The sequence below is a fragment of the Haliotis cracherodii genome, unplaced genomic scaffold (assembly GCF_022045235.1).
Source record: "Haliotis cracherodii isolate W230 unplaced genomic scaffold, xgHalCrac1.p SCAF_5, whole genome shotgun sequence".
In the NCBI taxonomy this organism is placed as follows: Eukaryota; Metazoa; Mollusca; class Gastropoda; order Lepetellida; family Haliotidae; genus Haliotis; species Haliotis cracherodii.
In genome coordinates this window covers 70,439,320-70,511,408 of record NW_027266308.1, presented here as the reverse complement: position 1 = coordinate 70,511,408, position 72,089 = coordinate 70,439,320, and the positions used below count along the sequence as shown (strand labels likewise).

Genomic DNA, 72,089 nt, shown 5'->3' with positions numbered 1-72,089 from the left:
TGGTCGAGAAATTCGCCAAACAGCAAGTTCTCTATCACAGACGCTGGCACACCAGTACTTGGTGATGTTGAGCTTGGCCACTGGAAATAGTTTCTGGCAACATTCGTCATCTGAATCAAGGATCTTCAATCTGGCCATATGCAGTTTAAACAACAAAAACATTAAAATGTCTTGTGTTCAGAGGTTGAATTATATGTTTGGGGCATATTCTACCCCCGAGTCCCCATGGGGCTGAATACCATGAATACGGTGCAGACATACATGTAAATGTGGCAGGTGAAGGATTAACAGTAACAAAATATACGTACATGAGAGAGATTAACATGAGTGGAATAGATAATAGCAACAGAAGGATAACATTGTAACAACATAATGGACAGAGAACACGGCGCGGAAGACAGCCAATAGCTTAAGTATACACAGGTTGAATGATTGAAACCTGAGATGGAGCTATTGCTTCATGAGTTCCTTGTCAGGTGGGGGTGGGGTCGCTTTCGTCTCTAATTAATCGAGTCTGAACCAGATAATCCAGTGACTGACATAATCAGAACAGATTGATGCACCTGACCACCCGATCCATTTTAGGTAGGCTGTTGAGGGAACCTACATTCAGACCCAGAATCCCCATGGGCAGACAAGCGTAATTATCGGAGACCTAAATTCTTATCTGGAATCCCCACGGCGAGACAAGCCCAGCTTGTCGGGGTCCTATATTCTTATCCAGAATCCCCGCGGCGAGACAAACATAGCGTGCTGGGGTCCTATATTCTAAACCAGAATATCCACGAGCAGACAAACAAAGGTTGTTGGTGACCTTTATTCCTATCCAGAATCCCCACGGGGAGACAAGCATAGCTTGCTGTTGAACTATATTCCTATCTGGAATCCCCACTGCATAGGTTGCTGGGACCTATGTTCTTATACGAAATCATAACAGTGAGACAAGCATAGGTTGGTGGGGACATATATTTTTATCCAGAATCCCCAAGGTGAGGAAAGCATATGTTGTTGAGGGAACCTACATTCAGACCCAGACCCAGACCCAACGGGGAGACAAGCGTAATTATCGGAGACCTAAATTCTTATCTGGAATCCCCACGGCGAGACAAGCCCAGCTTGTCGGGGTCCTATATTCTTATCCAGAATCCCCGCGGCGAGACAAACATAGCGTGCTGGGGTCCTATATTCTAAACCAGAATATCCACGAGCAGACAAACAAAGGTTGTTGGTGACCTTTATTCCTATCCAGAATCCCCACGGGGAGACAAGCATAGCTTGCTGTTGAACTATATTCCTATCTGGAATCCCCACTGCATAGGTTGCTGGGACCTATGTTCTTATACGAAATCATAACAGTGAGACAAGCATAGGTTGGTGGGGACATATATTTTTATCCAGAATCCCCAAGGTGAGGAAAGCATATGTTGTTGGGGAACTATATTCCTATCCAAAATTCCAACGGGGAGACAAGCATAGCTTGCTTGGGAACTATATTCTTATCCAAAATCCCGATGGGGAGCTAAGCATAAGATGCAGGGAACCTATATTCTTATCTTGAATCCCAACCGGGAGTCAAGCATAGCCTACTGTGGGTCTATGTTCTTATTCAGAATCCCCACGGGGAAACAAACATAGGTTGCTGTGGCCTATTTTCTTTATCCGCACAGGCAGACAAGCATAGGTTGCTTGGGACCTATATTTTTATCCGGCATGCCAACGGGCAGACAAACATTGGTTGCTGGGGACCAATATTCTGACCCATCATCTCCAAGGGGAGACAAGCAAAGGTTGCTTGGGACCTATATTCCTATACGGAATCCCCACGGGCAAACAAGCATAGCTTACTTGGGACCAATATTCTTATCCAGAATCTCCACGGGCAGACAAGCATAGCTTCCCAGGGATCTTTATTCTTGTCCGGAATCCCCATGGGCAGACAAGCATAGCTTACTGGGGACCAATATTCTTATCCGGAATGCCCACGGGCAGACAAGCATATCTTGCTGGGGACCTATATTCTTATCCGGAATCCCCACGGGCAGACAAGCATATCTTGCTGGGGACCTTTATTCTCATCCGGAATCTCCACGAGCAGACAAGCATAGCTTGCTTCGGACCTATATTCTTATCCGGAATCCCCACGGGCAGACAAGCATAGCTTACTGGGGACCAATATTCTTATCCAAAATCCCCACGGGCAGACAAGTATAGCTTCCCGGGGGACCTTTATTCTTATCCAGAATCCCCACGGGCAGACAAGCATATCTTGCTTGGGACCTTTATTCTTATCCAGAATCCCCACGAGCAGACAAGCATAGCTTGCTTCGGATCTATATTCCCAGATAAACATGGGTTCGTTTCCCTACATGTATCAAAATATACGGGTATATGAAATATAGCCTCGACGTTTGACCCTGTTGTCAAGTTGATTTTGTTTCGAATCATTCGTTACCTCTAACGTTCCTGTTGACCTGATAATACATTCCCCTCTGAAGTTATCAGCATAATTGGCTCAGGCGACCAGATTTGGCCGAAACTCTCGTTATAACAACCGCTGTTGGATTTTGATTAATTGTTTGAGTTTGATAATTGCATATTTAGCCGGCTTCGTTTAAGGTGTAAAGGGAAGTAACTTTTTTGTTAGTATCACTATGTGCAGGTGACTGTGCTGTGAGCGGTAGACCGTGGATGATTTATATCGGTAATTATTCAATTAAATACAAAACTTCGGTAACCGAGAAGTAAGACATTATTCAAGTGACCATTTATTTATATATTTGTGTCTAAATATTAGTATATTTCATAGACTTGTCTGCATTGTATTGCAGTCAATTAAGGCAGCAGTGCTACCTCAGTCTTTCTGGCAACGGCAACCTTCAACTGGAACAATTGTTAGAATATGAGACTAAGAATTAGAATAAACTCGATGAAGTTGAAGAATGATTTGACGTCCCCAATTCTCGAAACCCGCAACCTTATCGTAGATGTTAATCCTTAGTGTTTCCTAGAACCAACTGGAACATTTCTTGGACTTATTAATTGTAATTCTATGACCAATAATTGAAACATAGAAACTCTTGTAACGTACTGTCACCATGGATCAAACCGATTTTGTAAATAGCCAATTACATCTACCAATGTTAGATTGTACATTATCAAGAAAGTAGATAATTGAGACTACATAAGATGTAGATTGTAGTGAATAGAGGTGCATGCTATAAATGTATATCTATCTACACATTACTATACATTAAGTCCCTGATTCCGACCTCTCCAATATTCTTTAAGTAGACCATAAATAATTGTCTTGGTTGTTAGTTAGTTAGTTAGTTATCGATAAACTATCTTATATATGCATGTAGTTACAATGTCGGAAATCAAAGAACCTGGCGTGTTAAAGACACTGATATGCGAGTAGTTGTCCCACTCGGGTAACTGATTGCATTGTGCCGGCTCAAGGGTTCAAACAGTCGATGTAGCTGATATCTTTATCAGTTGATACACGCCAGGTTCCACCCTTTAAAAACAGGCTCATTCTGCAATACCTTCACATAATCACCAGCATATCATCAGATCATTGAATGGTATGCTTTCATACAAATTGGTAGTACAAAACATCATGTGGATATTTTTCTGTATATTCCGTGAGAATTGGTACATGTATACAACATGCATAAGAGAGTAAGTTTAAAGTAGCAATAGCAATGCTTGAACTGTATAGCATTATGTTTAAGACGTTTACACATCTCTCTAGATGTAGCCCCTTATTATCGTCTTCTGAGAAGTGAAGAGAATGACGTCATTGGTGTCACGTATACGGTGCTGAATCAGTTCATGGTTACCTTTGACAGTCATTGTGTATCAAAATTGGCAGTATTTATTATCCATTACCTTCAACGAAATTAATGAGTGGATACAACTCACACTTCTCTTCGTAATTACTGACTTAATATGTCGTGCCATTTATCTCTTTAATTTAGACTGGTATGTGGATTATGCACACAAACAAGAACGGCATTACACAGCCGTGTGCACATTCATCCTCGCGTGTCTTGTGTTTAATATCACTAAGATGAGAAACATGGATCCTGTCGATATCGAAGCTCCTTTGACCTCACCATCTCTGATATATCTTGCCGAGGAGAGTGATCTAATTTTACTGGTCACATGAACAGATCACAAGCATATTTCCTTGATGAAAATATAATGCCCTGTACAATTTTCCCAACCGAATGAACTGTGGTACTTTTTACAATTATTCAATCAAGGGACACGAGCCACACAAGCTGCTTGGTTCCGCCCCAGTAGAAAGGTCTGCGTCATAGAACCTATTGGCATTCAATAATGAAACTGTGAAACATGTCCTGCATGTACAGTATGCAGTATAACAGTAATACAGTAAGTCAAAGTATTGTTCTTTCCCTTCATGTCCAGCAATAGTCCTGCAGCACCAGCCTTTGGTGTTTAGATTTCACAACTTTTGAGATACAAACGAGCATGCTTTTTCTACCAAGATTTCAAAGAGCGCCTGACGACTCTTGTTCAGAAGTTGTTTGATGAAGGTTACAACATCCAAGGCCTCAGTAAAGCTTTCAAAACGTTTTATGGTAGATATGTGGAGGACATTTCCAAATTTGACGCATCAGTGACAAAAATTATGTTCGAGGCAATTACCTATTTTGAGTTGTGCCAGATGTCCCCATGTTTGTTCAGGTGAACAATTGACTTTTCATTATTTTTGTGATGGGTGCCACCGTTGGCTAGTAGTTCAGCCCATATGAGTAAAAGTGTATGCATGTTTTGGGGTCAGGTCCCCAGCTCACAAGTTCCTATAAAGTTAAGTCAAGCAAGAGAAGAAATGCACAACTAGTTACTGGCGTTTTCATTCTGAACTGCCAGTGTCATCAACAAACGCCTGTAGCATCTCTGACAGTGTGTTGAAGTCAGCAGTATATTGGCTCATATGTCGTGGGCTGCACGGGTGAAGTTTTTAATCAAATACAATTTAAAACCTTGTCTATTGACATGTCGAGTAAAATAAGTCCACCTACCTGTGACGGCTACAAGGCCTGTCAACACCAAACAAACCAGCACAGGACCTGCACGAGCCATCGTGTGACGCCGGGCAGTGGCCAGAACACTACTTATACCTAGATGTGATGATAAATTAATATATTATGTTCATTGAATAAAATGTACGTGTAGCTTTGATCATTTTGTGATATGATCAAATCAACAAAATTGCTGATTTGCATTCAATCACTTGATAGAACAACACAATCAGACCACAATCGTGCCAAAGAAAAGATATGGGCATAAGCCTTTACATTAATCTATATTTCAAAGATATACATAACCTGTTATTCACATGTATTCAAATATATGAAAGCGTCAATACCTTTTCCATTATCCGTCAGAAACAAGCACGCATACTGTACCTACTGATTATCCACACATAACCATAGCGTTATATCGCAGTGTGTATTATTGTTTAAAAATGATTGTAACTGTGTAGCACTATATTGTTTCCGTTTGGATTCGGTAGACGCTCATTGCATTGTGTTTGACCAGTGATCAGTCGTCAGGAAGTTACTATATTTAGATGCTTGTGTGGTGTGTAAACACGCGGTCCGGTATTCCGCGGACGGTGACAGTACGTTACCGAAATTTCTGTAATGTTCTATGTGGTGAGGGCACGTTATAGAAACTTCCAGCAGCTTATTAGGTTATATATAAAGTGGGACAAGAGCGTGTTTAGGGATTTCTCACACATTTCGTCTCTCACGCATTTCATAGCTTTGGAACCAGCTTTCATATGAGGATCGCTCATCATTCCTGATTCCCTGCCTAGCCCATCTCGGAAGCTTTGAATATATGTATTTATCTCTGACTTTTGCTCTCACCACTGAATTTTTGTAATTGATACTGACCACTGCCATCATATCATATACTGCCATTGAATAGTACTACCACCCTATTGTTCTCTGCCATTGTAATTGCTGGGCAGCAATTAGTCTTGATACATTTGTATGTTGTACATTTCTTTCAAGATGAGAATCAACACGTAACAACATGTACAGATTTGGTGTGTGTTACAGTTCACCTAGATGTTTATTGTGTGTGCATGTACTGATTGGATGTAAATTACAATGGACCTAGATGTGCATTATGTGTCCATGTACTGACGGGACGTGTATAATATTGGCCCGAGATGTATATTGTGTGTACATGTACAGGTGGGATGTGTATTACATTGGCCAATAGATGGATATTGTTTGTGCATTTACTGAAGGGATGTGTATTACATTAGCTTGAGAGTTTTATTGTACGTGCATATACTGACTGGATGTGCATTACAGTGGACCTAGATGCTTATAGTGTATACATGTACTGATGGAATGTGCATTACAGTGGACCTAGATGCTTATAGTGTGTACATGTACTGATGGGATGTGCATTACAGAGGACCTAGATGCTTATAGTGTGTGCATATACTAAAGGGGAGTGCATAACAGTGGACCTAGATGCTTATAATGTGTGCCTATACTGACGGGATGTGTATTACATTGGCCAATAGATGGATATTGTTTGTGCATTTACTGATGGGATGTGCATTACATTGGCCAAAGAGTTTTATTGTGTGTGCATATACTGTTGGGATGTGTCTTACAGTGGACCAAGATGCTTATAGTGTGTACATGTACTGATGGAATGTGCATTACAGTGGACCTAGATGCTTATAGTGTGTACATATACTGTTGGGATGTGCATTACAGTGGACCTAGATGCTTATAGTGTGTACATGTACTGATGGGATGTGCATTACAGTGGACCTAGATGCTTATAGTGTGTACATATACTGTTGGGATGTGCATTACGGTGGACCTAGATGCTTATAGTGTGTACATGTACTGATGGGATGTGTCTCACAGTGGACCTAGATGCTTATAGTGTGTACATGTACTGATGGGATGTGCATTACAGTGGACCTAGATGTTAATAGTGTGTACATGTACTGATGGGATGTTCATTACAGTGGACCTAGATGCTTATAGTGTGTACATGTACTGCTGGAATGTGCATTACAGTGGACCTAGATGCTTATAGTGTGTACATGTACTGATGGGATGTGCATTACAGTGGACCTAGATGCTTATAATGTGTGCATATACTGATGGGATGTGTATTACATTGGCCTGAGATGCTTATAGTGTGTACATGTACTGATGGGATGTGCATTACAGTGGACCTAGATGTTTATAGTGTGTGCATATACTGACGGGATGTGCATTACAGTGGACCTAGATGTTAATAGTGTGTACATATACTGATGGGATGTGCATTACAGTGGACCTAGATGCTTATAGTGTGTACATGTACTGATGGGATGTGCATTACATTGGCCAATAGATGGATATTGTTTGTGCATTTACTGATGGGATGTGCATTACATTGCCCAAAGAGTTTTATTGTGTGTACATAAACTGTTGGGATGTGTCTTACAGTGGACCAAGATGCTTATAGTGTGTACATGTACTGATGGAATGTGCATTACAGTGGACCTAGATGCTTATAGTGTGTACATGTACTGACGGGATGTGTATTACATTGGCCTGAGATGCTTATAGTGTTTACATGTACTGATGGGATGTGCATTACAGTGGACTGAGATGCTTATAGTCTGTACATATACTGATGGGATGTGCATTACAGAGGACCTAGATGTTTATAGTGTGTACATGTACTGTTGGGATGTGCATTACAGTGGACCTAGGTGCTTATAGTGTGTACATATACTGTTTGGATGTGCATTACAGTGGACCTAGATGCTTATAGTGTGTACATGTACTGATCGGATGTGTCTTACAGTGGACCTAGATGCTTATAGTGTGTACATGTACTGATGGGATGTGCATTACAGGGGACCTAGATGCTTATAGTGTGTACATGTACTGATGGAATGTGCATTACAGTGGACCTAGATGCTTATAGTGTGTACATGTACTGATGGGATGTGCATTACAGTGGACCTAGATGATTATAATGTGTGCATATACTGACGGGATGTGTATTATATTGGCCTGAGATGCTTATAGTGTGTACATGTACTGATGGGATGTGCATTACAGTGGACCTAGATGCTTATAGTGTGTGCATGTACTGATGGGATGTGCATTACAGTGGACCTAGATGCTTATAGTGTGTGCATATACTGATGGGATGTGCATTACATTGGCCAATAGATGGATATTGTTTGTGCATTTACTGATGCGATGTGCATTTCATTGGCCAAAGAGTTTTATTGTGTGTGCATATACTGTTGGAATGTGCATTACAGTGGACCAAGATGCTTATAGTGTGTACATGTACTGATGGAATGTGCATTACAGTGGACCTAGATGCTTATAGTGTGTACATATACTGTTGGGATGTGCATTACAGTGGACCTAGATGCTTATAGTGTGTACATGTACTGATGGGATGTGCATTACAGTGGACCTAGATGCTTATAATGTGTGCATATACTGACGGGATGTGTATTACATTGGCCTGAGATGCTTATAGTGTGTACATGTACTGATGGGATGTGCATTACAGTGGACCTAGATGTTTATAGTGTGTGCATATACTGATGGGATGTGCATTACAGTGGACCTAGATGCTTATAATGTGTGCATATACTGACGGGATGTGTATTACATTGGCCTGAGATGCTTATAGTGTGTACATGTACTGATGGGATGTGCATTACAGTGGACCTAGATGTTTATAGTGTGTGCATATACTGATGGGATGTGCATTACAGTGGACCTAGATGTTAATGGTGTGTACATATACTGATGGGATGTGCATTACAGTGGACCTAGATGCTTATAGTGTGTACATGTACTGATGGGATGTGCATTACAGTGGACCTAGATGTTTATAGTGTGTGCATATACTGATGGGATGTGCATTACAGTTGACCTAGATGCTTATAATGTGTGCATATACTGACGGGATGTGTATTACATTGGCCTGAGATGCTTATAGTGTGTACATGTACTGATGGGATGTGCATTACAGTGGACCTAGATGCTTATAGTGTGTACATGTACTGATGGGATGTGTCTTACAGTGGACCTAGATGCTTATAGTGTGTACATGTACTGTTGGGATGTGCATTACAGTGGACCTAGATGCTTATAGTGTGTACATGTACTGATGGAATGTGCATTACAGTGGACCTAGATGCTTATAGTGTGTACATATACTGACGGGATGTGCATTACAGTGGACCTAGATGCTTATAGTGTGTACATGTACTGATGGGATGTGCAATACAGTGGACCTAGATGCTTATAGTGTGTTCATGTACTGATGGGATGTGCATTACAGTGGACCTAGATGCTTATAGTGTGTACATGTACTGACGGGATGTGTATTACAGTGGACCTAGATGTTTATAGTGTGTACATATACTGTTCGGATGTGCATTACAGAGGACCTAGATGCTTATAGTGTGTACATGTACTGATGGAATGTGCATTACAGTGGACCTAGATGCTTATAGTGTGTACATGTACTGATGGGATGTGCATTACAGTGGACCTAGATGTTTATAGTGTGTACATGTACTGATGGAATGTGCATTACAGTGGACCTAGATGCTTAGAGTGTGTACATATACTGTTGGGATGTGCATTACAGTGGACCTAGATGCTTATAGTGTGTACATGTACTGATGGGATGTGTATTACAGTGGACCTAGATGCTTATAGTGTGTACATATACTGTTTGGATGTGCATTACAGTGGACCTAGATGCTTATAGTGTGTACATGTACTGATGGGATTTGTCTTACAGTGGACCTAGATGCTTATAGTGTGTACATGTACTGATGGGATGTGTATTACAGTGGACCTAGATGCTTATAGTGTGTACATGTACTGATTGAATGTGCATTACAGTGGATCTAGATGCTTATAGTGTGTACATGTACTGATGGAATGTGCATTACAGTGGACCTAGATGCTTATAGTGTGTACATATACTGTTGGGATGTGCATTACAGTGGACCTAGATGCTTATAGTGTGTACATGTACTGATGGGATGTGCATTACAGTGGACCTAGATGCTTATAGTGTGTGCATATACTTACGGGATGTGTATTACATTGGCCTGAGATGCTTATATATTGTGTACATGTACTGATGGGATGTGCATTACAGTTGACTTAGATGCTTATAGTGTGTACATGTACTGATGGGATGTGCATTACAGTGGACCTAGATGCTTATAGTGTGTACATATACTGATGGGATGTGCATTACAGTGGACCTAGATGCTTATAGTGTGTACATGTACTGATGGGATGTGCATTACAGTGGACCTAGATGTTTATAGTGTGTGCATATACTGATGGGATGTGCATTACAGTGGACCTAGATGTTTATAGTGTGTGCATATACTAACGGGATGTGCATTACAGTGGACCTAGATGTTAATAGTGTGTACATGTACTGATGGGATGTGCATTACAGTGGACCTAGATGCTTATAGTGTGTACATATACTGATGGGATGTGCATTACATTGGCCTAAGAGTTTTATTGTGTGTGCATATACTGATGGGATGTGTCCTACAGTGGACCTAGATGCTTATAGTGAGTACATGGACTGATTGGATGTGTATTACATTGCCCCGAGATTGTTGTTGTCTGTGCATGTACTGATTGGATTTGTATTACATTGGCCTGGGATTGTTGTTGTTTGTGCATGTACTGACGGGGTGTGTATAACATTGGCCCGAGATGGTTATTGTTTGTGCATGTACTGAGGGGATATCTATTACATTGGCCCGAGATGTTTATTTTGTGTGCATGTACTGACAAGATGTGTACAACATTGGCCTGAGATGTTTATTGTGTGTGCATGTACTGACAAGATGTGTATTACATTGGCCTGAGATGTTTATTGTGTGTGCATGTACAGATGTGGCGTGTATTACATTGGCCTGAGATGTTTATTGTTTGTGCATGTACTGACGGGATGTGTATTACATTGGCCTGAGATGTTTTTTGTTTGTGCATGTGCTGACAGGATGTGTATTACATTGGCCCGAGATGGTTATTGTGTGTGCATGTACTGACGGGATGTATATTACATTGGCCTGAGGTGTTTTTTGTTTGTGTATATACTGGCGGGATGTGTATTACATTGGCCCGAGATGGTTATTGTGTGTGCATGTACTACCGGGATGTGTGTTACATTGGTCCGAGATGTTTATTGTTTGTATATGTACGATGGGATGTGTATTACATTGGCCTGAGATGTTTATTGTGTGTACATGTACTGACGGGGTGTGTATTACATTGGCCCGAGATGGTTATTGTGTGTGCATGTGCTGACGGTATGTGTAATAACATTGGCCCGAGATGGTTATTGTGTGTGCATGTACTGACGGGATGTGTATTACATTGGCCTGAGATGGTTATTGTTTGTGCATGTACTGACGGGATGTGTATTACATTGGCCTGAGATGTTTATTGTGTGTGCATGTACTGACGGGATGTGTATTACATTGGCCCGAGATGGTTATTGTTTGTGCATGTACTGACGGGATGTGTATTACATTGGCCTGAGATGGTTATTGTGTGTGCATGTACTGACAGGATGTGTATTACATTGGCCTGAGATGGTTATTGTGTGTGCATGTACTGACGGGATGTGTATTACATTGGCCTGAGATGGTTATTGTGTGTGCATGTACTGATTGGATGTGTATTACATTGGCCCGAGATGGTTATTGTGTGTGCATGTACTGACAGGATGTGTATTACATTGGCCTGAGATGGTTATTGTGTGTGCATGTACTGACGGGATGTGTATTACATTGGCCTGAGATGGTTATTGTGTGTGCATGTACTGATTGGATGTGTATTACATTGGCCCGAGATGGTTATTGTGTGTGCATGTACTGACAGGATGTGTATTACATTGGCCTGAGATGGTTATTGTGTGTGCATGTACTGACGGGATGTGTATTACATTGGCCCGAGATGGTTATTGTGTGTGCATGTACTGACGGGATGTGTATTACATTGGCCCGAGATGGTTATTGTGTGTGCATGTACTGATGGGATGTGTATTACATTGGCCCGAGATGGTTATTGTGTGTGCATGTACTGACGGTATGTGTAATAACATTGGCCCGAGATGGTTATTGTGTGTGCATGTACTGACGGGATGTGTATTACATTGGCCCGAGATGGTTATTGTTTGTGCATGTACTGACGGGATGTGTATTACATTGGCCTGAGATGTTTATTGTGTGTGCATGTACTGACGGGATGTGTATTACATTGGCCCGAGATGGTTATTGTTTGTGCATGTACTGACGGGATGTGTATTACATTGGCCTGAGATGGTTATTGTGTGTGCATGTACTGACAGGATGTGTATTACATTGGCCTGAGATGGTTATTGTGTGTGCATGTACTGACGGGATGTGTATTACATTGGCCTGAGATGGTTATTGTGTGTGCATGTACTGACGGGATGTGTATTACATTGGTCCGAGATGTTTATTTTGTGTGCACGTAATGATGGGATGTGTATTGCATCCGCCTGAGATGTTTATTGTGTGTGCATGTACTGACAAGATGTGTATTACATTGGCCCGAGATGGTTATTGTGTGTGCATGTACTAACGGGATGTGTAATACATTGGACCGAGATGTTTATTGTGTGTGTATGTACAGATGTGGCTTGTATTACATTAGCCTGAGATGTTTATTGTTTGTGCTTGTACCGACGGGATGTGTATTACATTGGCCTGAGATGGTTTTTGTTTGTGCATGTACTGACAGGATGTGTATTACATTGGCCCGATATGGTTATCGTGTGTGCATGTACTGACAGGATGTATATTACATTGGCCCGAGATGGTTATTGTTTGTGCATGTACTGACGGAATGTGTATTGCATTGGCCCGAGATGGTTATTGTCTGTGCATGTACTGACGGGATGTGTATTACATTGGCCCGAGATGGTTATTGTTTGTGCATGTACTGACGGGATGTGTATTACATTGGCCCGAGATGGTTATTGTGTGTACATGTACTGACAGGATGTGTATTACATTGGCCTGAGATGGTTATTGTGCGTGCATGTACTGACGGGATGTGTATTACATTGGCCCGAGATGGTTATTGTCTGTGCATGTACTGACGGGATGTGTATTACATTGGCCTGAGATGGTTATTGTGTGTACATGTACTGACGGGATGTGTATTACATTGGCCCGAGATGGTTATTGTGTGTGCATGTACTGATGGGATGTGTATTACATTGGCCCGAGATGGTTATTGTTTGTGCATGTACTGATTGGATGTGTATTACATTGGCCCGAGATGGTTATTGTTTGTGCATGTACTGATTGGATGTGTATTACATTGGCCCGAGATGTTTATTATGTGTGCATGTACTGACGGGATGTGTATTACATTGGTCCGAGATGTTTATTTTGTGTGCACGTAATGATGGGATGTGTATTGCATCGGCCTGAGATGTTTATTGTGTGTGCATGTACTGACAAGATGTGTATTACATTGGCCCGAGATGGTTATTGTGTGTGCATGTAGTAACGGGATGTGTAATACATTGGCCTGAGATGTTTATTGTGTGTGTATGTACAGATGTGGCTTGTATTACATTAGCCTGAGATGTTTATTGTTTGTGCTTGTACCGACGGGATGTGTATTACATTGGCCTGAGATGGTTTTTGTTTGTGCATGTACTGACAGGATGTGTATTACATTGGCCCGATATGGTTATTGTGTGTGCATGTACTGACAGGATGTATATTACATTGGCCCGAGATGGTTATTGTTTGTGCATGTACTGACGGAATGTGTATTGCATTGGCCCGAGATGGTTATTGTCTGTGCATGTACTGACGAGATGTGTATTACATTGGCCTGAGATGGTTATTGTTTGTGCATGTACTGACGGGATGTGTATTACATTGGCCCGAGATGGTTATTGTGTGTGCATGTACTGACGGGATGTGTATAACATTGGCCCGAGATGGTTATTGTTTGTGCATGTAGTGATTGGATGTGTATTACATTGGCCTGAGATGTTTATTGTCTGTGCTTGTCAGTTAATGAATTTATTACAGGTACAATTAGTGGTAGCACCACTTAGATTACCTGACAAAGGTTCCCATTTGGCATTTATTGTGCCTGGGGTAATTATTCAATCTAAATCCAGGTTTGAAGTGAGGTGAAATGTGTGTTATGTAATCTGCACGTGGCAGCCCAGCAAGAGGTGAATGATCAGGTGATTTACTTTTTTTGTAAATCAACGGATCGTTCCTAGTCATCAAAGGATTAACAGAAAATACGTTGATTGATTAATCACTGTTATCTTGCACATCTTGTCAAAAGGGAGTGTTTACATGTCTAGGTTTACTAAAACAAAGGGAATACACTCATATCATTGCGTGAAGTGTCGATGTAAAAACAACATACTTTGTTCAAAGGGTTAACTAATAATACGTTGATTGATTGCTCGTTGTTATCTATCACTCAATGGATTTTTAGGAACCGTGGACGTTATGAAAATAGTTGTCACGTGGGCTTTCTCAGCCGACCCTTGAGACTTGACACCTATGTGAAACATCTGAAACAATCTAAGAGATCAGTTGAGAAACGAACACGGGTTATGATATCCCGAAACGATATATATCTTAAAAATATTCGATTGTTACAGAGACACGCGACATCGAATAAGTTTCTTTGTACAGCTGCAGACGAGTGGGATATTGTTCTTTTGTGTGGATATTCACGGATACATTCCTCGAACAAGGAAGCTGCCTAAAATTTATACACATAAATTTGGTAGGTTTTAATTATGGTATCTGCATTTTGTTTTCCTTCATTCGCTGTAGCATTGAACCGATTCGTTCTTGTTCCTCTACGTCTTCAGGGAAATTCTTCAGATTGACTAAAATTGATTAAGGCGATCAAAAGGGCCTAAAAACATCACAACAGATTATTATTATATAGGATTAGAAGCCAAACAACAAAGAAATGTACTTTTCAACGTAACATTTTCAGTCTCTTGGTGATGACATTAAACATCAACATGTTTGGAATTCGTTATCATAATAATACAGATGGAAATGTTTTTCAGTCACTTTGTAAAATAACTGAATATTTAGGCGTTTAATAAATTTGAAAATGTTACACATTTTGACTGTAAAAAATATACACACACTATAAAAAAAAGCAATGCTCAGGTGAAATATTTACTTTGTGTTGCAAGTCAAAATAGTGTAAACGAAAATCGCAAAATTACAAAGCAAGTGACTTTCGTCACCATTACCGATGCTACCCGCAAAGATACCTACATTTCCTTATTATCTCGAAAACTGTATTTCATTTTGTTGATCAATGTGACCATACGCCCTTATTACTACCCATAAAAGTGACTAATGCCCTTACGAATGGCGCATCAGAGGTCGCGAACTAGTCTAGATTTCTGCTATACATCCGGGTACTCACTGGGAAAAAACAATAACAAAGGCAACAACCACTCCCGGGGAATTGCGTTAGATCAGTGCCCCTTTAACGTGCGCTTTCCGACTGAAGCCTATCTCGCACACGAGGAAGCACTTATACTATTAGGGTAAAAAGCGTAATGATTAAATAAAGAAGTGCCGGGCTTTGTAGTGGTTGATCGGAAAGTCTGACTTTTCCACTAGCAAATAAAGTTCTTTGGTACGACCTCTTTTATCCCTGCTGACGTTATCCCAATGTTCAATTTCAGTCTGCCTCACCAAGCGTAAGAAAGCATTGTACATATTCTGATAAACCACACCGATGCAATTAAGCAAATGAATATTTGCTGTGGGCAAATATCTATTTTCTATATATATTTGTGGATATAAGCGGTTCTAGTTAATTGTGGATACACTGGGCAGACAGAATTGTGTTTATTTCCAGGCCATCCTGATCGTCGTTTACTACTATAAGGTGTATGGTTGGAGGCAAGATCAAAGGCGACGCTGATAAGTTTAGACGACATGTATCAGACATACCAGACTGCACTTGTGGATATCACCTTGAAGATGCAATTCACTTTTTCTATAACTGTCAAAAAATACAATAATATCAGAAACAATGTGTATTTCTACACACATGGGTATGGTCTAAAAATGATATTACATGGCAGTAAAGCAGTTCTACAAATATGACTCTTCTTAAATCAGTTCACGACATCATTGTCAAAAGCAAAAGGTTTGAGTAGCTTAATTTTATGAGTGTAGTAAAGGGAAACTGCATTATCCTTATTTCACAGACACCACTTGCTTCAGTGTATTGGCTTCGTGTATTTCATTTGTGCATTTTGTATGTTTATGTTCATCACTCTCTTATATATATCCAGCTGTTGTTAAGTTGTTACCTGGAGAGGTATTACATAAGCAAGTTTTGCTTGTTTACCGATCCAGATTTCTTTTGAAATAAAAATACGTTTAAGCCAACACAGCTAACCCTAAAACACATGATTGTAAACTATTCAAAAAGGGGCACTAATCTCTGGCTTCTTCTCGGGTGTCGGACTCACACTCAAACTCATTTATTCTTAGAATAACATGACATACAATTATCTACAATTTTTATTATGTCCAATTTAACAAAAATAATAAAAATAGGATACGTGGATACTAATACAATTTACCAATTGTATTGTACACATTGTTAAGGAATTTAGATAGGCCTTTTAGATTTCTCTCACTGTTAGTGGTCATAATTTTCTTAAATGTTTGGAAACTTAAGATATTGCTTATTTAAGAGTTCATATCGCCGTTGGTGAAAAGCTTCACATCGGAATAAATAATGCAATTCATCTCCCACAGCGATAGAATCACAGAGTGGACACTGGCTGTCTTCCTTGGGAATGTTCAGCCATCGACCAGTTTCAACTGGTAATCCTTGGTTAGAAAGTTCTGACTTTTAGTATTGGGAGAAATATTGATTTTGAGAGCAGTAGATATTTCTCAAATGAAGGTTGATTCTTCAGGTAATACGACCTTTGGATTTCCACTTGGGCTTACTAGCTGCCGTGAGTCAATTTGCTCGTTAACGCAACCGAGCGTGACAAGAGACTGGGCTACCAGTCTGCGAGGACAGCTAAATATACTTACGCATTTTTGAAAACTGATTGGTTACCCGTGATCTATGAAGATTTCGACAAAGGGCGCATGGTAATTAATTTCTTCAGCCTAAACAAACAGACAAATAACGGCGAAAGCTCATCGGATGTCGTTATTTGGAAATACCCTGATGGTTACAGTTTAATAATAAAAAAGTATCCCTGAGTGAAAGCATTTGCGGATTTCGGATTGCGTGGATGATACAGTTACTACTCCCTTGTTGTCATCCACATTTTCTGCTATAACCCTAACTTAGTTGTAGGTTCCAATTTGGTCTTTCTTGTACCTGGGGTAATTATTCAATCTAAATCCAGGTTTGAAGTGAGGTGGAATGTGAGTTATGTGATATGCACGTGGCAGCCCAGCAAGAGATGTATGATCAGTTGCTTTACTTTTTTTTGTAAATCAACTGATCATTCCCAGATATCAAAGGGTCAACGGGAAATACGTTGATTGATTAATTACTGTTATCTTGCGCAGTGGATATGTCAAAAGTTAGTGTTTACATGTGAAGGTAGGTTTACTAAACCTAGGGAATAAGTTAAGAAACAAACACGGGTTATAATATTCGATACATTTAAATAAAGTTTAAAAACGATATATTTAAATATTTTAATATATTTCATATATATTCCAAATATTGTTTCCAAATAATTATTATTAAAGTATTTGATTCTCACATAGACATTTTACATCGAATAAGTATTTTTGTACAGCTGCAGTCGCAATGGATATTGTTCCTTTATGTCGATATTCCCGGAATAGTACATTATAACTTTGGTAGGTTGTAATAATGATATTTGCATTTTGTTTTCATTCATTCGCTGCAGCTTTCAACAGAATCATTCTTGTTCCTTTCCGTTTGGTTGGGAAGTTTTTCGATGCGCGATAGACGTTGTTTTCACAAGTATTTTCTTTTGTAAGCGTGTATATGTTACAGTCAATGTGTAAAATATGATTCACTCAGGCAATTGATTAAATATCTAAATATTTCAGTCATTTTACAAATTGACTGAATAATCCATTCATTTATTTTATCGACTGACTAAAAATGATAAAGACGACCAAAAGAGCTTAAACACATCACAATATATTAATTATGCGAAGAAAAGAAGCCAAACAATACAGAACTGTACTTGGTGATGATATTAAACATAAACAAATATTTGGAATTCGTTATCATATTAATAAAGATGGACATATGACATATGGATATAAGTGACTTATCAAAACTGCATCACCATTACCGATGCTCCCCCCAAATATACCTACATTTCCAAAACTGTATTTCATTTTTGTTGATCAATGTGACCATACGTCCTTCTACTATCAATAAAAATGCGCTTACGAATGGCGAGCACAGGTCGCGAACAAGTCTAGATTTCTGCTATATCATCCGGGTACTCACTGGGAAAATACAGTAATGCACAGGTAACAACTACTCCCGCGGAATTGCTTTAGATCAGTGCTCCTTTGTACGTTGAAATACTATATATTGTGAATACCAAAATGATGTATCAAGGATCAAGTAGAAGATACACTGACAGTAGCGCTGGGAGTTTATTCAACAGACCCGTGAAAATAGCACTGCTGTATCTTATTATTTATTTTAGATGACGCTGTCAAAGCTCACTTCTCCAGGCGGCCATTATCGAACGGCCAGCTAAAACACAACCCCGCGCTTACGTCTACAGGTATCTGTAATTAGTATTCTCTCCCCCAAGTGTATCCTCAATGATATTACCCACCCTCATTAATTACATGCTGCTCTTTTCCAGCCTCACGGCTATGGAGCTAAGATAAAGATTCCAAGTCATCATAAAGTAATTAGGGTCCAATAAAAACAATGCGCCGCCAAACCTCATACATATTATCACTGAAAGTCGTACTACAGACGGTTAATGTCAAATCACAATAAAAGCATTTCAATTGCAATAACATGTTCCAGGACCATGTATTCTCTTAACACCATCGGATTTAGAAGCAATGTTCGTATAAAACAAGACAGATCTATTTAATCACAACAGTATTCATGTTATACCCACAAAATCACATAAAGAAAGGAGACATTAGCAAATACATGTGTATTATCATTTTTCGTCAGGATAACAAAATTTTCTCTCCTTGTTACCACCTCCAGGTTCAGCATAACAGGGGTCCTCCTTTGGTCAAAAGTTTGTTCCCCCTCTAATTAGTGGGTATCACACGCGTGACCAACCCGATGCACACTGGTTGCGTAACGCATTGCCCGTGCGTGTAAGGGGAATGGACTTCTAGGCAGTAGTGTATACTGATGGGATGTGTATTACAGTGGACCTAGATGTTTATAAAGTGTGCATATACTGATGGGATGTGTGTTACAGTGGACCTGGATGTTTATATTATGAACATGTACTGATGGGATGTGTGTTACAGTGGACCTAGATGTTTATGATGTGTACATATGCTGATGGGATGTGTGTTACAGTGGACCTGGATGTTCATAGTGTGTACATCTACTGATGGGATGTGTGTTACAGTGGACCTAGATGTTTATAATGTGTACATATGCTGATGGGATGTATGTTACAGTGAACCTGGATGTTTATAGTGTGTAAATGAACTGATGGTATGTGTATTACAGTGGACCTGGATGTTGATAGTGTGTACATATACTGATCGGATGTGTGTTACAGTGGACCTGGATGTTTATAGTGTGTACATGTTCTGATGGGATGTGTATTACAGTGGACCTAGATGTTTATAGTGTGTACATGTTCTGATGGAATAAGTGTTACAGTGGACCTGGATGTTTAAAAAGTGTGCATGTTCTGATGGGATGTGTGTTACAGTGGACCTGGATCTTCATAGTGTTTACATATTCTCATGAGATGTTTCTTACAGTGGACCTAGATGTTGATAGTGTGTACATGTACTGATGGGATGTGTTTTACAGTGGACCTAGATGTTTATAGGTAGTGCATATACTGGTGGGATGTGTGTTACTGTGGACCTGGATGTTCATAGTGTGTACATATTTTGATGGGATGTGTATTACAGTAGACTTAGATGTTTATAGGTTGTGCATATACTTTTGGGATGTGTGTTACAGTGGACCTGGATGTTCATAGTGTGTACATCTACTGATGGGATGTGTGTTACAGTGGACCTAGATGTTTATAATGTGTACATATGCTGATGGGATGTATGTTACAGTGAACCTGGATGTTTATAGTGTGTAAATGAACTGATGGTATGTGTATTACAGTGGACCTGGATGTTGATAGTGTGTACATATACTGATCGGATGTGTGTTACAGTGGACCTGGATGTTTATAGTGTGTACATGTTCTGATGGGATGTGTATTACAGTGGACCTAGATGTTTATAGTGTGTACATGTTCTGATGGAATAAGTGTTACAGTGGACCTGGATGTTTAAAAAGTGTGCATGTTCTGATGGGATGTGTGTTACAGTGGACCTGGATCTTCATAGTGTTTACATATTCTCATGAGATGTTTCTTACAGTGGACCTAGATGTTGATAGTGTGTACATGTACTGATGGGATGTGTTTTACAGTGGACCTAGATGTTTATAGGTAGTGCATATACTGGTGGGATGTGTGTTACTGTGGACCTGGATGTTCATAGTGTGTACATATTTTGATGGGATGTGTATTACAGTAGACTTAGATGTTTATAGGTTGTGCATATACTTTTGGGATGTGTGTTACAGTGGACCTGGATGTTCATAGTGTGTACATATACTGATGGGATGTGTATTACAGTGGACTTGGATGTTTATAGTGTGTACATGTACTGGCGGGATGTATGTTACAGTGGACCTGGATATTCATAGTGTGTACATATACTGATGGGAGGTGTATTACAGTGGAATTGGACGTTTATAGTGAGTAAATGTACTAATGGGATGTGTATTACAGTGGACCTGGATGTTCATAGTGTGTACATATACTGATGGGATGTGTGTACAGTGGACCTGATTGTTTATAGTCTGTACATGTTCTGATGGGATGTGTATTACAGTGGACCTAGATGTTTATAGTGTGTACATGTTCTGATGGAATAGGTGTTACAGTGGACCTGGATGTGTAAAGTGTGTGCATGTTCTGATGGGATGTGTATTACAGTGGACCTGGATGTTCATAGTGTGTACATGTACTGATGGGATCTGTGTTACAGTGGACCTAGTTGTTTATAATGTGTACATATGCTGATGGGATGTGTGTTACAGTGGACCTAGATGTTTATATTATGAACATGTACTGATAAGATGTGTGTCACAGTGGACCTAGATGTTTATAATGTGTACATATGCTGATGGGATGTGTGTTACAGTGGACCTGGATGTTTATAGTGTGTAAATGTACTGATGGTATGTGTATTACAGTGGACCTGGATGTTCATAGTGTGTACATATACTGATGGGATGTGTATTACAGTGGACTTGGATGTTTATAGTGTGTACACATACTGATGGGATGTGTGTTACAGTGGACCTGGATGTTTATAGTGTGTACATGTTCTGATGGGATGTGTATTACAGTGGACCTAGATGTTTATAGTGTGTACATGTTCTGATGGGATAAGTGTTACAGTGGACCTGGATGTTGAAAGTGTGTGCATGTTCTAATGGGATGTGTGTTACAGTGGACCAGGATGTTCATAGTGTTTACATATTCTCATGAGATGTTTCTTACAGTGGACCTACATTTTGATTGTGTGTACATGTACTGATGGGATGTGTTATAGAGTGGACCTAGATGTTTATAGGTTGTGCATATACTGATGGGATGTGTATTACAGTGGACCTGGATGTTCATAGTGTGTAAATATGCTGATGGGATGTGTATTACAGTGGACCTGGATGTTTAGAGTGTGTAAATATACTGATGGGATGTGTATTACAGTGGACCTGGATGTTCATAGTGTGTAAATATACTGATGGGATGTGTATTACAGTGGACCTGGATGTTTAGAGTGTACATATGCTAATGGGATGTGTGTTACATTGGTCCTGGATGTTCATAGTGTGTACATATGCTGATGGGATGTGTATTACAGTGGACGTGGATGTTCATAGTGTGTACATATACTGATGTGATGTGTATTACAGTGGACCTGCATGTTCATGCTGTGTGAATATGCTGATGGGATGTGTTACAGTGGACCTAGATGTTCATGGTGTGTACATATGCTGATGGGATGTGTATTACAGTGGACCTGGATGTTCATGGTGTGTACATATACTGATGGGATGTTTATTACAGTGGACTTGGATGTTCATAGTGTGTACATATGCTGATGGGATGTGTATTACAGTGGACCTGGATGTTCATGGTGTGTACATACACTGATGGGATGTGTATTACTGTTGACTTAGATCTTTGTAGACTTTGTAGTTACTGATGGGATGTGTGTTGCAGTGAACCTGGATGTTCATAGTGTGTACATGTACTGATGGGATAAGTATTACAGTGGACCTGGATGTTCTTGGTTTTTGTATTTACTCAGGGGATGTGTATTGCAGTGGACCTGGATGCTCATAGTGTTTATATTTCATGAGGAGATGTGTATTACAGTGGACCTAGATGTTTATAGTGTTTGTATTTACTGAGGGGATGTGTATTGCAGTGGACGTGGATTTTCATAGTGTTTATTTTTAATGAGGGGATGTGTATTACAGTGGACATAAATGTTTATTATGTTTGTATTTATTGAGGGGATGTGTATTACAGTGGACCTGGATGTTCATAGTGTTTACATATGCAGATGGGATGTGTGTTACAGTGGACCTGGTTGTTCATAGTGTTTATATTTAATGGTGGGATGTGTATTACAGTAGACCTAGATTCTTATAGTGTGTACATATACTGATGGGATGTGTATTACAGTAGACCTAGATGCTTATATTGTGTACATATACTGATGGGATGTGTATTACAGTGGACTTGGATGTTTATAGTGTGTAAATGTACTGATGGGATGTGTATTAAAGTGGACCTGGATGTTCATAGTGTGTACATATACTGATGGGATGTGTGTTACAGTGGACCTGGTTGTTCATAGTGTTTATATTTAATGATGGGATGTGTGTTACTGTGGACCTGGATGTTCATAGTGTGTACATGTACTGATGGGATGTGTGTTACAGTAGACCTAAATGTTTATAGGTTGTGCATATACTGGTGGGATGTGTGTTACTGTGGACCTGGATGTTCATGGTGTGTACATATGCTGATGGGATGTGTATTACAGTGGACCTGGATGTTCATGGTGTGTACATATACTGATCGGATTTGTATTACAGTGGACCTGGATGTTCATGGTGTGTACATATACTGATGAGATGTTTGTTACAGTGGACCTGGATGTTGATAGTGTGTACATATACTGATGGGATGTGTATTACAGTAGACCTAGATGCTTATAGTGTGTACATATACTGATGGGATGTGTATTACAGTAGACCTAGATGCTTATAGTGTGTACATGTACTGATGGGATGTGTATTACAGTGGACTTGGATGTTTATAGTGTGTAAATGTACTGATGGGATGTGTATTAAAGTGGACCTGGATGTTCATAGTGTGTACATATATTGACGGGACGTGTATTACAGTGGACCTAGATGCTTATAGTGTGTGCATATACTGACGGGATGTGTATTACATTGGCCTGAGATGCTTATAGTGTGTACATGTTCTGAGGGGATGTGTGTTACAGTGCACCTAGATGTTTATAGGTTGTGCATATACTGATGGGATGTGTATTACAGTGGACCTGGATGTTCATAGTGTGTACATTTGCTGATGGGATGTGTTTTACAGTGGACTTAGATCTTTGTAGACTTTGTATTTACTGATGGGATATGTGTTGCAGTGAACCTGGATGTTCATAGTGTGTACATACACTGATGGGAAGTGTATTACAGTGGACTTAGATTTTTGTAGACTTTGTATTTACTGATTGGATGTGTGTTACAGTGGACCTGGATGTTCATAGTGTTTGTATTTACTGAGGGGATGTGTATTGCAGTGTACCTGGATGTTCATAGTGTGTACATACACTGATGGGATGTGTATTACAGTGGACTTAGATCTTGTAGATTTTGTATTTACTGATGGGATGTGTGTTGCAGTGAACCTGGATGTTCATAGTGTGTACATGTACTGATGGGATAAGTATTACAGTGGATGTGGATGTTCTTGGTTTTTGTATTTACTCAGGGGATGTGTATTGCATTGGACCTGGATGTTCATAGTTTTTATATTTAATGAGGGGATGTGTATTACAGTGGTCCTAGATGTTTATAGTGTTTGTATTTACTGAGGGGATGTGTATTGCAGTGGACGTGGATTTTCATAGTGTCTATATTTAATGAGGGAATGTGTATTACAGTGGACCTAAATGTTTATTATGTTTGTATTTACTGAGGGGATGTGTATTACAGTGGACCTGGATGTTCATAGTGTTTACATATGCAGATGGGATGTGTGTTACAGTGGACCTGGATGTTCATAGTGTTTATATTTAATGATGGGATGTGTATTACAGTGGACCTTGATGTTCATAGTGTGTACATATGCTGATCGGATCTGTATTACAGGGGACATAGATGTTTATAGTGTGTACATGTTCTGATGGGAGGTGTGTTTCAGCGGACCTGGATGTTTATAGTGTGTACATGTTCTGTTGGTATGTGTATTTCAGTGGACCTGGATGTTCATAGTGTGTACATATACTGATGGGATGTGTATTACAGTGGACATGGATGTTCATAGTGTTTACATATGCAGATGGGATGTGTGTTACAGTGGACATGGATGTTCATAGTGTGTACATGTGCTGATGGGATGTGTGTTACAGTGGACCTGGATGTTTATAGTGTGTACATATACTGATGGAATGTGTATTACAGTGGACCTGGATGTTCATAGTGTGTTCATATACTGATGGTATGTGTATTAGAGTGGAGCTGGATGTTCATAGTGTGTACATGTGCTGATGGTATGTGTATTACAGTGGACCTAGATGTTCATAGTGTGTACATATACTCATGGGATGTGTATTACAGTGGACGTAGATGTTGATAGTGTGTACATGTACTGATGGGATGTGTATTACAGTGGACCTAGATGTTCATAGTGTGTACATGTACCGATGGTATGTGTATTACAGTGGACCTGGATGTTCATAGTGTGTACATCTATTGATGGGATGTGTATTGCAGTGGACATAGATGTTCATAGTGTTTACACATACTGATGGGATGTGGGTTACAGTGGACCTGGATGTTCATAGTGTGTACATATGCAGATTGGATGTGTGTTACAGTGGACCTGGATGTTCATATTGTGTACATATGCTGATGGGATGTATGTTACAGTGGACCTTGATGCTCATAGTTTGTACATATACTGATGGAATGTGCATTACAGTGGACCTGGATGTTCACAGTGTGTACATATGCAGATGGGATGTGTGTTACAGTGGACCTGGATGTTCATAGTGTGTACATATACTGATGGGATGTATGTTACAGTGGACCTGGATGTTCATAGCGTGTACATGTTCTAATGGTATGTGTATTACAGTGGACCTGGATGTTCATAGTGTGTACATATACTGATGGGGTGTGTATTACAGTGGACCTAGATGTTTATAGTTTGTACATATACTGATGGGATGTATGTTACAGTGGACCTTGATGTTCATAGTCTGTACATATACTGATAGGATGTGCATTACAGTGGACCTGCATGTTCATAGTGAGTACATTTGCTGATGGGATGTGTATTACAGTGGGCGTTGATGTTCATAGTGTGTGTATTTACTGATGTGATGTGTATTACAGTGGACCTAGATATCTATAGTTTGAACATATACTAATGGGATGTGAATTACAGTGGACCTGGATCTTCATAGTGTGTACATTTGCTGATTGGATGTGTATTACAGTGGACCTAGATATCTATAGTGTGTGTATTTACTGATGTGATGTGTATTACAGTGGACCTGGATGTTGATAGTGTGTACATGTGCTGAGGGTATGTGTATTACAGTGGACCTAGATGTTTATAGTGTGTACATATACTTATGGGATGTGTATTACAGTGGACGTAGATGTTCATAGTGTGTACATGTACTGATGGGATGTGTATTACAGTGGACCTAGATGTTCATAGTGTGTACATGTACTGATGGTGTGTGTATTACAGTGGACCTGGATGTTCATAGTGTGTACATTTACTGATGGGATGTGTATTGCAGTGGACATGGATGTTCATAGTGTGTACATATGCAAATGGGATGTGTGTTACAGTGGACCTGGATGTTCATAGTGTGTACATATGCAGATGGGATGTTTGTTACAGTGGACCTGGATGTTCATAGTGTGTACATCTACTGATGGGATGTGTATTACAGTGGACATGGATGTTCATAGTGTTTACACATACTGATGGGGTGTGTATTACAGTGGACCTGGATGTTCATAGTGTGTACATGTGCTGATGGTATGTGTATTACAGTGGACTTGGATGTTCATAGTGTGTACATATACTGATGGGGTGTGTATTACAGATGACCTAGATGTTTATAGTTTGTACATGTACTGATGGGATGTATGTTACAGTGGACCTTGATGTTCATAGTCTGTACATATACTGATGGGATGTGCATTACAGTGGACCTGGATGTTCATAGTGTGTACATTTGCTGATGGGATGTGTATTACAATGGACCTAGATATTTATAGTGTGTGTATTTACTGATGTGATGTGTATTACAGTGGACCTAGATGTTTATAGTGTGTGTATTTACTGATTGGGTGTATATTAAAGTGGACTTGGATGTTTATAGTTTGAACATATACTGATGGGATGTGTGTTACAGTGGACCTGGATGTTCATAGTGTGTACATTTGCTGATGGGATGTGTATTACAGTGGACCTAGGTGTTTATAGTGTGTGTATTTACTGTTGTGATGTGTATTACAGTGGGCCTAGGTGTTTATAGTGTGTTTACTTATTGATGGGGTGTGTATCACGGTGGACCTGGATGTTCATAGTGTGTACATATGCTGATGGGATGTGTATTACAGTGTCCTGAGGTGTTTATAATGTGTATATATACTGATTGGATGTGTATTACAGGGGACCTAGATGTTTATAATGTGCACATGTACCGATGGGATGTGTATTACAGTGGACCTAGATGTTTATAGTGTGTACATGTTCTAATGGGATGTGTTACAGTGGACCTGGATGTTCATAGTGTGTACATATGCTGATGGGATGTGTATTACAGTGGACCTGGATGTTGATAGTTTGTACATATACTGATGGGATGTGTGTTACAGTGGACCTGGATGTTCATAGTGTGTACATATACTGATGGGATGTGTGTTACAGTGGACCTGGATGTTCATGGTGTGTACATATACTGATGGGATGTGTATTACAGTGGACCTAGATGTTCATAGTTTGTACATATACTGATTGGATGTGTATTACAGTGGACCTAGATGTTTATAATGTGCACATGTACCGATGGGATGTGTATTACAGTGGACCTAGATTCTTATAGTGTGTACATGTTCTGATGGGATGTGTTACAGTCGACCTGGATGTTCATAGTGTGTACATATGCTGATGGGATGTGTATTACAGTGGACCTGGATGTTGATAGTTTGTACATATACTGATGGGATGTGTGTTACAGTGGACCTGGATGTTCATAGTGTGTACATATACTGATGGGATGTGTGTTACAGTGGACCTGGATGTTCATGGTGTGTACATATACTGATGGGATGTGTATTACAGTGGACCTAAATATTTATAGTGTGTGTATTTACTGATGTGATGTGTATTACAGTGGACCTAGATGTTTATAGTGTGTGTATTTACTGATGGGGTGTGTATTACAGTGGCCCGAGGTGTTTATAATGTGTACATATACTGATGGGATGTGTATTACAGTGTACCTAGATGTTTATAATGTGTGCATGTACTGATGGGATGTGTATTACAGTGGACCTAGATGTTCATAGTGTGTACATGTTCTGATGGGATATGTATGACAGTGGACCTAGATATTTATTGTGTGTGCTGTTGACATCGGGGTAGTGAAAACCCCTTCTTAGCTGCTCACATTGGGTCAGTGTAAAACCCCTCTTTAACTGTCCACTTCGTGAAAGTGAAAACCCCCCTCACTAGCTGTCCACATCGGGGTAGTGAAAACCCCCGTCCTTAGCTGTCCACATGTCAGGTAGTGAAAAACCCCGTCCTTAGCTGTCCACATGTCAGGTGGTGAAAACCCCTCCTTAGCTGCCCACATCGGGGTAGTGAAAACCCCCTTATTACCTGTGAACATCGGGGTAGTGAAAACCCCTCCTCAGCTGCCCACATCGGGGTAGTGAAAAACCCCTTATTACCTGTGAACATCAGGGTAGTGAACACCCCTCACTAGCTGTCCACATCGGGGTAGTGAACACTCCTCCTTAGCTGTCCAAATCGGGGTAGTGAAAACCCCCCTCCTTAGCTGCCCACATCGGGGTAGTGAAAACCCCCCTCCTTAGCTGCCTACATCGGGGTAGTGAAAACCCCCCTCGTTAGCTGTGCAAATCGAGGTAGTGAAACCCCCCCCCTCCTTAGCTGTCCAAATCGGGGTAGTGAAAACCCCTCTTCTCAGCTGCCGACATTGGGGTAGTGAAAACCCCCCTCTTTAGCTGCCCACATCGGGGTAGTGAAAACACCCCTCTTTAGCTGCCCACATCGGGGTAGTGAAAAACTCCCTCTTTAGCTGTCCAAATCGGGGTAGTGAAAACCCCCTCCTTAGCTGCCCACATTGGGGTAGTGAAAACACCCCTCCTTAGCTGCCCACATCGGGTAGTGAAAACACCCCTCCTTAGCTGCCCACATTGGGGTAGTGAAAACACCCCTCCTTAGCTGCCCACATCGGGGTAGTGAAAACACCCCTCCTTAGCTGCCCACATCGGGTAGTGAAAACACCCCTCCTTAGCTGCCCACATTGGGGTAGTGAAAACACCCCTCCCTTTCTGCCCACATCGGGGTAATGAAAACACCCCTCCTTTTCTGCCCACATCGGGGTAGTGAAAACACCCCTCCTTAGCTGCCCACATCGGGGTAGTGAAAACACCCCTCCTTAGCTGCCCACATCGGGGTAGTGAAAACACACCTCCTTAGCTGCCCACATCGGGGTAGTGAAAACACCCCTCCTTAGCTGCCCACATCGGGGTAGTGAAAACACCCCTCCTTAGCTGCCCACATCGGGGTAGTGAAAACACCCCTCCTTAGCTGCCCACATCGGGTAGTGAAAACACCCCTCCTTAGCTGCCCACATTGGGGTAGTGAAAACACCCCTCCTTTTCTGCCCACATCGGGGTAGTGAAAACACCCCTCTTTAGCTGCCCACATCGGGGTAGTGAAAACACCCCTCCTTAGCTGCCCATATCGGGGTAGTGAAAACACACCTCCTTAGCTGCCCACATTGGGGTAGTGAAAACACCCCTCCTTAGCTGCCCACATCGGGGTAGTGAAAACACCCCTCCTTAGCTGCCCACATCGGGGTAGTGAACACCCCTCCTTAGCTGTCCAAATCGGGGTAGTGAAAACCCCCCCTCCTTAGCTGCCCACATTGGGGTAGTGAAAACACCCCTCCTTAGCTGCCCACATCGGGGTAGTGAAAACACCTCCTTAGCTGCCGACATCGGGTAGTGAACACCATCAGCGTTCCACCTTTTGCCCACATACAAGGACATAATGAAGAGCTCAACATAATGAACAGCTCAACATAATGAACAGACATCTCAACCCGTCTTATTGCGTGCATTTGATCCAAAATTAGTGTCGTAAAAACAACAAACAGGTTTCACCAGTCCCCCGGGCAAAAGTTCAGCAGATTCAGCACCGGCAACGATAATCATTTCATTTTTTTAAAGCTCCTATTCATCGCGATTTGCTGCTGCATATGTATTGGCGGAGTAATAAAATACAGTCGGATCTTCTCTCTTACCTCACAGCCACACGCCATCACGCACACACGCCATTACGCACACACGCCAACACGCACACACGCCACTACGCCATCACGCACGCACGCCATCACGCACACACCCCATTACGCCATCACGCACACACGCATTCACTGCCCTAGTTAGGTACAATGATAATGTGCTCGATATCAAGTTACATACTCTTAACGTAATGTGATTGCAAACTATCAGATAATTCAAGGACATTCTAGTTTGCATTGTCACTCTTCATTTTTTAATTCCTTCCTCTTTAGCAAAACAATCAGTAAATGTATATATGTCATTACCCGAACATACTGGTCATTAATATACAAAGAAATGAGCTGGATTCCAGAAGAATCTCAAAGACGATTTTAAAGATTAGAGATGTACAGGCAATGTTCTTTTTTGAAGGACTGTGATGAGCTATGTACAAGTAGTTTTCTTGTTTGCATGGCTGTGGTGAGCGACAGTCATGTGGTGACACAGAGGCAGTGCTTTGGGCTATTTTGCTTGGTGAGTTGTATCAGATAAGGACGATTACACAAAATACTAATGTCGTTAAGCAATGTACTGACAGGGTACCGACATACTGCGTATAACAGGAGCCGTGAAGATCCGGGTCAATTGTAACCCAGTCTTGCCGTGAGGCGACAAACGGGATCGGGTGGTCAGGTTCGCTGATTTGGTTGATGCATGCCATCGTATTACAAATGCGAGGATCGATGATCATGATGTCAGTCACTGGATTGTCTGTCTCGATTATTTACAGACCGCCGTCATAGGACGACTGGAATATTGCCGAGTGCTGCATTAAACAACAAAGAAGAAAGAAAACAGTATATGTCAGGAAAAGCTTTAAGGAAACATGTCTTTTGCTCGTTACTGGTACCGGTTTTCTCGTTCCACACTGACAATTCCTGCTTGGCATATTCATATGCATGTAAATACGCTCAGCTCATTTCATACATTCTACGAATTTGGAAATTACACGATTATGATTGTTCAATCAGTGGTATCAAATCACCACATCACCGCATCACTAAAATTAGAGAAAAGTGCTTTCTCAGTCATTGTTGAAAGGCGTTTTATAATAATCATAGTCCCTCGACCATCAATTTGGCAACCGGTATTTCAGAAATGTTTTCCATTAAACACAATTACGAGACGAAAGTTGATTATTATCGAATTATAATGAATAAGGTAACTAACAACACCTGTTAATCAATATTTCTTGTACAAATAGAATTGTTTTCTGCCTTGTTATCATGTTGGTTGGTTTGTTGTTTTACGCCGCACTCAGCAATATTCCAGCTATATGACGGCGGTTATTATCATGTAATTCTGTAACCACTGACATGACCTTGTAGAGGGGAGTAGGAACAGGACATTTACCGTCTCACAACAACGATACAAGTGTGCCAAACATGCTTGCTGATGCATGACGTGAGTTGCAAAACTAACCCTTCAAGGCCTACTTCCCTCGGGGTGTCCCACAACAACGATACAAGTGTGCCAAACATGCTTGCTGATGCATGACGTGAGTTGCAAAACTAAACCTTCAAGGCCTACTTCCCTCGGGGTGTCCCACAACAACGATACAAGTGTGCCAAACATGCTTGCTGATGCACGACGTGAGTTGCAAAACTAAACCTTCAAGGCCTACTTCCCTCGGGGTGTCTCACAACAACGATACAAGTGTGCCAAACATGCTTGCTGATGCATGACGTGAGTTGCAAAACTAAACCTTCAAGGCCTACTTCCCTCGGGGTGTCCCACAACAACGATACAAGTGTGCCAAACATGCTTGCTGATGCATGACGTGAGTTGCAAAACTAAACCTTCAAGACCTACTTCCCTCGGGGTGTCCCACAACAACGATACAAGTGTGCCAAACATGCTTGCTGATGCATGACGTGAGTTACAAAACTAAACCTTCAAGGCCTGCTTCCCTCGGGGTGTCTCACAACAACGATACAAGTGTGCCAAACATGCTTGCTGATGCATGACGTGAGTTACAAAACTAAACCTTCAAGGCCTACTTCCCTCGGGGTGTCTCACAACAACGATACAAGTGTGCCAAACATGCTTGCTGATGCATGACGTGAGTTACAAATCTAAACCTTCAAGGCCTGCTTCCCTCGGGGTGTCTCACAACAACGATACAAGTGTGCCAAACATGCTTGCTGATGCATGACGTGAGTTACAAAACTAAACCTTCAAGGCCTACTTCCCTCGGGGTGTTCCTGGCGGCTGACGAAGCATCAGCGTTACATGCTTTAAGTGCCTGTCACATATATGGCTCAGAAATAATGAGTTTAATAAACCATGTTTTTGCATACTCAGGCATTAATGCTGCTTGTTAGTTTCCTTTAGTTTCCTTTATTCAGATTAATAACCCACACAAAACATTGTACACAATTTTTGTCACATGCGTCAAATCATGTTCTCCACATGTCCACCATAACACTTTTGGAAAGCTTTACTGAGGCCTTGAATGTTGTATCCCTGATCAAATAACTGTCAGCAAGAGTTGGGTGACGCTCTTTGAAGTCTTCGTAGAAAGAGCCTGCTCGTGTAGCATGAAAGATATGAAATGAAGACGCCAAAGGCTGCAGCTGCTTGAATGCTGCTCGACACTGAGGGAAAGTTGACTTCTGGGAAATTGAATCAATCCTTCATGTTATACATTGTGTTGAGCTAATATCTAACTGGTATCCCATGGGCCGTTTTTCCTTTCATCGCTTCCTTGAACCAAACGGCCTAGAATTTGTTGTGGGAGCTGTTACCATTACTTGGTGGAACACTGACCTTTGTTGCAGGATGCTCTACACAGACAGATATCCCATACGTATTTAATAGGGCTCAAATTGGGGTTTCATGCTGGTGAAGGTACAGATGTCAATCAATTATGCCTTAGAAATGAAGCAGCACACGGTCGAGGGGGAAGAGCATTGTCGTTCACGACAGCTGATATTATTTTCAGATAACTTACACATAAGTACGTTATTTAATAGTTACATCAATATCTATTAATATCATCTGTGTACACACGCTCTAAATATTTGAGTCTGTCAGAATCATCCTTGGAACATGATGATTACAAAAGGATGTACATGATACAGCTGCCCATTAAATATGCGGAGGCTGAGGTGTCATCATGTCACACCATGCCGTGATGGTCTGACACTACTCCGGCCGCTGACAGACGAAGTGTACCTCTCCCTCATTCCATGCACTGTGGTGTTCCTGAACCAAAATAAACCCAGCCTGGAGTAGAAGCGCTCGAGCCTTTTGTACACCAAAGCACGGCCCCAGTGCAGCAGACTTCTGTTCCTGGTAGCTCTCGGGGATACATATGAAGGTCGAGCTTGCGTACATGTAGCTGATGCCTACATTGCCCACGTTGTCGCTGAGACTCCCTTGAAGACCGAAGTCCAACATGCTGAAGTACCCTCCTGGTCTCAGCATCTTGTATATTCCTGAAAGGCACCCTTCCGGGTTTGGAAGGTCGTGAACTACATCTCGTAAAAAGATCCAGTCATAATGTTTCTTTGGGCTGTCTGGAATGTGGCAGACATTGATAGTCATGAACTGGCTGTTGGAAATACCCCGGTCAGATGCTCGGTTGCGGGCAATGTCCAACACAGACTCTACTACATCACTTCCGGTGAACCGTGAGGCCGGAAAGCGAGCGCACAGATTGAGAATAAGGGTTCCACTGGCGCATCCTATTTCAGCCACATCAATACCAGATTCTGAAACAGGCAAAACTGAGATTACATCTGAGCGTTTCCTGATGGTTGAAAATATTTTCAAGAGAGTGGTATACTCAAATTGTCCCTGCAACGTAACTGTCATTATAGCTAAAATGACTTATCATAACGAGTTATGAGACAAAATGCAGGCGACTGTCGACGGGCCATTATCAACCACGTTATTGATGTACTAGTTAATTTGCATACCAACAAACACACAGGGCGTTTGACTATATGCCTACAGCTTTGTCGACTCGCGGGACTAAGCGAGTGTTTCACCAGTCAGCTGATGATAATATGGGTCGATGAAGTTCGATTGTCGAACTTTAAAACGAAGTTAAAACGGCCTACTCAGTCTCTCTGGGAGTGCTGGCACCACCGGAAGTACGTCCCTGTCGAGAAGTCGATCCTGCGTCTCTGCTCGCATCTCATCCATCATGTCAAACAACACCGGGTGTTCCGAGTAGCGCACGCCTGGGTGATAGAATCAGGTAAGTAATGAGTGTCGCATAAAAGAGTTTAGCGCCGCTTTGTGTGGTATATCAGTTATTTCATGACGTGTGGGCTTGATATTGTTGACACCTGAAGTGAGACAGGTTACACACGTGGTGTTAAGACCGCAAGTTAGACAAGCGACCAACGAAGTGGAAAGACCGGAAGTGATACAGATCATACACGTAGTGAGAAGACCGGAAGTTAGACAGGTCATAGCTGTAGTGGAAAGACCGGAAGTGAGACAGGTCATAGTCGTGGTGGGACCACCTGATGTTACACAGGTTATAAACGTCTTCCATACGCAAACCAAGAATGATAATAAGTGTGGGCTGGTCTAGGATTCTAGGACGGCACTCAGACTCAGGCTGGGCCACCCATGACAGGTCTAAATCATGTTAGTAGAATACCGGTAATAATCCTTAATGTTCATTTACCTGCGGGTCCATCCTTTGTGCAACAGTTCATGATAGCGCCATACTTCTCTCCAAAGTAAGGTACCATTCGTGTGAAAATGGACTTCTCTCTCAGGACTGGTTTGAACTCGGCATTGATGTGGAACAGAGTGGATGTGGAGTCGACTTGGATCACGCCTCCTGTCACCAGCGCGCTGACCAGCTCTCGCACGTATCTGGGGAATACGGTAGTATCTCTTACAACGATGTCACCGTATTGTCTGCTGGAAGCTGTACTGACAAATACTGCTGCTTTTCACATCAGTTATCACAGGAAGAAAAGTAGTAATTTCAACCAATGTACACGAGTGAGTGAGTGAGTGAGTGAGTATGGTTTTACGCCGTTTTTAGCAATATTCCAGCAATATCACGGCGGGGGACACCAGAAATGGGCTTCACACATTGTACCCATGTCGGGAATCGAACCCGGGTTTTCGGCGTGACGAGCGAACGATTTAACCACTAGGCTACCCGACCGCCCCCAATGTACACGAGCATTATATAACTATATAACTATATATATATATATATATATATATATATATATATATATATATATATATATATATATATATATTTATATATATAGTTATAGTTATAGTTATGTACAAGCATGTATATATTTATATAGCACAACACACCAAAATTGTATATATAAGGTATTTTACAAATATGAATATATATATATATATATATGCGTGTGTGTGTGTGTGTGTGTGTGTGTGTGTGTGTGTGTGTGTGTGTGTGTGTGTGTGTGTGTGTGTGTGTGTACGTCACATTAACGCTCGCTTTTCTTTCTTTTTTAGGCTACTTTCAATTTTAGGTTAGCTTCAATGCACTACAGGGGTTAACGTTTGCACTTAGGAATCAATTGTTATATGCAGACATTTACACACAGTGACCTATTATAGGCTAAAACAGTTATATTTAACATGGAAGTTTAGGAACCTATTGATATTGAAAACTTTTTAAAACTTTATTAGTATTATGAGAGACAAATGATGTAAAGTAGTGAAGAGATTGTTTATAAACAATTTTAAAAGATGTCTTGTAACATATGTAAACATAGCTTGGAATAAATCTACAACTGTGTTCATTATGAATCTAACCTCGCATCTTAATTTTACACCTTGAATGGTCAGCTTACTTACACAGGGCATTGAAGTAGGTATCATACTTAAACAATATCAACTCGCCGCCTGTCTTCAATATTTAATCGTTGTTTTCAATCAGTGGTGTGTAATAATAATAAGTGCATTTATAATGCGCCAGATTCCATTCACCAAGTGGATGCTCATTGCGCTACACTATTTTTACCCCAGTCCATTGATCAGTGAACACTCGATTTTTATTCTCAGCTCCCTGGGGAGTATACAACACAAGCTGCCTGTGAGGCGCTAGAAGGTTAACAGCCATCTCATTCTACCGGGTACCCACTCACTGCTGGGTGAACAGACGCACATTCCTAACAAGGAGACACCACATGTGGTTCGGTGTGGAGCAGGACCGAAGCCTTAGAAACTCTCAGGAGTCAAGCTGCTGAACGTGGTCACCCATCCAACAACTCTCCGAGACCGACGTTGCTTATCTTCACCTAAATTGTAATCTGTGCGCTGTGCACAGGACCACGTGCCAACACGTGTAGTCCAGGTCTATACATGGACGACTTAAGTGTTGTTCTCAGTATTAAATCATATGTTGTGTGTAAAATGCTTCGACATGGGCCATCACTTTACCATCGGCAAGTTAGAAGAAAAATATACTTTCAGACCGCCCCTCTATCTGCCCATAAGGATTCTCTTGCTTGCTGCCTGCTGAAACAGAAGACCCACCTCTCCTTTAGCCCTCCCTTATCAGCGATGTTCTGTGACGTGAGTGGTTCCTCGCACTCGTACAGAATATCCAGGATTCCCAAGTCTTTTGCCAGGGCGATGGCGCTGGCCACGGCTCCAGAGGCAGTGTACCCGTCCACCATGCGTCCGTATTCTGTCGTGTCCATTTTGGAAGGCAGTACCAGCTGGGAAGAAAATACCAAATGCACCTTTATAAATGTGTTTTACTATATAGAAGTGTGCAGGTTGTCCATTCGCCTAAGTTGCATACCTCTGGCATGCAAAAATATTATGACCGTGGGTTCGAATCCAAATTCGCCATCATTGTGTTTCTTGGTTTCTCAGAACATTGCCCGTGCTCGTGGGTTTCACTAAATTGGTAAACGTCCAAGTCTTGCATCAATTTGAGCTTTACTCTAACCGCAAGCTGACACACCGTTATATAACTGCCATACTGTTCAGAAAAGCGTTAAATCATATCACTCGCTCTACAAACAGAATATACAGTCGTCCCTGGTTATAGACAGGCGGTTGACAAATGCATATTTCACTGGTGAAAACATAATTTCTAACCGCTCCACATGAATTAATATATAGGGCAATGGATTATAAAGTTCAAGCTGTTTTCACTACTCGGGACAATACCCCCAAACAATACTCTCCAACAACACTCTAAATTGAAACCCGTCCAGAACCAAGCTACTTCGATATGGCTTCATGTACGTGGCAAGAACTATCTCCAAATTACAAGATTAATGGAAAATAGAAATTATTTCATATAACCTGAAGCCGACCATCTACAATAAAGATCTGTAATAATATGTTATGCATAATAATAAGTGCATATGTGTATCAGTATTTATTTAGAGTAAATGTGGTATCCGTATTTACCTGAAGACAAACGGTGGAGTTCAATGGCTAATACAGCTGTCACTGTTTAACAATTAGAAAATGTGCAAAAATATATCTCGGTTTAAATTGAATGGGGCAACACAAGTACATTGACTACATATTAGCAGTTCTGAACGTTTAGTGAGGCTGATAGAGACATGCTTTGTGGTGGTGCAGATTACACTCACCTTTCCCCAAACACCTGGTGTCCTCAATATTTGATACTGATTCCTAAACTCATGCTCATGATATGGTTGGAATCGAAAATCGATTTCTTATAAATATGGAAATTGTTTTGTTGACTTTATTTACATGTAAGCAGTGCAGAACTGTTAAAAAAACGCCTGATACGGATATAACTTACATGAGGAAATGAACGTTCATGGTTTCATGTTAAGTTTAATATATATACTGAAGTTTAAGTATACTGGAGACAGTTCTCCTGATCAGAGGACCAGGTGATAGTAAGGTACCAATAGCAAGGATGTTCATGAGGAGTTTTAATTGACTTGAAACAGTTACAACATGCATGGCTGGTAAACAGATGTCACGTATTTGTTGATACGATTGTACAGTTATAGCGGGACATATATCGTGTCTATCGAAGACATATATGAAATCAAAAGATCATTTTCGACAGATGTAGTGAACATCCTGCTTGTTCTTTTCATTATGGAACTCTTTGACCAGAGTGAAACCCGCCCTCTCTATCATTTCCATGGCCTGACAGACATTCCATGCAGCTCCTAGGGCGGCGGAGTCGGGGCGCTGGAAACTCTCAGGCACGCAGCTGAAGGTACTCCGAGTATACAGGGAACAGGCGCCCATGTTGCCAACATTCTCTGACAATGTTCCCGTCACGCCCACTTCCAGGAGGCTCAGCTCTCCCCCGGGCTTCAGACACCGGTAGATCGCACGCAATGCTCGATCAGGGTGAGGCAGGTCATGAATGACGTCACGAACTAATATCCAATCAAATTTGTTCATATATGTATCAGGGAGGTCATAAATGTCTTGACATTCAAAATAGAGGTTTGTGAGGCCCTTCACAGATGCTGCTTGTCGTGCAGTCTCCAGCAGCTCATCAACCACGTCACTAGCGATAAAGGTCGTTGCTGGATATCGTTGAGCCAAATTAGAAGCTAGGATGCCATAGCCACACCCCAGCTCTGCTGCCATTATACCCTGATCTGCAATAAGGAACAAATGGGGACATTTATGTTGTTGTTATTGCGAATTAACTGTATGCTTTCTCTATTAAAGGGAAATCCACCCAACTCGATCATAATGTATTTACATAACAGATTATATTCACTACGAAGACAGACCACAACGAAAAGATGTTTCTGTAGGTCAGGATGAAGTGTGAAAGATCACCCAATATATTCCCATGGTTTACACTTTTTCACACTGGTTTGCCTTTTACCCTCTCTGGAATCTGTTTCCGCAGATAATCTTATTCTCTGGCGTTGACGTTTAGAATATGATCACAGGGTTATTAAAAGGCAATCAACCATGCAGATTCCAAAATGAATTCACTGAAACGATTCTGTATTAGATCGTAAGGATTAACAAACTTCCACATACGTAAGAAGTAACTGTGCTTCATATGAAGTGACGTAAATGTTATGTTATCAAATGTAACAACATAATATTTGGTCTTTTGTCTGATCAGTGGTTTATCATAACCATTCACTACCAAAACCCAGGACCGCCTCCGTGGTCTAGTGGTAGAGCGTCCGCCCGGAGAGCGGAAGGTCCGCGGTTCGATCCCCGGCCGTGGCATACCAAAAGACGTTAAAAGATGGTATTTGTTGTTATCCTGTCTGGCGCTCGGCATTAAGGGGCTAAAACAAGGACTGGTCGGAGTCAGGATACTGTGTTTGAGTGGGGTATTCATGTTTAACTGCGGCATGGTATCTCGGTGAGCTATCACTATAAATCGGCATCAGTCCGGACTAGCACAAGCAGCCACACAAACACACACACGTACATGAACGTCGCTATATAAGTACAATAATCTTGGACGCGACGTTAAACCCCATTTCACCTTACCAAAACCCCGATCTGCTACCAGGAGACAGAGAGACAAGCACAAAATGGTGGTAGCGGTAGTGGTGTAATAACTCAATTAGTAATGTCAGTGTCAGATGTGAGCTCCATTTGCGTTGATACAGGCTAGGGAGCGGTGGAGCATTGAAGGTAACAGATGATTGAAAACAGCCTCGGGGAAGTTGTTGAAATATTAATTAAAGATGGTCCCAACTGAACTAGCTTTAGCAGCTGGTTCTGGTCCTGCCATAGTCGTCTTTCGAGACATTTCTGTCTGGGAGAGGTCTGGAGGTACAGCCCGTCATAGCAGTACAGGAACATTATGCTGCCTCATTATGTGCCACACGTGTATTGGCAAAGGGTAGAACATGACCTCCAACAAATGTACAATGTTGAGTTGTATGAACCAATCTGTTAATGTGTCAGTTTGTAATCGATTACGTAGATCCACCAACCGAAAAGAAGTTGTCTTGACGTGACGTTACACGAGGACGACAGGCCCGTGGCAAGTCATTGTGTTTTGATGAACACTAGAATGTCTGGCAACTAAGTTTTGTGCTATTCCTGTTTGCAGCATAACCACAGCGTGTAGAGGTTGATTTTCGGTAAGCGGTGACATTGCATGAGCGTTATTTAATATTAAACAAAAGGGTTTTGGTCAATCATTTAGTGTGTTTCACATTCAAAAAACACGTGTGCTGGTATCATGCTCCCAACACATACGCAAACATCCAAATTCTGCACACTGCTAGAACATGCACGTGCAAATTGTGAAACAGGATCATAAAGTTGTGGAGATGTATTCATTAATATGTCTTGAAAGATACATTATCCAATTTCACAAAAGATTTATTTTTATTGAATTTACTTTTTTTCCCTTAGTATATATATTTGTTTAAAGCAATAATGGTGGAGGAAGGTTCAGATAAACGTGGTATATGGCTGTACTACACATCCAGCTGATTACCTAGTCGCTTAGGAAGTCCGGGCACCACGCCAAGTACAAACTCCTCCAGCAGGGTGTCCTGGTGGAACACTCGCAACTCGCGCATGATGTCGAAAGCGACAGGAAAAGCGGCATAGCGCACACCTGGTGACCAAGAATAATATTTTAACTGAAGGTGAAGCCACTGTCGTCAATTATAAATGACTGGTACATTTATCATCTCATTTATGAAACAGACATGGTGAAGTGCGCTGGTTACCACACCATTGGAAAGGAGGGTTTCTTTCATCAGTGTCTTCTGCAGACATGATAGATTATACCAGTGTTTAAACACGCCCAGATCAGGTATCAAGCTAGGAGGAGTGATTGCCTATGCGCCCTTTCATCATGCCGGGATCTCAGATAATTCGGTTTCAGTCCCTTATGAGCTCTGATTATCACCCTTGGATTGTCAGGTCAGCACTGCGTTTGAGGGTGATATAGTCCAATAGTCACTTTAGACTTTCCTCTCGCATTAAGCAATATTCACTCACTTACTCCGAGGTGGACATTTGTAGACTAGTCCAAGCCTAGTATTTATTAGAAAAAAGCAATTCAATACTGCAATGTTGGTCAGTTTCTTATGGGTGTGAAGCATTTGAAAGGCCTGGTCCAAACCTGAGAGAACTTACTGGTAAGCCAGGATAAAAGTTAAGTTGTGACCTGACAGCTAACCCCGCATGACTATGTATGAGGTCCACCCACTTCTGCATATTATTATGAAGAAAGGGGTAATGGCCCACCTAGTCCGCGACAAGTAGTACGATTGATCTGTGCATTTCTCGGCTATGAATTCTGTTATCGACTTGTGACACGGACCATTCAATAGTCTTATGCGCAAAACGTGTGTCCAGGGGAGCTCAGTCAAATTCATCGCCATTACATGCACGTGCACAAAATGCCATACCCTCACTTCATGTGACAAACCCAATATGTTTGCAACTTCTATGTACTGCCTACTTGTCTCAGACGCGTCTAGTGAGTTGGTTCAACGTATCCTGGATTACTGTAATACAAAGCCAACAACCTGCAGGCCCCTCTTCCCTGAAGCAATCCTTGATAGCGGCGTACTTCTCCCCGAAGTAGGGCATCAAACGATTAAAGATGGCCGCACCGGCCAGAGACTTCCGGTTGGAGACAGGTACAAAGTACTTCCGGCTTGTGGAGTCCACTTCAATCACATCAGCAGTCACCAGGGCGCCAAGGATTTCCCGGCAGTATCTGAGTCGATAATACGGCTATAAGAGACTAAATGGCCTCGCAAACAGTCATGTTACAGTTCCCTAAGTACAAAGTAAAAAAACTCAAATCAGGCAGCGAACATGTACCTCTCTTTTAGACTCCCACACGTGGAAATCTCATACGACGTCAGCGGTACATCAGCCTCCAAGAGGATTTTGAGTATCCCAACATCCTTTGCAAGAGCAATGGCCGTAGTTGCACATCCGGCATTGAAGAATCCACGAAGTCGTTCTGCATACGTGTCCTCCATAACATTTGATCCTAAAAATACACTTCAGATCTGTTGTGGTTTGCCTTTAAATATATATATCTTTATGAACTATATGCGTACGGAAAAAAATATATACTGAACCATATTAAAAACTCCACAACATTTTGACCAGTTATCATTGTGGGCCCTTATTGTGTATTTAAACAGTAATGGCACGTATTGTCTTCAGATAACACCCGTTTTTGTGTAGTTGAATCGATCAAAATCATATGCACAGCACTATAGTGTCAAAAGTGTTTTTTCACGTGCAACTGGTCACGTGGCCATAATACCGCACGTGTTTTCAGCCATACTTGTTAGCAGTCATTAACATAAAAAGAAAAACACAAGAAAACAAAAGTCTTTACGGCCATTTGTCATGCCACGCCTTTCAAATGTGCAAAGTGAACATGCCATCGGCTTTAGATTTAATCTTTGATTTGCTGATGGTAGGGCGAGAGTGTGGAGGCGCCGTCATGAACGTTACGCCCAGTGTTGTGTACAGGTAGTTGACAGATTTCGAGGCGGAAGTGTCATGGTGTGGGGTGCTTTCTGTGGCAATGCACGTTCCAGGCTTCTTGTCATCCGGGGCAACCTCAACGCTGTTGCTTACCGCGACCAAGTACTGGCACCAGAAGTTCTGCCCTTTATGGCAGCACATGGACCCGGTTTGATCTTCCAACACGACAATGCCAGACCTCACACAGCAATTTTGACAAGGAATTTCCTTCAGAATGCGGGAGTCAACGTTATGGACTGGCCGTCAAGGTCTCCCGACCTCAATTCCATCGAACATGTCTGGGATGCTTTTGGCAGAAGTCTGCTCACTCTCCAGAACCAACCACGGAATTTGCAACATCTAGGCACCATTTTGCAGCAACAATGGCGTCGTCTTCCCAATCATGTGTCACAAGGTCCATGCGGAGGCGTTGTGTGGCAGTTGTCAACGCACATGGTGGCCATACACGCATGAACTTGTGTGCCATCAGATTCTTGTGCTTGGGACTTATGATTTAAACTGTTGATGTTATTACCGAATACCGTAGGTTCTTGGAACAAATTATGGTTACCACCGTTAATTAAAATCCTTCTTTGGACATTAATTATTAAAAATTACCTTCTCTGATACATTTGTCCGTTGTATATCATATATGGGATTACTTTTTAAAATGTGAAGTTTTTAATTTGACTCAGTATATTTTGTTTTTGACAATGCTACTGAGGTACTATAAAAATGTTCTACTGGTCATGTTGGCTGATGTTATTTGTCCCTCAAGCACGGAGGGTGAATACCATCAGTGTGTGATGTAGTTCCTGCAAGTGAGCAGCGTGGTTAGTAGATGCCCAGTTGGCTGCAGGACTTAAAGATGAGATTCATCGGCAGGATAAAGCTAACAGATAAAAACGACATCCGTTGGGGTCATATGTGGATAGGGATGCAAATATCAAAGGTCAAGTAGGGACTATTTTCCATGTTTACAAACAAACATGGCGTCTCCCTTGTCATTCGGCAATCCCAAATTAACCATCGGGAATCTGGAGCAACCACAAGGAATTGCTAACATTATCACTATCCTGAAAATCAGTGTCTTACTGTGACGTAGTTAAGGCAAAAAATGGCAACATTGGAGATATAAATTGGGAAACAATTTAGCGAGGGCACTCGCCTAGTGGGATCAGTGTTTGTAGACCTCTGCAGCTTGGAACCTTTTCCCCAGTTAGAACAGTTGGATGTAGTCGGAGTCGCAAAAAGGAGACTTCTTGAATCAAGGAAATGGTTTTGCTTTATAATCACACATAGAAGGTTATCAAGGGAGTGTGTTTGGGGGTGGTAAATATCCTGTACTCGGAATAAACAAGGCTCGATAAATACAATGTTGAATCCTAATACAGGACACAGTGATGATACCAGGTGCTCGTGAAAAGGTGAGCGTTTCCAAACACCACCGGTGGCACCCGTCACAAGTACATGTCAAGGCCAATCAGTTGTTCAGTCCGTGTCTTAGGCTAGTGCAAGTGTTCAGCACTCTTCGTTGTAGCATCCCTCGAGTTTCTCCATCTGGTCTTCGACTTACACAGATACACGTGTAAACCTCTAACAGCTGGGCACAACGTGCGACATGAAATGATCTTCCTACACTTTTAAATCCGAATGCGTTATCATATTTTAAAGTGAGTAATATATGCGCGACTGGTTAGTTCCTATGTTAACAAATAATTCTAAATGACAGTCGCCACTGCGACATACTCGTCAATCCGACATAATCATATGCAGCCAATGTCGGATTAAAGGGACTTGACTGTATTTCTATGTCTTTTCTATAATATGTTACAAGTATTATTGATGTTTACATAATCTACATGCCTTTCTCATCAATTGTATTACAGCCATAAAGTCATGTCATAAAGTATGCTTTACTCAGTAGCATGGGAAACGCCTGTGTTTCAAGGATGTACTTCACAAACTGATCGAGATCTATATACCACATGCTAGTATCTACTCTGTCCTTGCGTGGGACCTACAATACCTACTTCACCATCACACATAAGCAACATTTCAGCTATTTCCCAGTGGCATGTAAAACATGGGGACATGCAACCAGAGGTTGAGAATATGAGCATCAATTCCCGTTGTGGGGTTCCATGACAAACTACTAGCAAGGACAAGTGTGACTGTACTTATTTTAGTCGGCACATTCAAAGCCCCCCGACCGCAGCCCCCCCCCCCCCCCCCCCCCCATCCTGTTGTGAATCCATGCAGCACAGTTGTAACTGTTAGCATAGGGTCAGTGTCCTTTATAAACCCTTGAGTGTGCAGGTACTGCTACACCATGGTCAGTGTCCGCAGGAATCACTCGCAAACAAATGGGTGGAAACTAGGTCAGTGACCTTGTCCGGCCTGACCTATACACCCTATATATCCTGACCTGGATCCGCCGTCAGGTCCTGATGTTATTATCATTTTTAGAAATGTATACCGGTATATATATATATATATATATATAGGACCCTGTGCATATACCATGCGTTACCAACCCATACAGACACTTTCCAGTGTTGTCGCGTGACGCCAGCCTGCGATCTTCTCCGGCACGTGAGAGGGGCACACGCGCACACTGCTGGACGACGGATTAACATGACAGTTAGGCATCTCTGCAGGATACGGGTACTGACAGTCAGAGACAAGTCTTACCACCTGTGGATGTGGAGCGAACGGGCGTTGACAGGCAGAAATACATATACACAAGACCTACCTGCAACTGCGGTTGACACGGGCTGTGGAGAATGACTGGGAATGTTGAGTCACTCAAAGGGAGGTTATTCCATGAGTTACCTCCCCTTACTCTACAACACTGAATGTTTGAAACAACCCTGGGCACGATAGCGTTCGAGAATATAATATTACCAACTCGTTTTCATTCAAACATCTCAGGTTTTACAACAGCTTTCATGTTCGCTGGATTTTGAATGTTGGATGTCCTGAAAAAATACAAAATAATATCACTCAGCGTATAATCTGGGGATCATATCTCCATTCTTTTAGGTTGAATTCTGTTTTGCTTGCTCCAAATTCTAATCGATGGTATAAAATAGTGAGGTAGTGAAGGGGTAGTGTTATACGCTGCTTTTAGTCATATTCCAGCAATATAACGGCGGGGATCACTAGAAATGGCATCCAAACATATTACCTATGTGAGGATTTGTACACTGGTCTTCGTCGTGTCGAGCAAACACTTTAACCATCAAACTACCCCACCGCTCCTGATATGAATGTTATGATCCTTTTACGACACTGCACAATGACATGATTCAGCCTAATGATACTGCCTTATGATATGATTCCATCTAACAACACTGCCAAATGGCATGATTTGCTGCCCTGCCCTGCCCTGCCCTGCCCTGCCCTGCCCTGCCCTGCCCTGACCTGACCTGCCCTGCCCTGCCCTTGCGACTATTTGTTTTCCTCAAGTCTTTAATGAAGTGCTGGTCAGCTCAACTTGAGATGTATTCGCAGGGGCAGTTGGTGACATTTCCATTGTTTGTTTGTTTGTTTGTTTGTTTGTTGTTTGTTGCCGCACTCAACAATATTCCAGCTATATGACGGCGGTCTGTAAATAATCGAGTCGGGACCAGATAATCCTGTGAATGACATCATGAGCATCGATCCACGCAATTGCTCTGATGACATACATCAACCAAGTCAGCGAGCCTGACCACCCGATCCCGTTAGTCGCCTTTTACGACAAGCATGGTCGCCTTTTACAGCAAGTATGGGTTGCTAAAGACCTATTCTACCCCGGATCTAGAATAGGAATATTTCTGGGAGATTCTTTTAGTCCTTTGCTTTTCAGTTTGTCATTAAATCCTTTAAGCTTTAAGCAAAGAGTAAGTTTTGACCCCAACAGGACAGATCCCCAACACCTCTCTTATATGGTGGTCCGCCTCCGTGGTCTAGTGGTAGAGCGTCCGCCCGGAGTGGGGAAAGTCCGGGGTTCGATCCCCAGCCGCGTCATACCAAAAGACGTTTAAAGATGGTACTTTTTGTTACCCTGTCTGGCGCTCGGCATAAAGGGGCTAAAACAAGGACTGGTCGGCTCGGAGTCAGTATACTGTGTCTGAGTGGGGTATTCAAAACTGCGGCATTGTATCTCAGTAAGCTATCACTATAAATCGTCATCAGTCCGGACTCGTACAAGCAGCCACACACACACGTGCATGCACGTCGCAAGTGCAATAATCTTGGACGCGATGTTTAACCCAATTTCACCTCACCTAAACTCATATGGTAGTATATTTTGTTATTGAGCAGTGATTGTCACTGTGCTACATTGTTTCTGTTGAGATTCGGTAGACGATCTTTGCATTGTGTTTGGGCAGTGATCAGTCGTCGGGATATATTTAGATAGTGTGGTGTGTAAACTTCCGTCCAGTATACCGCGGACGGTGTAAGTATGTTATAGAAACATATGTGTAGGATCAAAACCGCGTCCGAGGTTTTGTTTGGGAAGTATGCCCGCGGAGGAGGGAAAGGGGGAGGGGTGATAGGCCCGACCCCCTTTCCCGAGGCCAAGGGCATACTTCCCAAACAAAACCGAGGGCAAGTTTTTTATCTCACTTATGAACTGATCAAATAATATGATTTAGAAATAATTTACTAATTGGTATTAACATGACTTCATTGATATTTACTGTTGAGAGTTTAACTGCAATACACGGGGAGTACATCCGCGCGCTGCACGTGGCGCACGTGCTTCAGGCCCGTTGTAACAATGAGCGCACGTGGTTCAAGCCAGTCCAATGAATTCCCCTGAAGAGGATGGACGCAGACAACAACGATATATTTCTGACGCTGTCAGTTTTTAAAGAATCGGCATCCTGTGCTGAAGAAGACAAGGAAAGTGATGACTTTAAATTCCGTTTAGGAGATCCACTCTCCGAGCCTGAAATAACCTTACAAGTTACCGTCAAAAGACGTCCGGTATTGAGGGCATGAAGATAAACCATTCCTTGAGAGCCAAGGCAGCCACTCGACTGTATCAAGGTGACGTTGATGAACAAATGATTTGCGAAATTACCAGCAGGTTGATAAACATTTTAGTCCTGCAGTAATAAGAACTTGTTATTCAGCAAAAGTCATAACATATCAAAGAAATATTTTTCCAAACCAGTAAGATGCTCTTTTTTATTTATGATATATATGGTAATATTGGTGTTTTTGGAATCTGTAATAGTTTTTAAGTGTATTTGTATGCTGTATGTGTAATACTTTCAGTAATCTGAACAATTTGGAGCGACGCCGTTCGAAATTACAAGAGAACTTCTGACAACCAAAAGGCAACATACTTAGTATGTTGAAAAAAATGAACTCGCCATCATGTGAAGAAGCTGATCCGAAAAGAGCAGATGACCAATGACCTGAAGACAAACTAAATCGAACTGTGACGCTCAATTTCAATTTTATCTAATATCAATAAATAGTTGAGCCATGTTCTGTTGTTGTTTTTCATGCAGAAAGGTAATTCAATACAGAGGGTATTTTTCGGGACAAAAACCAGGCTTTCAGCAGAAAATCTCCCGTGATTTATTACAGAAAGCTCGGGGCTTACCCTAGGAATGCCCGGGGCTTACCCTGGGAATGCCAGGTAAACTACCAGTAGAGGCTTAGTCGGTAAAAGAAGACCCTGGCTAGACAATAGAGTGACGTCACTAGAGTTTATGAGAAAGGTTATGTAATGTTTCACCGCTGCTAGAAATGTGAGGGCACGGTATAGTTAGGCTGTATATATAGTATCTCTCGCGCATTTCATCGCTTCGGTACCAGTTTTCATGTGAGGATCACTCATCATCCCTGAATAACCCTTCTCGGGACCTTCTCACGGGCAGGGCAGCGCAGGGCAGGCCTAACCTTCTCAAGGTTCCGATAAGGGTTATTCAGGGATGATGAGTCAGAAGTCACCAACTGCCCCTGCGAATACATCTCAAGTTGAGCTGACCAGCACTTCATTAAAGACTTGGGGGAAACAAATAGTCGCAAGGGCAGGGCAGGGCAGGGCAGGGCAGGGTATGGTAGGGCAGGGCAGGCGAGGGTATGGCAGGGCAGGGCAGGGTATGGTAGGGCAGGGCAGGGTATGGTAGGGCAGGGCGTGGTAGGGCAGGGCAGGCGAGGGTATGACAGGACAGGGCAGGGCAGCAAATCATGCCATTTGGCAGTGTTGTTAGATGGAATCATATCATAAGGCAGTATCATTAGGCTGAATCATGTCATTAGGCAGTGTATTTAGATGGAATCATATCATAAGGCAGTATCATTAGGCTAAATCATGTCATTGTGCAGTGTCGTAAAAGGAATCATAACATTCATATCAGGAGCGGTGGGGTAGTTTAATGGTTAAAGTGTTTGCTCGACACGACGAAGACCAGTGTACAAATCCTCACATAGGTAATAAGTTTGGATGCCATTTCTAGTGATCCCCGCCGTTATATTGCTGGAATATGGCTAAAAGCAGCGTATAACACTACCCCTTCACTACCTCATTATTTTATACCATCGATTAGAATTTGGAGCAAGCAAAACAGAATTCAACCTAAAAGAATGGAGATATGATCCCCAGATTATACGCTGAGTGATATTATTTTGTTATTTTCAGGACATCCAACATTCAAAATCCAGCGAACATGAAAGCTGTTGTAAAACCTGAGATGTTTGAATGAAAACGAGATGGTAATATTATATTCTCGAACGCTATCGTGCCCAGGGTTGTTTCAAACATTCAGTGTTGTAGAGTAAGGGGAGGTAACTCATGGAATAACCTCCCTTTGAATGACTCAACATTCCCAGTCACTCTACACAGCCCGTGTCAACCGCAGTTGCAGGTAGGTCTTGTGTATATGTATTTCTGCCTGTCAACGCCCGTTCGCTCCACATCCACAGGTGGTAAGACTTGTCTCTGACTGTCAGTACCCGTATCCTGCAGAGATGCCTAACTGTCATGTTAATCCGTCGTCCAGCAGTGTGCGCGTGTGCCCCTCTCACGTGCCGGAGAAGATCGCAGGCTGGCGTCGCGCGACAACACTGGAAAGTGTCTGTATGGGTTGGTAACGCATGGTATATGCACAGGGTCCTATATATATATATATACCGGTATACATTTCTAAAAATGTCAGATAATAACATCAGGACCTGACGGCGGATCCAGGTCAGGAGGTATAGGGTGTATAGGTCAGGCCGGACAAGGTCACTGACCTAGTTTCCACCCATTTGTTTGCGAGTGACTCCTGCGGACACTAACCCTGGTGTAGCAGTACCTGAACACTCAATGGTTTACAAAGGACACTGATGCAAGAAACTGTTTATCACGTCTTTGCGAAACCATTAATGCTTACAGTTACAACCAGTTACCCCACAACGTGGATTTATGCTCATATTCTCAACCACTGGTTTGCATGTCCTCATGTTTTACCTGCCACTGGGAAATAGCTAAAATGTTGCTTATGTGTGTGGGTGATGCAGGGCAGGGCAGGGTAGGAAGATCATTTCATGTCGCACGTTGTGCCCAGCTGTTAGAGGTTTACACGTGTATCTGTATAAGTCGAAGACAAGATGGAGAAACTCGAGGGATGCTACAACGAAGAGTGCTGAACACTTGCACTAGCCTAAGACTCGGACTGAACAACTGATTTGCCTTGACATGTACTTGTGACGGGTGCCATCGGTGGTGTTTTCTGGAGCACCTGGTATCATCACTAATTGATAGTAATTCATGAACACATGTTTGTGAGTCGTGAGTCGGAGTCGCACAATGGAGACTTCTTGGATCATGGACAGGGTTTTATTTACTTCATAATCACACATAGAGGTTACCTTGCGAGTGTGTTTTGGGATAGTAAATATCCTGTATTAGGAATAAACATTGTATTTATTGAGCCTTGTATATTCCGAGTAAAGGATATTTACCACCCCCAAACACACTCCCTTGATAACCTCTATGTGTGATTATAAAGCAACACCCTGTTCTTGATTCAAGAAGTCTCCTTTGTGCGACTCCGACTACATCCAACTGTTCTAACTGGGGAAAAGATTCCAAGCTGCAGAGGTCTACAAACACAGATATTGAAACTGATCCATCTAGGCGAGTGCCCTCGCTAAATTGTTTCGCAATTTATATCTCCAAAGTTGCCAATTTTTGCCTTAACTGATTTTCAGAATAGTGATAATGTTAGCCATTACTTGTGGTTGCTCCAGATTCCCGATGGTTAATTTGGGATTGCCGAATGACAAGGGAGACGCCATGTTTGTTTGTAAACATGGAAAATAGTCCCTACCTGACCTTTGATATTTGCATCCCTATCCGCATATGACCCCAACGGATGTCGTTTTTATCTGTTGGCTTTATCCTGCCGATGAATCTCATCTCTAAGTCCTGCAGCCAACTGGGCATCTACTGACCACGCTGCTCACTTGCAGGAACTACATCACACACTGATGGTATTCACCCTCCGTGCATCAGCCAACATCACCAGTAGAACATCTTTATATATAGTACCTCAGTAGCATTGTCAAAAACAAAATATACTGAGTCAAATTAAAAACTTCACATTTTTAAAAAGTAATCCCATATGTGATATACAACGGACAAATGTATCAGAGAAGGTAATTTTTAATAATTAATGTCCAAAGAAGGATTTTAATTAACGGTGGTAACCATAATTTGTTCCAAGAACCTACGGTATTCGGTAATAACATCAACAGTTTAAATCATAAGTCCCAAGCACAAGAATCTGATGGCACACAAGTTCAGTAGCGTGTATGGCCACCACGTGCGTTGACAAACAACGCCTCCGCATGGACCTTGTGACACATGATTGGGAAGACGACGCCATTGTTGCTGCAAAATGGTGCCAAGATGTTGCAAATTCCGTGGTTGGTTCTGGAGAGTGCGCAGACTTCTGCCAAGAGCATCCCAGACGTGTTCGATGGAATTGAGGTTGGGAGACTTTGACGGCCAGTCCATAACGTTGACTCCCGCATTCTGAAGGAAATTCCTTGTCAAAATTGCTGTGTGAGGTCTGGCATTGTCGTGTTGGTAAGATCAAACCGGGTCCATGTGCTGCCATAAAGGGCAGAACTTCTGGTGCCAGTACTTGGTCGCGGTAAGCAACAGCGTTGAGGTTGCCACGGATGACAAGAAGCCTGGAACGTGCATTGCCATAGAAAGCACCTCACACCATGACACTTCCGCCTCGAAATCTGTCAACTTCCTGTACACAACACTGGGCGTAACGTTCATGACGGCACCTCCACACTCTCGCCCTACCATCAGCAAATCAAAGATTAAATCGGGATTCATCACTGAAGACGACTTGATTCCAATTCCTCCGAGTCCATCGTAAGTGTCGCTGTGCCCACAATTGACGTTGACGTCTGTGTAATTGAGTAAGAATCGGCCCGCAGTATGGCCATCGTGCTTGAAGGTGAGCAGTTCTCAGACGGTTTCGAACAGTTTGCGCACACAGTCTATCCCTAAACAGTGTATTTCTGGTTGATGTAGCCGTCAAAAATCGGTTACGGAGGTTACTTAAGACAATCTGACGATCACACGTGGTCGACCTGGCCGAGGGCTATCAGCGGTGGTACCCGTTTGCTGTAAACGCATCTGTAAATCATAAACAGTCCTTCAACTACAACCCATCGTCCTTGCGACTTCAGCTACGGACGTTCCTGTCTGCAACATGCCGATGGCACGTTCACGTTGTACATTTGAAAGGCGTGGCATGACAAATGGCCGTAAAGACTTGTTTTCTTGTGTTTTTCTTTTTATGTTAATGACTGCGAACAAGTATGGCTGAAAACACGTGCGGTATTATGGCCACGTGACCAGTTGCACGTGAAAAAACACTTTTGACACTATAGTGCTGTGCACATGATTTTGATCGATTTATCTGCACAAAAACGGGTGTTATCTGAAGACAATACGTGCCATTACTGTTTAAATACACAATAAGGGCCCACAATGATAACTGGTCAAAATGTTAAAATTTTAGGATTGTGTGTGATGTTTATTAATTTGGTTCAGTATATATTTTTTTCCGTACGCATATAGTTCATTAACGTACAAGACATATATATTTAAAGGCAAACCACAACAGATCTGAAGTGTATTTTTAGGATCAAATGTTATGGAGGACACGTATGCAGAACGACTTCGTGGATTCTTCAATGCCGGATGTGCAACTACGGCCATTGCTCTTGCAAAGGATGTTGGGATACTCAAAATCCTCTTGGAGGCTGATGTACCGCTGACGTCGTATGAGATTTCCACGTGTGGGAGTCTAAAAGAGAGGTATATATTCACTGCCTGATTTGAGTTTTTTTACTTTGTACTTAGGGAACTGTAACATGACTGTTTGCGAGGCCATTTAGTCTCTTATAGCCGTATAATCGAAACAGATACTGCCGGGAAATCCTTGGCGCCCTGGTGACTGCTGATGTGATTGAAGTGGACTCCACAAGCCGGAAGTACTTTGTACCTGTCTCCAACCGGAAGTCTCTGGCCGGTGCGGCCATCTCCAATCGTTTGATGCCCTACTTCGGGGAGAAGTACGCCGCTATCAAGGATTGCTTCAGGGAAGAGGGGCCTGCAGGTTGTTGGCTTTGTATTACAGTAATCCAGGATACGTTGAACCAACTCACTAGACGCGTCTGAGACATGTAGGCAGTACATAGAAATTGAAAACATATTGGGTTTGTCACATGTAGTGAGGGTGTGCGCATGTTGTGCACGTGCATGTAATGGCGATGAAATTGACTGAGCTCCCCTGGACACACGTTTTGCACATAAGACTATTGAATGGTCCGTGTCAGAATTATTAGCCGAGAAATGCACATATCCATCGTCGCGGACCAGGCGGGCCACCACCCATTTCTTCATAATAATATCCAGAAGTGGGTGGACCTCATACATAGTCATGCGGGGTTAGCTGTCAGGTCACAACTTAACTTTTATCCTGGCTTACCAGTAAGTTCTCTCAGGTTTGGACCAGGCCTATCAAATGCTTCACACCCATAAGAAACTGTTGCTGCCTGGACCAACATTGCAGTATTCAGTTGTTTTTTTCTAATAAATACTAGGCTTGGACTAGTCTACAAATGTCCACCTCGGAGTAAGTGAGTGAATTTTGCTTAATGCGAGAGGAAAGTCTAAAGTGACTATTGGACTATATCGCCCTCAAACACAGTGCTGACCTGACAATCCAAGGGTGATAATCAGAGCTCATAAGGGACTGAAACCGAATTATCTGAGATCCCGTCATGCCGAAATGACGCATAGGCAATCACTCCTCCTTGCGTGATACCTGATCTGGGCGTGTTTGAATACTGGTATAATCTATCATGTCTGCAGAAGACACTGATGAAAGAAACCCTCCTTTCCAATGGTGTGGTAACCAGCGCACCTCACCATGTCTGTTTCATAAATGAGATGATAAATGTACCAGTCATTTATAATTGACGACAGTGGCTTCGCCTTCAGTTAAAATATTATTCTTGGTCACCAGGTGTGCGCTATGCCGCTTTTCCTGTCGCTTTCGACATCATGCGCGAGTTGCGAGTGTTCCACCAGGACACCCTGCTGGAGGAGTTTGTACTTGATGTGGTGCCCGGACTTCCTAAGCGACTAGGTAATCAGCTGGATGTGTAGTACAGTCATATACCACGTTTATCTGAACTTTCCTCCACCATTGCTTTGAACTACTATATATACTAACGGCAAAAAGTTCAATAAAAATAAATCTATTGTGAAATTGGATAATGTATATTTCAAGACATATTAATGAATACATCTCCACAACTTTATGACCCTGATTCACAAACTGCACGTGCATGTTATAGCAGTGTGCAGAATTTAGATATTTGCTTACGTGTTGGGAGCATGATACCCGCACACGTGTTTTTTGAATGTGAAACAAACTAAATGATCGACCAAAACCCTTTTGTTGCTGTTCTTGAGATACGGGCTGTATCTCCGGACTTCTCCCAGACAGAAATGTCTCGAAAGACGACTATGGCAGGACCAGAACCAGCTGCTAAAGCTAGTTCAGTTGGGACCATCTTAATATTTGAACAACTTCCCCGAGGCTGTTTTCAATCATCTGTTACCTTCAATGCTCCACCGCTCCCTAGCCTGTATCAACGCAAATGGAGCTCACATCTGACACTGACATTACTAATTGAGTTATTACACCACCGCTACCACCATTTTGTGCTTGTCTCTCGTCTCCTGGTAACACATCTGGGTTTTGGTAGTGAATGGTTATGATAAACCACTGATCAGACAAAAGACCAAATATCATGTTGTTACATTTGATAACATAACATTTACGTCACTTCATATGAAACACAGTTACTTTTTTCCGTTAGTATATATAAACAGTACTTTCTGTATGTGGAAGTTTGTCAATCCATAGGATCTAATACAGAATCGTATCAGTGAATTCATTTTGGGATATGCATGGTTGATTGCCTTTTAATAACCCTGTCATCATATTCAAAACGTCAACGCCAGAGAATAAGATTATCTGCGGAAACAGATTCCAGAGAGGGTAAAAGGCAAACCAGTGTGAAAAAGTGTAAACCATGGGAATATATTGGGTGATCTTTCACACTTCATCCTGACCTACAGAAACATCCTTCCATTGTGGTCTGTCTTCGTAATGAATATAATCTGCTATGTTAATACATTATGATCGAGTTGGATGAATTTCCCGTTGATAGAGAAAACATACAGTTAATTTGCAACAACAACATCAATGTCCCCATTTGTTCCTTATTGCAGATCAGGGTATAATGGCAGCAGAGCTGGGGTGTGGCTATGGCATCCTAGCTTCTAATTTGGCTCAACGATATCCAGCAACGACCTTTATCGCCAGTGACGTGGTTGATGAGCTGCTGGAGACTGCACGACAAGCAGCATCTGTGAAGGGCCTCACAAACCTCTATTTTGAACGTCAAGACATTTATGACCTCCCTGATACATATATGAACAAATTTGATTGGATATTAGTTCGTGACGTCATTCATGACCTGCCTCACCCTGATCGAGCATTGCGTGCGATCTACCGGTCCCTGAAGCCCGGGGGAGAGCTGAGCCTCCTGGAAAAGGGCGTGACGGGAACATTATCAGAGAATGTTGGCAACATGGGCGTCTGTTCCCTGTATACTCTGAGTACCTTCAGCTGCGTGCCTGAGAGCTTCCAGCACCCCGACTCCGCCGCCCTAGGAGCTGCATGGAATGTCTGTCAGGCCATGGAAATGATAGAGAGGGCGGGTTTCACGCTGGTCAAAGAGTTCCATAATGAAAAGAACAAGCAGGATGTTCACTACATCTGTCGAAAATGATCTTTTGATTTCATATATGTCTTCGATAGACACGATATATGTCCCGCTATAACTGTACAATCAGTCCTTCCAGGGTTCACTTCCGAACGTCCCAGATCAGCAAATAGTTGCCATGCCTGAGCTTGATTTAAATCCTACCCAGACAAGAAATAATCCAACAAATACGTGACATCTGTTAACCAGCCATGAATGTTGTAACTTTATTGTATCAAGTCAATTAAAACTCCTCATGAACATCTTTGCTATTGGTACCTTACTATCACCTGGTCCTCTGATCAGGAGAACTGTCTCCAGTATACTTAAACTTCAGTATATATATTAAACTTAACATGAAACCATGAACGTTCATTTCCTCATGTAAGTTATATCCGTATCAGGCGTTTTTTTAACAGTTCTGCACAGCTTACATGTAAATTAAGTCAACAAAACCATTTCCATATTTATAAGAAATCGATTTTCGATTCCAGCCATATCATGAGCATGAGTTTAGGAATCAGTATCAAATATTGAGGACACCAGGTGTTTGGGGAAAGGTGAGTGTAATCTGCACCACCACAAAGCATGTCTCTATCAGCCTCACTAAACGTTCAGAACTGCTAATATGTAGTCAATGTACTTGTGTTGCCCCATTTAATTTAAACCGAGATATACTTTTGCACATTTTCAAATTGTTAAATAGTGATAACTTTATTAGCCATTGAACTCCACCGTTTGTCTTCAGGTAAATACGGATACCACATTTACTCTAAATAAATACTGATACACATATGCACTTATTATTATGCATAACATATTATTACAGATCTTTATTGTAGATGGTCGGCTTCAGGTTATATGAAATAATTTCTATTTTCCATTAATCTTGTAATTTGGAGATAGTTCTTGCCACGTACATGAAGCCATATCGAAGTAGCTTGGTTCTGGACGGGTTTCGATTTAGAGTATTGTTTGAGAGTAATGTTTATCAGTGTTGTTTGAGAGTATTGTTTGAGGGTATTGTCTGAGAAGTGAAAACAGCTTGAACTTTATAATCCATTGCCCTATATGTTTATTCATGTGGAGCGGTTAGAACCGATGTTTTCATCAGTGAAATATACATGTGTCAACCTCCATTATACAGGGACGACTGTATATTCTGTTTGTAGAATATGGTTTAACGCTGTTCTTACTTACTTACTTACTTACTTTGGAGATTTAACGTGCGCTTTCCGACTGATGCGTATTTCGCACACGGGCCCGGCCAGGCCATTTAATGTGTTTCCGAAAGGGGCGAAGGTGGCCTGTGCAACCCTAAGAGGGGGCTTTAGGGGTTGCTTATATATAATTTGGGAATTTTGAGATTTGGAATAGATGCCGATGGGGTTGGGGAGGAGAACTAAGGGAGCTGGGTATGGTGGATGTTTGTTTGTTTATGTGATTTTGATTTGGTAGGTTATTATGTTTTTAGACGCGTTTTATTAGTTCCGTTTTGATTAAGAGTACGCCTAAGGCCATGAAGTTTTCTAGTTTATTTTGTGGGTTTAGTATTGCTTCTAGAGTGAGAGCCTTGTTTAGATTGAGGGTGGTTTGTAATGCGGTTCGATGTGTGAGGATGTGTGTGCAGTGGATGAGTGCGTGTTCTAGGGTTTCTAGTTATTTGCCATTTTTTTGTGATTTTTTGCTTGTTTACACTTTTAATTTCTGATTTTGAGATGGGTAAGTTTAAGCTTATTTCTGGGATTTTGAGGGATAGTTTAGCTGCTTTATCGGCGTTTTCATTAGCGTATATTCCTACGTGGGCGGGGATCCACAAGAAGGTTATTTGTTTGCCTGCCTTAGTTAGGTCGTTGGAGCTTTTAAGTATTTGATTTATTAATTTAGGTCGGTTTTTTTTGGTATTTTTGTTTTGGAAGGCTTGCAGTCCACTTAGGGAGTCGGTAAGTATTAGGATTTTTTTTGTGGTTTTTGGATTCTTGATTGTGGAGGGCTGAGGCAATGCCCATTAGTTCTGCCGTGAATATTGATTGGTTATTTGGGAGTCGGAAGGATTGTGTGGTTTTAGTTGGTTGTGTGGTATGGACTCCGAAACCCGTGTGTTTGGAGGTCGGATCTGAGGATCCGTCCGTGTAAATGTGACACCAATTTGGCCAATTTTTGTGTATGTATGCTAGTGTGGTAGTTTTAGCTATGTTTGGGTCGGTTTGTTTATTTATTTGGCTAGCTAGTGTTGTGTCTATTTTGGGTATTTTATGTTTAGGGGTGAAGATATTGGATTGTTTGCAGTTTTGTTTAAGATTTTTAATTTGGTGTTCATTTAGGTAGTTTGTTATTCTTTGGGATATTGGGGTAAGTAAGGGGTGTTTACGAGCTAGAGCTTGGTTTTTAGGGCTGATATTTTGGTTTATTAAGTTTTGGATGAGAGGGTTTGATTGGGACGCGGCCCAGAAATTTAAGCTTAGCTGTTCCCTGCGTAGACTTAGTGGCATTTCTCCTGTTAAGGCCTGAAGTGAGGTGTAGGAGGTGCCATGTTGGGTGCGTGTAATTAGTTTGAGAGCCTGATATTGTATTGAGTCAAGTTTTTTAGATAGAGAGTTGTTTAGGGTGTTGTATATGGCGCAGCCGTAGTCTAGTTTTGATCTAATTAGTGATATGTAGAGAGAGAGGAGAGTATCTTTGGAGGATCCCCAGTTAGAGCCAGTTAGGCATCTTAGGGTGTTTAGGTCTTTACTGCATTTAGTTGTTAGGTTTTGGATGTGAGCATCCCAGGTGAGATGTTCATCGAAAATAAGTCCTAAGAATTTGGTTTGTTTTTGAAATTTGATTGTTTGATTGTTTAGCTGGAGGATTGGGGAGGCGGGTTTCATGTTTTTGTGTTTGAATACTATTCCTGTTGTTTTTTTCTGAGTTAAGGGAGAAGCCCCATTTGTCAGCCCATTGTTGTATTTTATTAAGAGATTTTTGGAGTAGATTTTTGGCCATTTTCATGCTTTTAGTGCGGATCCAGATGGCACCATCATCCGCGAATTTTGATGTGTTTACTTTAGGGGATAGGCCCTCGAATAGATCGTTTATCATTATATTGAAGAGGGTGGGGCTGAGGATACTGCCCTGTGGAGTGCCATTTTCTAGGGGACATTGGTCCGATAGAGTTTGGTCTATACCCACGGTTATTTTACGATTGTTTAGGAAGTCCTGGATGTAGTTTATTATCTGACCTTTGAGTCCTATTTTTTTAAGTTTTTGTATTAGCCCGTCGTGCCATACCATGTCGAAAGCTTTAGAGAAGTCTAAGAAGATGCCTGTGGTATATTGTTTATTTAGTTGTCCTGTCTTAATATCTTGTTCTAGTCGGGCGAGGTTATCTAGGGTTGAGCGGCCAGGAGTGAAACCGCTTTGATCTGGGTTTATGATGTTATTTTGGGTTAAGTAATGTTGTAATCTATTTTTAGCCATTGATTCCATTACTTTGCATAAGTTTGAAGTTAGGGATATTGGTCTATATGAGTTAGCTTGATTAGCTGGTTTATTAGGTTTAGGGATTGGTATGACTAGGGCCTGTTTCCAAGGAGTAGGAACCTGTCCGTTTAGGTAGATGAGATTGTATAGTTTGATTTGTGCCTGGAGTAGTTTTAGGGGGAGTTTTTTAATTATTTGGTAAGAGGTTAGGTCTAATCCTCGGGCTGTGCCCTTTTTCCTGTTTTGGATTACGTAGAGGAGCTCCTCCATTGTGTAGGGTTGATTTATTTCTAGATTGTTATTGTTTGGTTCTTTTGTGGGTTTGTTTTCTGTTTTAAGTTTATCTTGGAATTTTTGGCTGAAGTTGCTGTTACTGCTAACGGCCGAAAAGTGGTTGGCGAGATTATTTGCTTTTTGGGCGGGGTTGGTTGAGTTGTTAATGTTAGGGTTTTTTTTATGTCGTTTTAAGCCTCTAATGGCGTGGATTTTGCGCCAGACCGTTTTGGCATCTGTACGGTTATTTATACCTTCGCAGAATTTTTTCCAGTCTCTACTTTTGGCTATTTGGACTAGTTTTTTTAACCTGGTGGTTTAGTTCGTGGGCTATGTTTAAATATTTGTAGTCGCGTTTTGCTTTATTGAAGGCTGATTTACGTTTTTGTCTAGTCTGTTCTATTTCCTCATTCCACCATGGTACCGTCGGTTTGCCTGTCTTAGATGTTTTGAAGGGGATGGAGGTTTTGGCTGCGTTTATTATATAGTCTGTTAGGTTTTTACAATAGGTTTCTGGATCCTTATTTTCTATTTCGTTTAAGTTAGCTTCGTTGCAGATATCTTGGAATTGGTCCCAGTTAGCTTTATTGTAATGGAATTTTGGTTCTTGGTTTTCTGTTTGGATTGGTACGATTGTATTTCCTATGGTTATGTTTATGGGGAAGTGGTCACTACCTAGCGGGACGTCGTGCACTTCCCATTGAGTGCTTTGGGCTAGATCTGCAGTGCATATGGTTAAGTCGATAGCCGACATTTTTTGGGTTATCTTATCGTACCTCGTGGGTTGGTTGCTATTAAGGAGTACTAGGTCGTTTGTTTCTATCCATTCGGAGATTAATTTGGCATGATTATCTATTTTATCATCTATGCTCCATGTAGGATGGTGAGCGTTAAAGTCTCTTAGGAATATAGTAGATTTATCGCTTATTTTGAGTAGTTTGTTTAGATCCTCAGGTTTGACTTTTTGTTCCGCCCAGTGGTAAATATTTATGATGTTTATGTTTCGGTTATTTAATGTGATTTTAATGCCGTTGGCTTCTAGGTTTGGCGTGTCTATTTTTATTTCTTCGTAATTTATATCTTCCCTGATAAATATGATTAGTCCTCCTGTGGCTCTTCTTGTTTTCGGTTTAGCTCTGTCAGTTCTAACTGAGTTGTAGTTAGGTAGTGTAAATTTGGATTTTTTTGAGAATTTGGTTTCCTGTATACAAGCAATGTGAGGGCCTTTATTTAGTTTAAATTTAGTTTTTAGTTCATGGCCGTGGGAGGTGAGTCCGTTGGCGTTCCACTGAAAAATATTTAGTCCTTCCATTATTGGTTTCGTGTGATTGGTGATTTAGTTTTTAGTTTTTATTTTATTCGGTGAGTTCTTTTAGATGGAGGTTAAAGAGGAAGAAGGGAAGATCGGTTAATTTTAGATTGAAAGCTACTTTGTGGAAGGATTCCATACTAGCTTTTGGTGAGTTTTGACTATGCATGTATGCTAGGAGTAAGGTGAGGTTATTTAGGTTTGGGGTGTTGTCTGGTTGGGAAGTTTGGTTTGTTTTAGTTGGAGTAGTGTCTATTGTTTCCTCAGTAGTGGAGAAATCTTCGTCATCGGTTGGATTAGGTTTAGCTGGTTGAGTTTCCATGGGGGAGGCATGTGATATGGAGGGTTGTGAAGGTGTTGGCGGGATGGGTGTAGCTGATGTTTTCTTAGTGTTTGTGTTTTGTTGTTGTGCTTGCTTGTGGGAGAGTGTTGTTGCCATATGGGCTGTAGGGTGCTTGGATGAGGGTCGTGTTGTGGTGGTCATTTTGAGGTTTGTTTTGTATGCGGGGGTTGATGTTTTGGCTATGTGAGATGTGGGAGGGTTCGTGGTTGGTTGAGTGGCTGTTTGTGTGTGTGAGGTGGGTGCGGTTTCTCGGTAGGGGTCCCAGACAGAGCTGTCGGTTATGGGTGTGGTGTTTGTTTGTGGGATGGTGTTTGGGTGTGGTGTAGGGAGGAGTGGTTTAGATGCAGGTGTAGCAAATTTTCGTGTTTGGATTTTAGCCGTGTCTATGTTTATGTGTTTGTTGGCCTGCTGGGTGAGTGTGTGTCTGTGTGGGCATTGGTTTGAAAGTGAGGTGTGTTGGGTGGATTTGCAGTGGATGCACCAGGGTGTGCATGTGCCTGGGCAGTCTGTTTGTGCGCATTTTTTACATTTAGTTTTAGGGTATGTGCATTGGGAAGCAGTGTGGTTGTATTTGAGGCACTTTGAACATTGCTTAACCTGCTTTATATAGGGTTTGACTTCTAAGTTGGTGTGGGCTCCGAAGGATATGTGTTTGGGGGCTTCAGGGAATTTAGCGGGTTTTTTAAAGTTGATTATGACAATGGAGGTTGGGACCGTTTTTCCGTTTCTAGTTGAGGTTATTCTGCGCGTGCTGGTGATTAGGGGTTGAGGGTTTTGGTCTTGGTTTAGAGATTATAATTGTAAGTCCTCAGTTGTTTCCCTTGGGTTAACCCTAATTACGCCTCGTGTATATTGTTGCCAATTAGGTGTTTGTTTGATTACCGTGACGTGGAATATTTGAGTTATTTTATTTGCTGCGTTGTAAGATTCTCGGTTAGGAAAGATTATCTGGTATCCTTTGTTGGCTTTTTTAATATTGTTGTAATTTAATTTTTCTCTTTTAAACCAAAGTCCTATTTTGTCTGCCGAAAGTTCCAGTGAGAGAGTGGTGCCTGAGCCTGCTGAGAAGAAGTAGAGGGCGAAGGTGGTGAGGAAGGCGGCCGGGGAGGGTGTTGGCGATGGAGGTGGAGTGGATGTGTCGAGTTTGCGTTTTTTTGTGTTTTGAGGTGGCGAGTTAGCTGGTTTGGTTGGGGTGGTGTATGTCGTGTTTTCGCCATACTCGGTCGGGACGATGTTTTCGAGTGACCTCCCAGAAGTGTTGTGCGCTTCCGCAGGCGTGGGTGAGTAAGGAGCTGGCATGTCTGCGAGTGTGGCGTTGTGGGTGTCAGTCATATTGTTTGGGTGTTGTGTTGGAAGCGTGTGTTGTGGTGTTCTGAACAGTATGTCAGTTATATAACGGTGTGTCAGCTTGAGGTTAGAGTAAAGACTTGGACGGGGTTGGAGATGGGGTTGATGTACAGTAATTGATTAGTATGGGATTAACACAAGGATTACTAAGAAGGAATGTTTGGGGAGCCAGTGGGGAGATAATAGTTCAGTGTTGTTTTGGCAAACTGATGAGATCATGGAAAGCTGGAGGGATGTAGTATCCTTGATCTCTGTTTATAGCTCAATGCTCAATCCATGTAAATAGATTGTAAATACCATCAATGTTTGACCATTGTTAACCACCTCCATTATTGCTTTGTTTTGTGTATTACCTTTGTCTTGTATATACCCCATCATCGTCCCACACGCCACCCCTCAAAACCATGGACACCACCTATTCTTCCCCCAGGGACCTTCCCTCCCCACTCCTATCCACCTCCATCTTTTCAACACCTGACCCAAAAGAATTTCCAGGCCTCCCAACTACCCCACACAACAATATAATCCCCCCAAATTTTGGATTAGACCTGGAAATCATCACCCCCTCCCGACCCATCACTAAACACCTACCCACCCCCACCCCCACCCCCTCACCCCAACCCCAAAAAAAACACCAACAAAAATAACAAAAGGTCCATTGACTCCCCAACAGAAATCCAACAAAACACCAAAAAAAACTGTGACAAACAAACACCCCCCCCCCCCCCCCCCAAAAAAAAAAAAAAAAAAAAAAACAACAAAAAACAATACAACAATACTGCCAAACACCCCCCACAAAACAAATCCTTCTAGCTTTTCACGCAAACTCCACTACACCACTAAATGAAACTTACTCAGCCAATAAATTTGCAGTTTGCCTTAAAAAATCAGCTCTAAATTTCAAATTTTTAAACTCCTACGGGAGAGGTTTTAAAATTACCTTCCACGACCAAGCCTCGCTCAACTTGGCTATCAGAACCCACATAATTGATGGTTTAAATATCAACTGGCAAATACCAAAATGGCAAACAGAAATACAAGGAGTGATTTACCTCGACGCGCAAACATCCAAAAAGCAGTCCAACCCACACTACCCAATACCACCACAACTACAGCCGATGTCCATCTCATACTATCCACAACGTCAGCCCCCCCCCCCCCTCCCCCTTCGCTTACCATGCTTACCATCACCCCCCCCCCCCCCCCAATGGGGCAGCGACCACTGCCCCATTAAAATCGAAACTAATTTCAACCCAAATCCCCCCTCACACAATAACCACCCCCCTACTGAAACCACCAAACAAATAAAATTTAATTTTCAAAAAGCCAATTGGCAACTCTTTATTAAACTATGCAACCAAACGGACCCCCCAAAAATACAAAACAGCAACATCGACACTTTTAACTCCAACCTAACCAATACACTATTCAACATCGCAAGCCAATGCATCCCCACAACCATCCCCGCCCCAGCCCACAACCCTGTCCCCTGGTGGGATGACGACATCCAAAAAGCCAGGAAACTAAGAAAAAGAGCCCTAAATAAAAGCAAAAGGGACAAATAAAAAATATCGGAATTCATCCAACTTAGAAATCATACTAAACAGCTCATTAACTTTAAAAATTGCCCATCTAACAAAGACAAAGCCAATCACTTAGCCACTCACTTTGCCAACACCAGTAGCACAGCCAACTACCCCCCTCCCCTCATTCCTAGATACTATCAAAAATCACCCCCCCTTTACAAAGCGCCCCGACCTAGCCCATCTCCCCATCAACAAAGCCACCAATATACATGAACTTCTACATGCACTACACAACAAAAACACAGCCTCAGCCACAGAAATCGATAACATAAGTTACATAATACTAAATAAAATCCCACCACAAATACAACAACTACGACTACAGCTCTACAATCAAATATGGTCAACAGGCACAACACCACAAACATGGAAACACGCAAAAATCATCCCAGGCCTGAAGCCGGGCAAACCCCCCAGTGACCCCGACGCCTTCCGCCCCATATCTCTCACTTACCATAAATGCTGTATCCATTATTAATAACAGACTTAAGCATCACATCTCTACAAACAGACATATAAGCCCAGACCAGAATAGCTTCACAAATAACAGACAAACACTAGACCACATCCTTCACCTGGAACAAGACATTAGGACAGCTCAATCAATGAAACAATACACACTTGCCATTTTTATAGATTTTAGCAAAGCTTTCGACATGGTTTGGCATAGCAGCCTTCTAAAAAAACTTGAAAACAATCAGATCAATGGGAGAATATTAAACTTCATTCATTCGTTCCTATCAGAGAGACACATTACCGTTAAATCTCATCAAACCCTCTCCGACACTCACCCCATTGAAAACGGCACCCCACAAGGAAGCATCTTATCGCCAACGCTATTTAATTTTATGATTAATGACATCTTCTCAGACTCCAAAAACAGACAAAATCACTACAGCAAAATTCGCAGATGACGTCTCCTTTTGGACCTCCTCGGCCTCCATCAATTTATTAAAAACTAGAATGCAATCTGCTTTAAACAACATTCCAAATTGGGCTTCCAATTGGGGATTCCAAATCAACACCAATAAAACTATTGGCATGCGCTTCAAAAAACAATATATGCAAAATTACACACCCAAACTTCACCTTAATGACAAAGTAATTACATACCAAAAAGAAGCCAAGTTCCTAGGGGTTACATTTGACCAACACCTTACATGGGGCCCCCAAATACTGAAACTGGTCAACTCTTGTCAAAAAGATCTAAACTTAATGAGCGCAATCAAAGGTAATAATTGGGGGTCTGACAAACAAACCCTCCTCAACATCTACAAAACACTCATTCAATCCAAAATCGACTATGCCGCTCCGGTCCTAAGCGGCATCTCAACTACCAACTACAATAAAATAAAATCAATCCAATACAAGGCCCTCAAAATAGCCACCGGCACCAAGACTGGGACTTCACACCACGCCTTATTACTAATCACAAACACACTCTCCATCAAACACAGAATACAACAAACTATTCTCAACTACTGGGCTGAGGCACAACACAATCCAATTTTTAAGATAATAAAACAAAAATACAACAACATCAACAAACAGACGGCACACAAATTCCCCCCCCCCCCCCCCCCCCTCTCCCCCTCTTTCTCCCACCCCTCCACAAACTGTTTACACCAAGCAATGGCATCCCAGCTGAAAAAAAAGGCGAAACACTTTCAGTCACTACCAACATTCACTATAAAAATTTCACAAGCAATAACACAGGGGAACTACTAGCAATTCTTACAGCAATACACGCTACCAAAACAATTAATCAACAAATATTCCTAATAATATCTGATTCACTAACTTCACTCAAGCAAATACAAAACAAACACTCCAGAACACGCCCAGACCTCATCAATGATATTATTACTCTCACTAACCAACTTAATAACAACAACAAACAAATCAGTCTACTCTGGGCCCCAGATCACACAAATATACCGGGCAATAACAAAGCACATATAGCATCCAAAATAGCCACCCAACAGCCATCTCTTGAAATCTACTCCCATATCTCTAAAGTAGAAATCAAGAATAAAATCAAAAAGTCTATAAAACAACAAAACTACAATAACATAATTCAAAACACCAATTCGCAATGGCTCAAAACAATTTTTACGCAACCCAATCTAAAATGTTGCAACTTTAACAACTCTAACCACCTGGACAATATCGTATCAAGAATTCTTAGCGGCAATACCAATCTCAACCATAACCTACACAAACAAGGCAGACACGGGACGGGAAATGTAAATACTGTAAACAACCTGAAGACTTCTACCATATTTTAACAGATGTCCTTTCTATAACACCCTTTACTCCGAACTTTACCAACCTATCCCCCCTAACTATAAACAAAACCTCTCACTACTTTTCAACCCATCCAACCCTATCCACATCTTTAATGCAATAACACAATATATCATCAAAGCAGACCTCTTAGATAGAATTTATCATCTCCCAAACAAAACTATATAAAACTACTTCGCCCTAGTCAACAATCTCCCAAAATTTTCGGATCGGGATCCAAATTTCCAACACGCGTCGTCCTCTCCGACGTCCACGCCTAAAACCCAGTTATCCACACACTAAACCAAGAAACCCGTTAAACCAGCCAGCACCTACCACAAACCCACACCGCTCGCCACCTAACCACGTCATAACCCCCACCCACCCCACCCCACCGTAGGAATATTCGGTAATGAAAACGCCGATAAGGCAGCTAAACTATCCCTCAAAATCCCAGAAATAAGCTTAAACTTACCCATCTCAAAATCAGAAATTAAAAGTGTAAACAAGCAAAAAATCATCAAAAAATGGCATAACCTATATCTAAACTCAAATAGCCAAATCAAAAAAGTACTCAGCAAACCACTAACCAAACCAAAAATTCTCCATCCATCAAAAAAATCGACAGAGTAATCACTAAACTCCAAACAGGACACACCAACCTAAATAACCATCTAAAAAAAATAAAAAAGCACACTACAGGTAACTGCCCAGATTGCAAACAACTAGAAACCCTAGAACACGCACTCATCCACTGCACACACACACACTAAGACATCGAACCGCATTACAAACCACCCTCAATCTGAACAAGGCTCTCACTCTAGCAATACTAAACCCACAAAATAAACTAGAAAACTTCAAGGCCTTAGGCGTATTCTTAATCAAAACGGAACTAATAAAACGCGTCTAAACACATAATAACCTACCAAATCAAAATCACATAAACAAACAAACATCCACCATACCCAGCTCCCTTAGTTCTACTCCCCAACCCCATCGGCATCTATCCCAAATCTCAAAATTCCCAAATTCTATATAAGCAACCTCTAAATCCCCCTCTTGGGTTGCACACACCACTTTCGCCCCTTTCGGAAACACATTAAATGGCCTGGCCGGGCCCGTGTGCGAAATACGCATCAGTCGGAAAGTGCACGTTAAATCTCCAAAGTAAGTAAGTAAGTTGTACATTTAGTTTTTTTAAATGTGCATTGGGAGGCTGTGTGATTATATTTGAGGCAGTTGGAACAATGTTTGACCTGTTTTATAAAGGGTTTCACTTCTAAGTTAGTGTGGGCTCCGAAAGATATGTGTTTAGGGGCTTCGGGCAATCTTGCGGGTTTTTTAAGTTGATGATAACAATTGAGGTTGGGACCGTTTTTCCGTTTCTAGTTGAGTCGATTCTGTGGGTACTTGTGATTTGAGGTTGATGGTTTAAGTCTTGGTTTATGTTTGCTTCTAGGGAGTAAAGTTCTAAATCTTCTTCTTTCAAAAATATTAAATGTAAAAAATGCGCACAAACAGACTACACAGGCACATGCTCACCCTGGTGCATCTACTGCAAATCTTTTAAACACAGCTCACTTTCAAACCAATGCCCACACAGACACACACTCACCCAGCAGGCCAACAAACACATTAACATAGAAACGGCCAAAATCCAAACAAGAAACTTTGCATCACCCGCATCAAAACCACTTCACCCTACACCGCACCCAAACACCATCCCTCAAACAAACACCACACCCATAACCGCAAGCTCTGTCTGGGTCGACGACATAGAAACCGTACCCACCTCACACACACATGCAGCCACACAACCACCCATCAACTCTCCCATACCTCACATAGCCACAACATCAACACCCGCATGCAAAACAAACCACAAAACAACCACCACAACACGACCCTCATCCAAACACTCTACAGCCCACAAGGCAACAACACTCCCCCACAAGCAAGCACAACAAAAAAACACAAACACTAAATCCACAGCTACGCCCACCCCGCAAGCTCAAACACAACCCTCCACACCGCAAGTCACGGTGGAAACCCAAACAGCTAAATCTAACTTAACTTATGAAGAAGAGTACTCCACAAGAGAAGAAACAATCGAAGCTACTCCAACTAAAGCAAATGAAACTACCTTCTCAGCCCCTAAAAGAAACAAAAAACTAAACCGCAAAAAAACCCAAGTAATCAACGTCTCACTTTACTCCTAGCTTACATGCATAGTCAAAACTCACCAAACGCTAGCATGAAATCCTTCCACAAAGTAGCATTCAATCTAAACTTAACCAATCTCCCCTTCTTCCTATTTAACCTCCACCTAAAAGAAGTCACCAAGTAAAATAAAACTAAAACAAAATTACCAAACACGCGACCCCAATAATGGAAGGACTAAATATTTTTCAGTGGAACGCCAACGGACTCACCTCCCACGGCCATGAACTAAAAGCTAAATTTAAACGAGATAAAGGCCCACATATTGCTTGTATTCAGGAATCTAAATTCTCCAAAAACTCCAAATTCACACTGCCGAACTACAACTCAGTTAGAACAGATAGAGCTAAACCAAAAACAGGTAGAGCCGCAGGAGGACTGATAATATATGTCAGGAAAGATATAAACTACGAAGAAATAAAGATAGACACGCCAAACCTAGAAGCTAACGGCATTCAAATCACATTAAATAATAAGATAAACATCTTTTATAAATACCATTGGGTAGAACAAAAAGTCCAACCTGAGGATCTAAATAAGCTACTCCAAATAAGCAACAAATCCACTATATTCCTAGGAGACTTTGACGCTCACCATCCTACCTGGAGCATAAATGATAAAATAGATAATCATGGCACACTAATATCCGAATGGATAGAAACAAACGACCTAGTACTCAAGATAGACACAATTTTTATGGATAACAACTTCTTTAAAAAGCGACGTTTCGGTATAGATCTTTGTACCGTTGTCAAGCAAGACTGAATGAGGGACTTACTTACTTACTTACTTACTTTGGAGATTTAACGTGCGCTTTCCGACTGATGCGTATTTCGCACACGGGCCCGGCCAGGCCATTTAATGTGTTTCCGAAAGGGGCGAGGGTGGTCTGTGCAACCCTAAGAGGGGGCTTTAGGGGTTGCTTATATAGAATTTGGGAATTTTGAGATTTGGAATAGATGCCGATGGGGTTACTTACTTACTTACTTTGGAGATTTAACGTGCGCTTTCCGACTGGTTCGTATTTCGCACGTTAAATCTCCAAAGTAAGTAAGTACCCTCAATCCAGTTGCTGTTTGTACCCCAAGCGAGCAACACTTCCCAAGCCAGCACAGAGCATTGCCTGATAGCCAGCCAAGGAAACTCCATCATCGGTAATTATCACGTTATCCTTTCATCCTTATTCACATACTCTTATTAAAATCACTCTCACCGAATTAATCACAAAACCCCTAAATCCTTAAAAACAACAACACTCAACTCTTATAAATAACCAACACCTTATCCTCCCCCATCTCCCTAACACAGCTCGCACTCATTTCTACTCACTACCCACGCCCACCACTCAAACACACCCTTTGACCCAACTCCTAAAAACAAAAAACACCTAATCCCCCCTTCTCCTTAACACAACACACGCTCTTTCCTACTCACCACCCACGCCCACCACTCACATACCTCCACTCTTTCGACTAAATATCTCCTAATCCCCGCTTTCCACTTGTCTCACCTAATCCCAGCCTTCCAGCAACAAAATAAATCTTTAATAATAATTAATCCATTTCCCAAACCCACCTACTAAAACCAACAACAAATAACCACCGCAACCTCCTCCGCCTCCTAAACACAACTCACCCAGTAAAAACAACAAACCCACTCACCTCCCCAAAACACCACTCCCACTTCACCACCACTCACCACAACACACGCTCTCCAACACTCCAACATAACACCCAAACAACATGACTGACACCCGCAACGCCACACTCGCAGACATTCCAGCTCCTTACTCACCCACGCCTGCGGAAGCGCACAACACTTCTGGGAGGTCACTCGAAAACATCGGCCCGACCGAGTATGGCGAAAACACGACACACACCACCACCCCCCCCCCCCCCCCCCCCCCCCAAACCAGCTAAATCGCCACCTCAAAACACCAAAAAACGCAAACTCGACACATCCACTCCACCTCCATCGCCCACACCCTCCCCGGCCGCCTTCCTCACCACCTTCGCCCTCTACTTCTTCTCAACAGGTCCAGGCACCACTCTCTCACTAGAACTTTCGGCAGATAAAATAGGACTTTGGTTTAAAAGAGAAAAAATAAATTACAACAATATTAAAAAAGCCAACAAAGGATACCAGATAATCTTCCCTAACCGAGAATCTTACAACGCAGCAAATAAAATAACTCAAATATTTCACGTCACGGTAATCAAACAAACACCTAATTGGCAACAATATACACGAGGCGTAATTAGGGTTAACCCAAGGGAAACAACTGAGGAATTACAATTATACTCTCTAGAAGCTAACATAAACCAAGACCAAAACCCTCAACCCCTAATCACCAGCACGCGTAGAATAACCTCAACTAGAAACCGAAAAACGGTCCCAACCTCCTTTGTCTTAATCAACTTCAAAGAGACCGCTAAATTCCCTGAAGCCCCCAAATTCTATATAAGCAACCCCTAAAGCCCCCTCTTGGGTTGCACACACCACTTTCGCCCCTTTCGGAAACACATTAAATGGCCTGGCCGGGCCCGTGTGCAAAATACGCATCAGTCGGAAAGCGCACGTTAAATCTCCAAAGTAAGTAAGTAAGTAAGTCCCTCATTCAGTCTTGCTTGACAACGGTATAAAGATCTATACCGAAACGTCGCTTTTTAAAGAAGTTGTTATCCATAAAAATTGTGTCCCTCAATAAACAAACTACTCCAAATAAGCGATAAATCTACTATATTCCTAGGAGACTTTAACGCTCACCATCCTACATGGAGCATAGATGATAAAATAGATAATCATGGCAAATTAATCTCCGAATGGATAGAAACAAACGATCTAGTACTCCTAAATAGCAACCAACCCACGAGGTACGATAAGATAACCCAAAAAATGTCGGCTATCGACTTAACCATATGCACCGCAGATCTAGCTCAAAGTACTCAATGGGAAGTGCACGACGTCCCGCTAGGTAGTGACCACTTCCCCATAAACATAACTATAGGAAATACAAACGTACCAATCCAAACAGAAAACCAAGAACCAAAATTCCATTACAATACAGCTAACTGGGACCATTTCCAAGATATCTGCAACGAAGCTAACTTAAACGAAATAGAAAATAAGGATCCAGAAACCTATTGTAAAAACCTAACAGACTATATAATAAACGCAGCCAAAACCTCCATCCC

The 72,089-nt window shown here is 41.8% G+C and overlaps 2 protein-coding genes and 1 pseudogene across 5 annotated transcripts; 2 read left to right on the top strand and 1 right to left on the bottom strand.

The window, feature by feature from the left end:
• Positions 1–32,618: 32,618 nt before the first annotated feature.
• LOC139443948 (S-adenosylmethionine-dependent methyltransferase Rv2258c-like) lies at positions 32,619–45,497 on the bottom strand. 3 transcript variants are annotated; one of them, XM_071224834.1, is made up of 5 exons: positions 45,454–45,497; positions 36,780–36,964; positions 34,930–35,123; positions 34,352–34,474; positions 32,619–34,000 (listed from the first exon to the last, which is right to left on the bottom strand). In XM_071224834.1, the coding sequence occupies exons 2-5, from the start codon at positions 36,944–36,946 to the stop codon at positions 33,432–33,434; spliced, it is 1,053 nt and encodes a 350-aa protein (XP_071080935.1). In that variant the 5' UTR covers positions 36,947–36,964; positions 45,454–45,497; the 3' UTR covers positions 32,619–33,431. The 3 variants fall into 3 exon arrangements, with proteins under 3 accessions (XP_071080935.1, XP_071080934.1, XP_071080936.1); XM_071224833.1 differs by lacking the exon at positions 45,454–45,497 and adding an exon at positions 37,671–38,289; XM_071224835.1 differs by lacking the exons at positions 32,619–34,000; positions 34,352–34,474; positions 34,930–35,123; positions 36,780–36,964 and adding exons at positions 36,970–38,860; positions 40,690–40,812; positions 41,735–41,928; positions 42,036–42,210 and having other exon boundaries at positions 45,454–45,478.
• A 2,019-nt stretch (positions 45,498–47,516) lies between these two features.
• On the top strand, positions 47,517–48,114 carry LOC139443881 (uncharacterized; annotated as a pseudogene).
• Positions 48,115–49,530: 1,416 nt separating this feature from the next.
• LOC139443026 (S-adenosylmethionine-dependent methyltransferase Rv2258c-like) lies at positions 49,531–56,329 on the top strand. Of its 2 annotated transcripts, XM_071223948.1 has the most exons (5): positions 49,531–49,573; positions 52,866–53,040; positions 53,148–53,341; positions 54,254–54,376; positions 55,531–56,329. In XM_071223948.1, the coding sequence occupies exons 2-5, from the start codon at positions 52,877–52,879 to the stop codon at positions 56,091–56,093; spliced, it is 1,044 nt and encodes a 347-aa protein (XP_071080049.1). In that variant the 5' UTR covers positions 49,531–49,573; positions 52,866–52,876; the 3' UTR covers positions 56,094–56,329. The 2 variants fall into 2 exon arrangements, with proteins under 2 accessions (XP_071080049.1, XP_071080050.1); XM_071223949.1 differs by lacking the exon at positions 52,866–53,040 and having other exon boundaries at positions 49,550–49,573.
• Positions 56,330–72,089: the final 15,760 nt, after the last annotated feature.

Excerpts from the sequence above, each read along its gene's own strand:
- LOC139443026 (XM_071223948.1), top strand. The coding sequence starts at position 52,877 with ATGGAGGACACGTATGCAGAACGACTTCGTGGATTCTTCAATGCCGGA. Across the intron at positions 53,041-53,147 it reads TGTGGGAGTCTAAAAGAGAG|ATACTGCCGGGAAATCCTTG; the intron begins GTATATATTCAC and ends TAATCGAAACAG. Across the intron at positions 54,377-55,530 it reads CGGACTTCCTAAGCGACTAG|ATCAGGGTATAATGGCAGCA; the intron begins GTAATCAGCTGG and ends TCCTTATTGCAG.
- LOC139443948 (XM_071224834.1), bottom strand. The coding sequence starts at position 36,946 with ATGGACACGACAGAATACGGACGCATGGTGGACGGGTACACTGCCTCT. Across the intron at positions 34,475-34,929 it reads CACAAAGGATGGACCCGCAG|GCGTGCGCTACTCGGAACAC; the intron begins GTAAATGAACAT and ends TCTATCACCCAG. Across the intron at positions 34,001-34,351 it reads AGCACTCCCAGAGAGACTGA|AATCTGGTATTGATGTGGCT; the intron begins GTAGGCCGTTTT and ends TGCCTGTTTCAG.